The sequence below is a fragment of the Trachypithecus francoisi genome, unplaced genomic scaffold (assembly GCF_009764315.1).
Source record: "Trachypithecus francoisi isolate TF-2019V2 unplaced genomic scaffold, Tfra_2.0 Contig00411, whole genome shotgun sequence".
NCBI lineage: Eukaryota > Metazoa > Chordata > Mammalia > Primates > Cercopithecidae > Trachypithecus > Trachypithecus francoisi.
Window position 1 is genome coordinate 17,930 of NW_022680629.1, and position 70,514 is coordinate 88,443.

The 70,514-nt window shown below is 48.3% G+C and overlaps 3 protein-coding genes, 1 long non-coding RNA gene and 1 pseudogene across 7 annotated transcripts in view; 1 reads left to right on the forward strand and 4 right to left on the reverse strand.

Annotated features, from left to right (window-relative positions):
• Positions 1-19,679: 19,679 nt before the first annotated feature.
• Positions 19,680-23,418, reverse strand: LOC117083940 (MICOS complex subunit MIC10-like). Its single transcript, XM_033212165.1, has 2 exons — positions 23,390-23,418; positions 19,680-20,185 (listed from the first exon to the last, which is right to left on the reverse strand). Exons 1-2 carry the CDS (start codon positions 23,416-23,418, stop codon positions 19,927-19,929), a joined length of 288 nt encoding a protein of 95 aa, XP_033068056.1. The 3' UTR covers positions 19,680-19,926.
• A 279-nt stretch (positions 23,419-23,697) lies between these two features.
• Positions 23,698-54,448, reverse strand: LOC117083953 (importin subunit alpha-1-like). The gene is given in 17 exon segments (XM_033212204.1): positions 23,698-24,043; positions 25,862-26,028; positions 27,746-27,781; positions 27,784-27,931; positions 28,181-28,207; positions 28,210-28,419; positions 28,791-28,990; positions 28,993-29,053; positions 29,154-29,248; positions 29,505-29,773; positions 30,911-30,999; positions 33,853-33,990; positions 34,144-34,235; positions 37,514-37,645; positions 37,950-38,305; positions 53,948-54,010; positions 54,307-54,448. Coding segments are annotated over 13 exon segments (1,602 nt in total). The 5' UTR covers positions 34,213-34,235; positions 37,514-37,645; positions 37,950-38,305; positions 53,948-54,010; positions 54,307-54,448; the 3' UTR covers positions 23,698-23,950.
• Positions 50,997-54,918, reverse strand: LOC117083961 (annotated as a pseudogene).
• Positions 54,919-59,538: 4,620 nt separating this feature from the next.
• The window catches only part of LOC117083944 (pleckstrin homology domain-containing family M member 1-like), a 22,812-nt gene continuing 11,836 nt past the window's right edge, over positions 59,539-70,514 (reverse strand). Inside the window, exons 1-5 of one of the 4 annotated variants that reach the window (XR_004437263.1) lie at positions 63,325-66,228; positions 63,170-63,233; positions 62,535-62,773; positions 61,193-61,338; positions 59,539-61,111 (exon numbers count right to left, since the gene is read on the reverse strand). Coding sequence is in view for 1 of the 4 variants with exons in the window: in XM_033212181.1 (XP_033068072.1) it covers positions 61,227-61,338; positions 62,535-62,752 (330 nt within the window). In the remaining 3 variants the exon portion in view is untranslated. The other 3 variants (XR_004437262.1, XR_004437264.1, XM_033212181.1) reach the window with 3 other exon arrangements.
• Positions 64,287-68,926, forward strand: LOC117083957. Its single transcript, XR_004437271.1, has 3 exons — positions 64,287-64,370; positions 67,477-67,622; positions 68,798-68,926. It is a non-coding gene; the product is annotated as an uncharacterized LOC117083957 (long non-coding RNA).

The following is a 70,514-nucleotide window of genomic DNA, read 5'->3' on the forward strand; positions in this document are numbered from 1 at the left end:
GCCTCCCAAAGTGCTGGGATTACAGGCGTAAGCTACCGCACCCGGCCTAATTTTAGGCTTTTTAAATTAAGTGAGGGCCAAACGAAACACATATGCTAGTTGAATACTGCCCAGAGGACATGGTTTAGAATCTCTGCTTTGAAATTTCAGGATGTTCCAGCGTTTCTGATGCAGTGACAGTGATTTTCCTGATGACTACAAGACAAAGGTGTCCACAGCAGGTAAAGGAAAGCCAGTGTCACCAACAGCCATGAGCCAATTCCATGTGGACAGCCGCCTCTGCTGGCATCCCAGTGGGAGGGGCTCCAAGAGCTGATAAGAGCTCTGAAGGCAGGGTTGCAGGGAGGACAGGGAGGAGGGTACAGATGACCCATGACTGCCGGCTGGAGTAGTATAAGACTCTTAATAACTTGAATTCTCATGAAACATGCATTTTTGATGGATTATTAGATTATTTTCATCCTTGCACTAGTGGCACAAAGACTGGACAATCCCATGTAATGGACAAAAGATACTGCCACTTGCACCAGACAGAGGGAAGCTAAGACAAGGTTGGACAAGGTCCTGGGAAAGAGGCCACAGGTGGCAAATCCACCCCGCCTGAAGGACCTCATCTGGGTGCAGACTTCTACCTCCCACCCTTCGCTTCAATATCGGAGGTCTTTCTTATTTTCCTCACCTAACAGTTCTTTTTCTCAAACTAAGGAAATGAGTGCACATCTCAGAGTGGCCCCAGGTCAAATCCTTCCTCTACCATTTGCTGACTGTGATGAACAGCTCTGGAATCCCCATTTGTCCATCTTTCCAACATGACTCGTAAATGTTGATATCACACCTCCCGGATGTGATAGGATGAGGGCACTTCATCTCTTAGGTGTTCTTCCCAAAATTCTGCAGTCCCAGTATAATCATGAGAAGACCAGAAGGCCGGGCGTGGTGGCTCAAGCCTGTAATCCCAGCACTTTGGGAGGCCGAGACGGGCGGATCACGAGGTCAGGAGATCGAGACCCTCCTGGCTAACACGGTGAAACCCCATCTCTACTAAAAATACAAAAACTAGCTGGGCGTGGTGGCGGGCGCCTGTAGTCCCAGCTACTCGGGAGGCTGAGGCAGGAGAATGGCGTGAACCGGGAGGCGGAGCTTGCAGTGAGCTGAGATCCGGCCACTGCACTCCAGCCTGGGTGACAGCGAGACTCTGTCTCAAAAAAAAAAAAAAAAAGAAGAAGACCAGAAACTGTCACCACTCAGAGGATACTAAGGACAGATGAACACTCAACGCAACACAGTGTCCTGATTTAGGTCCAGGAAGGGAAAGAGGCCATTAGTAAGACAACTGCCGTAGTCCAGTTGAAAAACCATGTATCTAGGCCGGGAGCAGTGGCTCATGCCTGTAATCCCAGCACCTTGGGAGGCCTAGACAGGTGGATCATTTTAGATCAGGAGTTTCAGACCAGCCTCGCCAACATGGTAAAACCCCATTTCTACTAAAAATACAAAAGTTAGCCAGGCATAATGGCACGTGCTTGTAATCCCACTACTCAGGAGGCTGAGGCAAGAGAATCACTTGAACCTGGGCAATGGAGGTTGCAGTGAGCTGAGATCCGGCCACTGAAGTCCAACCTGGGTGATAGAGCGAGACTCCGTCTCAAAAAAAAAAAAAAAAAAACACAGATAGCCGAGTGCAGTGGCTCACCCCTGTAATTCCAGCACTTTGGGAGGCCAAGGTGGGCAGATAACTGAGGGTTGAGAGTTTGAAACCAGCCTGGCCAACATGGTGAAACCTTGTCTCTACTAAAAATACAAAAAATCAGCCAGGCATGGTGGCGCACGCCTATAATCCCAGCTACTTGGGAGGGTGAGGCAGGAGAACAACTTGAACCAGGGAGGCAGAGGTTGCAGTGAGTGGAGATTGTGCCATTGCACTCCAGCCTGGGCAACAGAGTGAGGCTCCATCTTAAAATAATAATAATAATAATAATAAAATGAAAATTATGGGGCAGGGTGTAGAGGCTCACACCTGTAATCCCAACACTTTAGGAGGCTGAGGCAGGTGGATCACCTGAGGTCAGGAGTTCAAAACCAGCCTGGCCAACACAGTGAAAAAATGCAAAACTAGCCAAGCATGGTGGGGTGCGCCTGTAGTCCCAGCTACTTGGGAGGCTGAGGTGGGAGGATTGCTTGAACCTGGGAGGTGGAGGTTGCCGTGGGCTGAGATCGCACCGCTGCACTTCAGCCTGGGTGACAGTGAAACTCTGTCTCAAAAAATAAAAATAAAAGTTAAATAAAAATAAAAATAGTTAAGATGGCAAATTTTATGTTATATGTATTTTACCACAATTTCTTTTCTCTCTTTTTTTTTTAAAACAGAGTCTCGGCCGGGCGCGGTGGCTCAAGCCTGTAATCCCAGCACTTTGGGAGGCCGAGACGGGCGGATCACGAGGTCAGGAGATCGAGACCATCCTGGCTAACACGGTGAAACCCCGTCTCTACTAAAATATACAAAAAATTAGCCGGGCGAGGTGGCGAGCGCCTGTAGTCCCAGCTACTCGGGAGGCTGAGGCGAGAGAATGGCGTAAACCCGGGAGGCGGAGCTTGCAGTGAGCTGCTGAGATCCGGCCACTGCACTCCAGCCTGGGCGACAGAGCGAGACTCCGTCTCAAAAAAAAAAAAAAAAATAATAATAATAATAATAATAATAATAAAACAGAGTCTCGCTGTGTTGCTCAGGCTGGAGTGTAATGGTGCGATCTCGGCTCACTGCAACCTCCATCTCCCAAGTTCAAGTGATTATCCCGCCTCAGCCTGCCAAGCGGCTGGGATTACAGGCACCCACCACCATGCCTGGCTAATTTTTGTATTTTTAGTAGAGACAGGTTTTCACCATGTTGGCCAGGCTGGTCTCAAACTCCTGACCTCAGGTGATCCGCCCAACTCGTCCTCCCAAAGTGCTGGGATTACAGTGTGAGCCACTGTGCCCAACCCACAATTTCTTAAAATAATAAAGAAATCAATACAGATGTGACTGTATATGTGCGTGTGCATGTGTGTGTACACGTCTATATTCCCCAGCTACATCCACTGAGAGGGACAAGGAACAGCCTCCTCCTAGTGGCAATGAGCATATGTAGCATCCAGATCTTGACTTCTAAATACCATTTTCAAAAAGGGGAACCAGGATCTTTGGAGAACAGACTGATTCCAGGGCTGGGACAAAAAAAATACAGATGCTTCTGTAACAGCTTGTACTAAAAAACTCAAAGAATGATGGGTCACCGCCAAAGGACATGGCTGTGAGCTTGAGTGGGCTCCCACTGGCCAAACTGGAAATTATTATTATTATTATTATTATTATTAATTGAGATGGAGTCTCTGTCGCCCAGGCTAGAATGCAGTGGTGCAATCTCAGCTCACTGCAACCTCTGCCAGGTTCAAGCGATTCTCCTGCCTTAGCCTCCCAAATAGCTGGGACTACAGTTGTGTGCCACCACACCTGGCTAATTTTTGGTTTTTTTTTGTTTTTTTTTTTGAGACGGAGTCTTGCTCTGTCGCCCAGGCTGGAGTAGAGTGGCCGGATCTCAGCTCACTGCAAGCTCTGCCTCCCGGGTTTACACCATTCTCCTGCCTCAGCCTCCCAAGTAGCTGGGACTACAGGCGCCCGCCACCTCGCCCGGCTAGTTTTTTGTATTTTTAGTAGAGATGGAGTTTCACCGTGTTAGCCAGGATGGTCTCAATCTCCTGACCTCGTGATCCGCCCATCTCAGCCTCCCAAAGTGCTGGGATTACAGGCTTGAGCCACCACGCCGGCCAATGTTTGTATTTTTAGTAGAGATGGGGGTCTCACCATGTTGGCCAGGCTGGTCTCGAACTCCGGACCTCAGGTGATCCACCCGCCTCAGCCTCCCAAAGTGCTGGGATTACATGCATGAGCCACTATGCCTGGCCTGGGAATAATTTAATTATTACGGTGAATCGTGAGAGTCATGGATTATAACCTATTGCATTCACGAGTCCGTGCAGACATAAATAAATCACTTGCCCAAGATCACAGTGGGATAAGGTAGCACTGGGGACAAAGGACACTCACTCTCATTTTCCTTTAGCGCTTCCTTCCCCCCAGATGCTGTGAGTGGTAAGGACATAGAGCAAGCTGGAGGCCCAGAAAATTCCTAGAGAGAGCATCCAGGACATATGGACTTTTGAGATCTGTCCAGTGTCATTTCCTGTTTCAAATCACGCTGGGGGAAGGGGAGGTGCAGGAGGTGCAGTGAGGGAGGGGGTGTGGGGGTGAGAGAGGCTGGAGAGCAGTGGGGAGGCTGGTCCATCAGCTGCGGCTGCCAATGATGCTGAGGGACTGGTAGGGAGGGTACAGGCGAGGGGCCTCCTGGAGAGCGAGGTGCCCACATCTGGTTCACATTGAAGGGTAAAAACAAACAGGTTTGTAAGCTGGAAGGAGCCCAGCAGCCTGAGCCAAGCTGTGCTGCTCGGACACTAGGGCACAGCATCCCCTCTTCCACGGGTCACTGGGCCTGGCCAGCTCCCAAGGGCTTGCAGAGGGGACGCAGTTGGAATAAGGCCATCTTCTCTGCTTAGAACCACATTAGCTGGGTCCAGCTCCTCCTAATGTACAAACCAGCCTCATCGTGTGTCCAGAGAGGCTGGTTCTTTGATTTGTAGATGACTCATTTCAGGGCCTTGAATGAAGATGAGACTGCACACGTGCCAAACGTCACCATGTCCACCCAGAGGGCTTGTTTGTGCTTCATGTAATGTCTCCCTTGGCTGGGAAGAGACAATGTCTTGCTATGGAATCTGGAGCAACTTTCTTAACTTCTATGAGCCTCAGTTTCCCCAGCTATAAAATGGAAACAACAGCCCCTCCTTAAGGGTCTTGGTTGGCCTATTAGAGTTACTGAGCGTCAGGCCCAGCCAGTGCCGAAAAGCTCTCAGTCAGCATCCACCATTCCTACTGGTCATGTGGACTCCAGCCTTCTCTCTTCTATTGGCTATTTAAAGTTAGCCTGTAGTCCCAGCTCCTTGGGAGGCTGAGGTAGGAGGATCACTTGAACTCGGGAGGCAGAGATTGCAGTGAGTCAAGATCGTGCCGCTGCACCCCAGCCTGGGTGACAGAGTGAGACTCTGTTTCAAAAAACCAAAAAAGTTTTAGGAAAAAAAGACTTTCCTCTAGGCCAGACATGGTGGTTCACACCTGTAATCCCAGCACTTTGGGAGGCCGAGGCAGATGGATCACCTGAGGTCACGAGTTCAAGACCAGCCTGGCCAACATGGTGAAACCTCATTTCTACTAAAAGTACAAAAATTAACTGGGCGTGGTGGTGTGTGTCTGTAGTCCCAGCTACTTAGGAGGCTGAGGCAGGAGGATCACTTGAACCTGGGAGGCGGAGGTTACAGTGATCCAACATTACGCCACTGTACTCCAGCCTAGGTGACAGAGCAAGACTCTGTCTCAAAGAAACAAAGCAAAAGTTTTAGGAAAAAAAGACTTTCCTCTAGGATTTGTATTCCAGCAATTAGTACCATCCTTGGCAATATGAGGCAAGTGGCAGACAGACCACAGATGACTTTCCAGTTTTGCTATTTGGTGGCTGTGTGACACTAAAAAGCTTTTTTTTGAGACGGTGTCTCACTCTGCTGCCCAGGCTGGAGTGCAGTGGCGCGATCTCGGCTCACTGCAAGCTCTGCCTCCCGGATTTACACCATTCTCCTGCCTCAGCCTCCGAGTAACTGGGACTACAGGCGTCCGCCACATTGCCTGGCTAGTTTTTTTTTTTTTTTTTTTGTATTTTTTTAGTAGAGACGGGGTTTCACCGTGTTAGCCAGGATGGTCTTGATCTCCTGACCTCGTGATCCGTCCATCTCAGCCTCCCAAAGTGCTGGGATTACAGACTTGAGCCACCGCGCCCGGCCTAAAAAGCTTTCTTAACCTCTCTTAGCCTCAGCTCCTTCTTCTGTAAAGGCAGAATTCTTGCCCTGCGTCTCAGGTATTTGTGAGAATTCGGAGTGGTAATGCATATCAGAGAAGGGGATGGTTTGTGGTAAATACTGTTTTCCTTCCCAGACCCATATTAAAGGCTCAAAGAATAGTCGTTGGGTGGAGGGGAAACACATCAGGGAAGCACCTTTCAAAATCGCTGGGTACGGCCCTGTCTCTGCTCAGCGCTAGTTCTTTCCTCTTCAGTAAGTGGCACCATGGCCAGGCACAACAGCTCACGCCTGTTATCCCAGCACTTTGGGAGGCCAAGGTAGGGGGATCGCTTGAGCCCAGGAATTTGAGACCAGCCTGGACAATACAGGGAAACCCAATCTCTACAAAAAAAATTTTAAATTTAGCTGAGCATGGTGGCACATGCCTGTAGTCCCAGCTATATGAGAGGCTGAGGCAGGCGGATCACTTGAGCCCAGGAAGCAGAGGTTGCAGTGAGCTGTGATAGTGCCACTGCACTCCAGCCTGGGTGACAGAGTGAGATCCTGACTCAAAAATAAATAAATAAATAAATAAATAAATAAACAAACAAATAAATAAATCCAGGCTCCGTGGCTCATGCCTGTAATCCCAGCACGTTGGGAGGCCGAGGCAGGCAGATCACTTGATGTCAGGAGTTTGAGACCAGCCTGGTCAACATGGCGAGACCCTATCTGTACTAAAAATACAGCAATTAGCCTGGTGTGGTGGTTCATGCCTGTAATCCCAGCTACTCAGAGGCTGAGGCAGGAGAAATGCTTGAATCCGGGAAGTGAATGTTGCAGTGAGCCAAGATTGTGCCACTGAAGTGAAGGTTGCAGTGAGCCAAGATTGTGCCACTGCACTCCAGGCTGGGCGACAGAGCGAGACTCTGCCTCATAAATAAATAAATCGGCAGCAGACAGCAGGGAGCTGATTCATTCTGGAGAGAGCCCTGAGGCTCGCGTCCGGCCAGCACCTTGTAGAGCCCTCAGCTTCCTACCCTGAACTCACCTCTTGCTGTCCCCAAACTTACAGAAAAGGACGTTGCACCTTTGCCAGATGCAACCAGCAGGCTGTCCTCTAGCGCCCTCCAGGGTGTTCTTGGGGAGTCCGCTTCCGTAGGCCCACTTGTTCACCGTCAAAAGCCCTTGGCCGGGTGGCCTTGGTGGCTCACGCCTGTAATCCCAGCACTTTGCGAGGTCAAGGCGAGCGGATCACAAGGTCAGGAGTTTGAAACCAGCCTGGCCAATATGGTGAAACCCCGTGTCTACTAAAAATACAAAAATTGGCCCCGTGTGGTAGCGAGCGCCTGTAGTCCCAGCTACTCAAGAGGCTGAGGCAGGAGAATCGCTTGAACCCAGGAGGCTGCAGTGAGCCGAGATCGCACCATTGCAGCACTACTCCAGCCTGGGAGACAGAGGGAGACTCCGTCTCAAAAAAAAAAAAAAAAAAAAAAGCCCTTGTCCGGGAGCCCCTACAAAGCAAAAGTCTGAGACACCATCTGCCTTGATCCTTGGGAGAAGGTAAAATTAGACAAACTGGTTACACCTTGGCAAATCATGTGACCTCATTATGCTTCCGTTTTCTCATCTGTAGAAAGGACTTTTTTGGTTTTTTTTGGTTTTTTTTGAGACACAGTTTTGCTCTTGTTCCCCAGGCTGGAGAGCAGTGGCACGATCTCAGCTCATTGCAACCTCCGCCTCCCGGGTTCAAGCGATTCTCCTGCCGCAGCCTCCCGAGCAGCTGGGACTACAGGCGCCCGCCACCACGCCTGGCTAATTTTTTGTATTTTTAGTAGAGATGGAGTTTCACCGTGTTAGCCAGGATGATCTCGATCTCCTGCCCTCAGGCAATCCACCCCTCTCGGCCTCCAAAAGTGCTGGGATTACAGGCATGAGCCACCGCGCCCGGCCCCTTCATGCAGTTTCTCTCACTCTTTTCAGAATCGAGGAGTCTGATATTCCATCAACATCTAACCCACTCCTATAAACCAGCCTGCACTCCCAGCTGGAGAACTACAATCCAATCAGGGATTAAATCTAAATTCCTCCCATCTGATCACTGGGATCCCTACCCATCCAACTCACCCCCTCCTCCTCCAGAAATGTTACCAATCCCCTAAATGCTTCCAATCACCTGCTGAACCACCAGCCAAGAGCTTACTACTCCCCGTCTCCCAAGCTCAGACACTCCCTGTAATTGATGGACAAGCAGCATTGGGAGCTTTCACATTAAGCTCTTACTTTGAAACTTTGAATAAGACAAAGAGCTGAAAAAAGCAGATCTCCCAATCTCGGTGAAATTGTAGGTAAAACTCCAAGTAGAATACCCCAAATAAATTGCATAAGTAATGATAATATCTCATAATGTGTTTATTATATGCATCTATATTAGATATATTTGGAATATATAGGTACTATGTATTCTAAACTTCTATCATCTATCTATCTATCTCCATCTGTCTATCTATAGTCACCCCAAAGGCTAAAAGAAAGTTTTCCACACTCAAGAGTGAAATGGGGCTGGGCTCAGTGGCTCACACCTGTAATCCCAACACTTTGGAAGGCTGAGGCAGGAGGATTGCTTGAGGCCAGAAGTTCAAGACCAAGACCAGCCTGGGCAACATAATGAGACCCTGTCTCTACAAAAAAATATAAAAATTAGCCAGCTATGGTGGTGCACACCTGTAGTCCCAGCTACTTGGGAGGCTGAGGTGGGAGGATTGCTGAGGACAAGAGGTGGAGGCTGTAGTAAATCATGATAGCTCCACTGCACTCCAGCCTGGGTAGAAAACTGAGACCCTGTCTCAAAAAAAAAAGAGAGAAAGAGAAGGAGAGAGTGAAATGGAACAAATTATACATCCTTTGCATGACAAGAAAGAGCTAGAAGAATAACATTGTGCAGGGTCCTGGTTTCTCTGAAGTAACTGATGTAATCTGCTCTGTGATCAGAAAGGGACATGATTATAGGTGGAGGCTGGAAAAAGGCTCTTTGAGCAACTGTTTAGATTTTGGGTTAAACCATTTTGCATAGCTGGAAAAATATGCTCTCAAAAAAAATCTATCCAACATCCATCTATCTATCTATCTATCTATCTATCTATCTATCTATCTATCTGAAATGAGTTGCCCCCTTAAACTCCCGCTTTGTAAACTAACACTGACTGAGAGCTTACTTGGTGAGCTGGGTATTCAAATCACCTTTAAAGCACCTCTAGGAGTTAGATACTAATTTCATCCTCATTTTGCTGAGTTGGAAAGTGAGGCACAGAGCAGTTAAGCAACTTGCTGGAGGTCACACAGCTATTAGGTGTCAGAGCTGGATTGAAATTCAAATCTGATTCCAGAGCCAGCGCTATTTACCACTAAGCTCTACTGCCTCCCTGTGGCGGCTTTCCAGTCAGGAGGGAGTCTGCAGCAGCTTTCACAAATACTGTACCTCCCTCGCCCACAACACACGGAACTCAGTCTCCCCCTGTTGCTTTTCATAGCAAACCCTATGCCCTGTGTTCATACTTTTGACATGCATAAAATCTTGACCCACCATGAGAAAAAAATACTTTGTTGATGTGTGTGTGTTTTAACCAATAACTTCTACTTTCTGTCTTTCTAAACTATTAGAAGGAAAAGCATTTGTTCTCATCTTTCCTATTTTTTGTGTGTTTGTTTGTTTTTTGAGACGGAGTTTCACTCTTGTTGCCCAGGCTAGAGTGCAATGGCATGGTCTTACCTCACGGTAACCTCTGCCTCGCAGGTTCAAGCAATTCTCCTGCCTCAGTCTCCCAAGTAGCTGGGATTACAGGCACCTGCCACCATGTCTGGCTAATTTTTGTATTTTTAGTAAAGATGAGGTTTTGCCATGTTGGTCAGGCTGGTCTCAAACTCCTGACCTCAGGTGATCTACTCACCTTGGCCTCCCAAAGTGCTGGGATTACAGGCCTGAGCCACTGCGCCTGGCCCTCACCCTTCCTATGTAAAACCAAAAGCATTCACTCACTGTCCGTCCACAGCACAGGTTGGAAGCCACTTAGGAGCCCTGGGGGTTGAATCTAGTGAAGAGAATCTGATGATGCTTGGTGCACTTTGGGGTGGATTCATTTTGACACCTAGATCTGAAGTTTTAGAAATACCATTGTTCTTCATATTGATGTTTTAGATAGAGGAAGCACGTTCGTTTTTTCTTTTTTTTCCTTTTTTTTTTTTTTTTTTTGAGACAGAGTCTCACTCTATCACCCAGGTTGGAGTCCAGTGATGCAATCTCATCTCACTGGAGCCTTGACCTCCCTGGCTCAAGCGATCCTCCCACCTCAGCCTCCCAAGTAGCTGGGACTACAGGTGCACACCACTACGCCTGGCTAATTTTTGTATTTTGTAGAAATGGGGTTTTGTCATGTTGCCCACGCTGGTCTTGAACTCCTAGACTCAAGCAATCCTCCTGCTTTGGCCTCCCAAAGTGCTGGGATTATAGGAGTGAGCCACCGCACCTGGCCAAAATGTTCCATGTCTTTATCTGGATGGTGGTTACCTGGGTGTCCAAAAATGCATTTAGTGGCGGGGCACAGTGGCTCACTCCTGTAATCTCGGGACTTTGGGAGGCAGAGGCAGGAGGGTCACTTGAGTCCAGGAGTTCAAGACCAGCCTGAGCAATATAGCAAAACCCCATCTCTACTAAAAAATACAAAAATTAGCTGGGCATTGTGACTTGGGCCTATAATCCCAGATACTCAGGAGGCTGAGGCACGAGAATCACTTGAAGCCTGGAGGCAGAGACTGCAGTAAGCCAAGATTGCACCACTGAACTCCAGCCTGGATGATAGAGTGAGACCTTGCCTGAAAAAAAAAAAAACGTTGAGTAGCACACTCCAGATTAGAGCACTTCACACTCATTACTGAATATAAATTGCTCCTTAAGGCCAGGGCACTGTCTCACGCCTGTAATCTCAACACTTTGGGAAGCCGAGGCAGGCAGATCACCTGAAGTCAGGAGCTCGAGACCAGCCTGGCCAACATGGCGAAATCCCGTCTCTACTAAAAATGCAAAAATTAGCCAGGCATGGTGGTGGGTGCCTGTAGTCCCAGCTACTTGGGAGGCTGAGGCAGGAGAATTGCTTGAACCTGGGAGGCGGAGGCTGCAGTGCGCTGATATGGTGCCACTGCACTCCAACGTGGGTGACACAGCGAGACTCGTCTCAAATAAAAAAAAATTAAATAAGTTGTACCTTAATTAAATAAAGACAATCAAAAGGGAGGAATCTAGGAGAATAAGTTATTTTAAGGGCAAACAAGGTTCATAAAACACACACACACACATCCTGTGGTGGTTGTCAGGAGTGGTGTGGGACGACAGAGGAAGAGAAGGCAGGGAGACCAGAGTTGAAGGCTAATCTCTTAGGCAGGAAAGGGCAAAGATATGCCCTTTTCATTGTCACCAGCTTTACTTTTACTTTTTAAAAGTAAATTGTTGGCTGGGTGCAATGGCTCACACCTGCCCAGCACTTTGGAAGGCTGAGGCAGGTGGATCACCTGAGGTCAGGAGTTCAAGACCAGCCTGGCCAACATGGTGAAACCCCATCTCTACTAAAAATACAAAAGTCAGCCAGGCCTGATGGCACACACCTGTCAGCTATTCAGGAGGCTGAGGCACAAGAGAATCACTTGAACCCGGGAGGCAGAGGTTGCAATGAGCTGAGATTGCACCACTGCATACCGGAGCCTGGGCAACAGAGCGAGACTTTGTCTCAACAACAACAAAAAGTAAATTGGATCGGAGTGCAGTGACTCACACCTGTAATCCCAACACTTTGGGAGGCCAAGACTGGAGGATTGCTTGAGAAGTCTTCCTGGCTGAAGTGAAAGTTTCCCAGGCTTTCTCACGAGAGAATGTCTTTTAAGTTTACAAAAGGAAAGGCTGAAATTAAATTCCCTGGTATCTTTCTATCTTGCTGAAACCTGGGGTCTCCCTGGCAGCTGGGCCCAGGGGAGGCAGGAAGTAAATAGCTCTGAATGGGCTCTTCTGAGAAACGGGAATGCCCCCACTATATTCACTGCAAGAAACACAGGACCTCAAAGCTCTGGGGCCCAACCGGGAACTACACAAGTGGTTCCTTTTCCAGAAAGCCCACTCATAGAGGCGTTCAATTTCCCAGGAACATATGGCACAGTGAGAGGCGAGTCTTCACCACCCAGAAGCTCAGGACAATGTCATCGCTCACAGAGGCATCGATGGGAGGGCTGAGCTCAGGAACCCACGAGAGGCTCAGGGTGCTGCCATGAGCTTAGATCCTAGACTTGAGTGGGCTGAAAGGTCACCAGGCTAAGATTTAGGGCTAACACAGAGGAGACAAGCCAACACTGAGACACTTTGAAGCTTGAAATCAGGGTTTTTAACCCCCACACTGTTGACATCCTAGACCAGAAAATTATTTATTGTGGGGGTTGTTCTGTGCATTATGGGGCGTTCAGCAGCATCCCTGGTCACTATCCACTAGATAACCATAGCATCCCCCTTCCCCCGAGGTGACAACCAAAAATATCTCCAGGCCAGGCACAGTGGCTCATGCCTGTAATCCCAGCACTTTGGGAGGCCGAGGTAGGCAGTTCACCCGAGGTCAGGAGTTCAAGACCAGCCTGGCCAATATGGCAAAACCCCATCTCTACTAAAAATACAAAAATTAGCCAGACGTGGTGGCAGGCACCTGTAATCCCAGCTACTCGGGAGGCTGGGGCAGGAGAATCACTTGAACCCACGAGGCGGAGGTTGCAGTGAGCTGAGACCATGCCATTGTACTCCAGCCTGGGCAACAAGAGCAGAACTCCATCTCAAAAAAAAAAAAAGTCTCCAGATTTTGTCAAATGTCATCTTGGGGGCAATATCTCCCTTGATTGAGAACCACTGCTTTAGATAAAAGCAAACTCTTAGGCCAGGCTCGGTGGCTCACGCCTGTCATTCCAGCACTTTGGGAGGCCGAGGTGGGTGGATCATTTGAGGTCAGGAGTTCGAGACCAGCCTGACCAACATGATGAAATCCTGACTATACTAAAAATACAAAATTAGCTGGGTATGGTGGCACGCGACTGTAATCCCAGCGACTTGGGAGGCTGAGGCAGGAGAATCACTTGAACCTGGGAGGCGGAGGTTGCAGTGAGCCTAGATCGCGCCATTGTACCCAGCCTGGGCAACAAAAGTGAATCTCCATCTCAAAAAAAAAAAAAAAAAAAAGCAAAATCTTAGACTTGTCCATTTTTGGGCCATTGCCTGAAATCTTGGACAAAGGCCTCACTGACCCAGTTAAAATACCAGTATCTGAGCCCCACTGTTAGGCTGAGGCAAACTGAGGAGGCAATTAATTACGTGTTGCCTAACTTGCTTCTCCCTTGCAGTTTCAATTGCATTAGGCAGCCAGCTTCCCTTCCCCTCCACGGTTTGAATTGTTGCTGTGCTGGGCAAAAACTGCGGCTGGTCCACCTCAGAGCTGGCCTCATTTCAATAACAGCCGGGAGGACTGGCATGGGGCTTTCCAAGCTTAATTAGCTCATGTTTGTAAAGTTCCTTAGGAAGCTCAGGCCAGTATGCTATGGGAAGTCCAAGTTACTAGGATTCTCGCCACACTTAAAAAAAGAACATTCCCGCATAAAAATGCTGGTAGAGCCAGAAAAGAGCGCTTCAGAGCGTGTGTGTGAATAGCGAAGGGTCCTTGTGAACCACATTTGAGACCGTAAAGAAAGAGAGTAATGCATTCCAACTTTCAGGCCCTCCTCCTATTCTCTAGAGCAGGAAATTATGTAAAGTATTTCCTGAACAGCTGAAGTATGTTAGAAACCTGCTAGCATCCTCCACAGTATCTCCAGGAAATGGACACCGACGAATTTCTTTGCAACAAGAAACTATTTGAGCTCTACTGGCTGTTTCTACCTGAATGAGTTGGATACTCTCAGCCTGGGACCTGGAGAATACAATCTTCTTAGATCATGTTTATGTCAAACTCAGCATCCTACAGCAAGGACACACACGGGAAGAGAATTCCTCTTGTGTATGCACATATATATGAAGAATTCTCTTCTAGTGTGTGTGTGTGTGTGTGTATATAGTATATATGCACATATACACATATATTAGTATACATCAAGAGAGACGGAGACAGAATGAAGAACTTTGTTAGGTAATTTAACAATGTCAGTAATAGCTTGCTAGTTAGTTATTCCCGCTCAGTCTTCGGGTGGGGCAAGAATGAGGTCAGCCTCTTCTGTTTTAGGCAGAATTCTAGAACATGCAACAAAAGGAAACTGCTTGGCCCCATCCCACCTCTAGAGATTTGTTCTCTCCAAGGCCTGCCTATAAATCTCCCAGGGTGGGGATCCAGAAGCATGGTGCCCCGGCAAGCCAAGCTTGAACCTCCCAAGCAAATCAGCGTCGGAATGTTGGTGGGGTCACAGGATCAAGAGCCATCTGGGAGCCAGCTGTGACTTGGGCTGATTCCCATGGTTTCCTATGAGAAGGGTGAGTGTGATCACTACGGCCGAAATACCAAAGAAAAATGGCAATTGTTGCCTCCGGAGCAAAGAACAAGGCCTAGAGCAGAGCCGGTTCCTACAGAGAATGACAGATTGGATTATGCTGGTGAAGGCCAGGCAAGTTCTGTGCTTCCTAACCAGTTAGAAGCCTTTCCTCCTGCGGCGGCCGAGCTTGGATCCAGAGCTTGGGAAGTGTGGGACTTGCCTCTCTGAGACCTGGCTGTCAGCAGGAGGATGAGGAGCCAAACACTTCCCATTGTTAACCCACCCTCTGGGGCTTGCAGGGAAACTGCACTCCTGGCCGAACGAGAAATATAAACCCTTGCCATCTTCTCTTTCCGGGAACAAAGGCGCCACAGATTTTTAGTATTTTATCATGCTTTTGGAACGAATGTCAACTAAATGCCATCTTTTAGGGACAGCAGCTAAACTGTTCAACTGGAGTTCTTTAGTCAAATGGCAGTTACATTCATTGATCTGATGTCTTAAACTACTTAGGCTCAGGGAGTGACATTTAAAAAAAAAAAAAAAGCGGCTGGGTGCAGTGGCTCATGCCTATAATCCCAGCACTTTGGGAGGCCACGGTGGGCAGATCACAAGGTCAGGAGTTCGAGGCCAGCCTGGCCAACATGGTGAAACCCCATCTCTAAAAATATAAAAACTAGCTGGACACAGTGGTGCATGCCTGTAATCCCAGCTACTCGGGAAGCTTAGGCAGGAGAATCACTTGAACCCGGGAGGTGGAGGTTCCAATGAGCCAAGATCACACCATTGCACTCCAGGCTGGGCAACAAGAGCAAGACTCCATCAAAAAAAAAAAAAAAAAGGCCGGGCACAGTGGCTCACACCTGTAATCCTAGCACTTTGGGAGGCCTGGGCAGGTGGATTCCCTGAGCTCAGGAATTTGAGACCAGCCTGGGCAACAACGGTGAAACCCCATCTCTACTAAAAATACAAAAATTAGCTGGGCGTGGCAGCATGTGCCTGTAGTTCCAGCTACACAGGAGGCTAAGGCAGGAGAATCGCTTGAACCTGGGAGGAGGAGGTTGCAGTGAGCCGAGATCACGCCACTGCACTCCAGCCTGCGCAACGGAGCAAGACTCCATCTCAAAAACAAAAAAAGAAAAAAAAAAAGCACATTTACAAATGTGTAGAAAATAGGCTGGGTGCAGTGGCTCACATCTGTAATCCCAGCACTTTGGGAGGCCGAGGTAGGTGGATCACCTGAGGTCGGGAGTTCAAGACTAGCCTGGCCAACATGGTGAAACTCTGTCTCCTACTAAAAATACAAAAATGAGCTGGGCATGGTGGTGCATGCCAGTAATCCCAGCTATTCGGGAGGCTGAGGTGGGAGAATTGCTTGAACCTGGGAGATAGAGGTTGCACTGAGCCAAGACTTCACCACAGCACTCCAGCCTGGGCAACAGAGTGAGACTTCATCTCAAAAGAAACAAAAAAAGCCGGGCGCGGTGGCTCACACCTGTAATCCCAGCACTTTGGGAGGCCGAGGCAGGTGGATCACCAGGTCAGGAGATCGAGACCATCCTGGCTAACACGGTGAAACCCCATCTCCACTAAAAATACAAAAATGAGCCAAGTGCGGTGGTGGCGCCTGTGGTCCCAGCTACTCGGGAGGCTGAGGCAGGAGAATGGCGGGAACTCGGGAGGCACAGCTTGCAGTGAGCCGAGATCGCGCCACTCACTCCAGCCTGGGCGACAGAGCGAGACTCCGTCTCACAAAAAAAAAAGAAAAAAGAAAAAAGAAAAGAAATGGAAAGGAACTATACCTGAAGCTTGTAATATTTTGAAGGTAGCTCTACCTTTGAGAACCTAATTTTCCCCAGGCTATGATCCCCTTTCTTTGAAAAGCACCCACATGTATTTAACAGTAAACTTTGCATACAGTTTCAGATGTTCAGGAGCCCCGTAACCTATCTTGGATCTCAGGTTACACAGGTTAAGAATTCTTATTCATGCCAAAATATACAATCCAATGGTAGAATTTTAGGTTATTATTTTAATCTTTGTGGTATTGTTTTTCAAATTTTCTAAAATTAAGATTATTTCTGTAACTAGGAAAATACATTTTAAAGAGTTACCAGGAAGAAAAGAAAGAGAAAAGGAAGAAAGAGGAAGGAAGGAAGGAAGAAAGGCAGGAAGGAAGGGAGGGAGGGAAGGAAGAAGGAAGGAAGAAGGAAGGAGGGAGGGAGGGGAGAGAGAAGGAGAGAAAAAAGAAAGAGAAAGAGAAGGAAGGAAGGAAGGAAGGAGGGAAGGAGGGAAAGAGAGAGAAAGTAAAGAAAATGAATTAGCTTTGTGTTCCCTAAGTTAATCTTTGCTGAGTGGCTGAGATGTTGGTTGAAAGGATGGGGAAGAACAGAGTAGGGCGACAGTCATTGGTCACCTACAACTGTAGTCTAAGCCAAAGGGTTGAAAGCGACCATCTTGGCCGGGCGTGGTGTCTCATGTCTGTAATCCCAGCACTTTGGGAGGCCCAGGTGGGCGGATCACCTGAGGTCGGGAGTGTGAGACCAGCCTGACCAACATGGAGAAATCCCCATCTCTACTGAAAATACAAAATTAGCCAGGTGTGGTGGTGCACGCCTGTAATCCCAGCTACTCAGGAGGCTGAGGCAGGAGAATCTCCTGAACCTGGGAGGCGGAGGTTGCAATGAGCTGAGATCACGCCATTTCACTCCAGCCTGGGCAACAAGAGCGAAACTCCATCTCAAAAAAAAAAAGAAAGAAAAAGACCATCTCATTTCTACATGTTTTTCTGCATTTCTCCTGTATTTCAATAGTTTTGCTTTTAAAATATATATTTTTTGCAGCCACAATCAGGAGATGCCTTCCGGATATCATACCTTGACCATTAATTTTAATTTTGAATTGATTCAAAGTTTTCTTATTCATCCAGTCTTTCCTCATATTCCCTTGCTTTTATGGATAAGCTTCCAATATTTCTACCTAAACTTGTTCAAGTTCTAAACATGAGTTTCTTCATAGTAGAAAATATGACTTTGTGGTTGCTGTCTCAACAGTCAAGTGTTTGATCATTTAAGAAACTTCATTAACACTAGTATTTGGGGCCTATCAGGTATTGATACTGACAAGCTTCCATCGCCAAGTTGGACTTGGGTGGTTCAGTCCTGTTTTCATGGCCAATGAGAAGTGAGGTGAGGAGGTGCTCCAATTATTCTGTCCAATAGAATTAAGAGAAAGGGAACTAGTGGGCACAGGAAGACAGTTGGACCTCTCATTGGGATACTGCAAAGGCTAGGAACAGCCAGTCTAGGAACTTAGTCACAGTGGGCCCTCCTTGAGCCAGTTCCACTGTTCAGAGAGCTATGCCAAGCCCCTAAAAGACCTAAAGGCTGACAAAACATCTGACTTTTGGGTAGAATCCTATCATTAAGTATATAAACAATCCAGTATAGTGATCTCATGTTGATTTGTATCTGATTGATAAGGGGAAAAAAAGGGAGGAATACTAATAAACTTAGCCTAGAAGGTAAAATAAATCAAAACAAGGGTCGGTCTGTGTAAGAACAAACAGAAATCTTTGGTGTTAAAAGGTTGGAGGCAGCCGAGTGCAGTGGCTCATGCCTGTAAATCCCAGCACTTTGGGAAGCTGAGGCAGGAGGATAGCTTGAGGCCAGGAATTTGAGACCAGCCCGGGCAACATAGTGAGACTTTGCTTCTTCAGTTATTATGGCTATTCCCAACAACAAAAAGTTTGGAATAGCTGTAATACTTATCTGGGATATTTCTATTATGTAGGAATTAGTATCTATACTTTTCTTATGCCAGGCACTTAGCTGCCCCACCAAAAGGTCTTTCACTGACATAATAAAGAGGCAGGATTTGAATTCAGACAGATCTGGCTCTTAAATACTAGTCCATTTCACTGCACCATGCTACCTCCCACAACTAGGATGGGAAAAGACATTTACAATTGTGAAAAGCCTGGAATGCACGAACTGATCAGTTTAAGAGGGTTTGATGCATACACCTCCTACACAGTGTTATGAAACTGTCCCAAATATTTAGGAGGAACTGAGCGTTTACAGACACGAGAATTAGCTTTCAAACTAGGCCAACAACATGTTGTTTAACATACAAGTGCTCAACATTAAATTGTACTTCTGCCCTCAAAAAACCCTAGTTGATAGCTTGGGTGTTTCTTATCATCTTTATTAGCTGGGGTTATGAAACTTAAATGGGTGATGTTGCTGAAACACTTTTCTCGAACATTTTCCCATGGGGAGTTAGAGGGAGGCTGCATGATTTGGCCGGGTTTTCTTCATCACAAATTAGGTCAACAGCCCAATCCCAAAAGAAAGCACCATTAATGAAATGACATGTTTCAAGGGCTTTCCAGAATCAGTCCACCGGGTTTGGCAAGCTCCAGCAAGGGTGGAGAGGGGAAAGGACAGCCAGGCCTTAATGGCCTTCTGAACTTGGGTCCTGTATCTGACAAGGTTTCCAATGGTTCATATGAACAAAACTGACTTTGCTCTTACTGCCGTTATGCAATTAAAGAGGCCAAATGCTGAAATAAAAATCTTACTTAACAGTGAGGATTTACAGTAACAAAAAATTATCCCACGTCTTCTCTTCAGTGATGATGCAGTCACAGAAAGACTGAGGATGAGAGAAAAAAAAATCAACATTAGGAAACAGAATGTTGATTTCCTTTGTTCTAAAAATAATCAAGTAGCTTGATTATTTTCAGCCAAAATGCAATATAGCAATGAAAGAATGAATACTTCGTGAAATGTTTCACGCTGATGTCCAATCTTTTAATGTTACCCTTTTATTTCAACAAGCAAAATAAGTGTTAGCAGTTTTTACTTTGATAATTGCCAGATGATTTTAGGACTATTACCTTTCCTCTCTTGCTTACAACAAAAACAAATACAAAAATGAAAGTTATAGGTAAAGATACGTAATTTATCAATTTTTTTTTTTTTTTTGAGATGGAATCTTGCTCTTGTCATCCAGACTGGAGTTCAGTGGTGCAATCTTGGCTCACTGCAACATCCACCTCCCGCCCCCACGCCCAGTTAATTTTTTGTATTTGTAATAGAGACAGGGTTTTGCCATGTTGGGCAGGTCTTGAACTCCTGACCTCAGATGATCTGCCTGCCTCGGCTTCCCAAAGTGCTGGGATTAAAAGCGTGAGCCACCATGCCCAGCCTATCAAAGTCTTTTTTTCTTTTTTTCTTTTTTTTCCCTTTTTTTGTTTAATTTATTTAAGACCACCTCCTTACAATTTCCAGAGACAAAATACAAAACAAGAAACAGACTTGATTTCAAATACATAACCAGGTGCTGGAGTTAAAGCATTACTGATAACATTGTTACAGAAGGACAGCTTACTCCAGGGCACTTCAGTATTCCTGAGGAGTAAACATGATTTCTCCTGTCTTCCCACTGGGATGTTCTCAAGTGAAGTCACTGCTCCTGCTCGTTGACATATTTTCCATATAGAAGATATGGAGCCTGGAAATCATGCTGACAGTTGGAGTAAGCCATTCCTAATCCTGTGCCAGAACTGAACGCTAATGGCCACATTCTTTTAAAGAAGGTAAGTGAGAAAACAATTCCTAATCCAAAACCAGTACCTATCTTCACCACCGCATCTGCCAGGCACCAGTCCCACTTCCTGCCAACCACCCGTGCCTCCAGCTTTCCTCTCCACCGGCCCCACACTCTGTAACACTATCAAAATCTTAAATGACATTTCAAACTGCTAGATGGCTGGGCACGGTGGCTCATACCTGTAATCCCAGCACTTTGGGAGGCCAAGCTGGGTGGATCACTTGAGGTCAGGAGTTTGAGACCAGCCTGGCCAACATGGCAAAACCCCATCTCTAATAAAAATACAAAAGTTAGCCTGGTGTGGTGGCAGGCACTTGTAATCCTGGCTACTCGGGAGGCTGAGGCAGGAGAATCGCTTAACCTGGGAGGTGGAGGTTGCTGTGAGCCAAGATTGCACCACTGCACTCCAGTCTGGGCGACAAGAGTGAAACTCTGTCTTGAAAAAAAGAAAATAAAAGAAAAGAAAGAAACCCCATCTCTACTAAAAATACAAAAATTGGCGGGTGCAGTGGCTCACGCCTGTAATCCCAACACTTTGAGAGGCTGAGGCCGGCGGATCACGAGATCAGGAGATCGAGACCATCCTGGCTAACATGGTGAAACCCCATCTCTACTAAAAATACAAAAAATTAGCTGGGCGAGGTGGCGGGCGCCTGTAGTCCCAGCTACTCGGGAGCCTGAGGCAGGAGAATGGCGTGAACCCGGGAGGCGGAGCTTGCAGTGAGACGAGATCACGCCACTGCACTCCAGCGTGGGAGACAGAGCAAGACTCCATCTCAAAAAAAAAAAAAAAGAAAAGAAAAGAAAAATTAGTCAAGTGTGGTGGAGGGAGCCTGTAGTCCCAGCTACTCGGGAGGCTGAGGCAGGAGAATCGCTTGAGCCTGGGAGGCTGAGGTTGCCGTGAGCCAAGATCACGCCACTGAACTCTATCCAGCCTGGGCAACAAGAGCGAGACTCCGTCTCAAAAAAAAAAAAAAAGAAAAGAAAAAAGAAAGAGATTTCAAACTGCTAGGAAACTAAAAATGTTGGTACATAGTAAATCACTGGCAATTTAGACGTTAACACTACAAGAGGGAGAAGTTGGTGGCTACATAATGTTTTTATCGTGACTTTTACAAATCAAGCTGGTTATAAAGTCATTCTGTCATTCTCAAAGATATTAAGTTACCTACATATAAATTAAATAAAAATCTCCCAATGCCTCTATGGATCTAACGACTCCAAGGAAACTAGCATGTTAAGCATTTTATCTAAAATATGAAAAAAAACTTTTTTGGAAACCAGCTATCTCCTGCTCATTACCTCACTATTGAGTCATGCCTCCTTTAACAAATCCAGACTTTACACTTTCTATCCTTTTACATCAGTCCCTCTGAAGCCATTAAAACTCTCCCATGTTAAAGCAAAAATCTAGGATGTCCAGGTTTACTTCCCCATCACCTTTTCTCAAGCTGAAGACTTTTGGATTCAGTATCCAAGAAGGGACTCGAGTTGGGGAGAGGAAGCGAGGAGCAAGTAAGTAGGAAAGGAAGGGCCGTTTGTACTGTTAATGTCTCTTCCCCCTTCCCTTTATGGGAGCCTTTGTACAGGAAAAGCTGAGAAAGTAATCAATGGTTCCAAACAACATGCTCTATGCTTAACGAGGACCATGTGTAACACAGGGGTTTAGTGTTCCATTTTATTTTTTGTTGTTTTTTGTTTTTGTTTTTGTTTTGTTTTTGAGACAGGGTCTCATTCTGTCTCCCAGGTTGGAGTGAAATGGCGCGATCTCAGCTCACTGCAACCTCCGCCACCCAGGTTCAAGCGATTCTTCTGCCTCGGCCTCCCAAGTAGCTTACAGGCGCCCACGACTGCATCCCACTAATTTTTGTTTTGTGTGTGTGTTTTCTTTTCTTTCTTTTTTTTTTTTTTTGGGACGGAGTCTTGCTCTGTCGCCCAGGCTGGAGTGCAGTGGCCGGATCTCAGCTCACTGCAAGCTCCGCCTCCCGGATTTACGCCATTCTCCTGCCTCAGCCTCCCGAGTAGCTGGGACTGCAGGCGCCCGCCACCTCGCCCGGCTAGTTTTTTGTATTTTTTTAGTAGAGCCGGAGTTTCACCGGGTTAGCCAGGATGGTCTTGATCTCTTGACCTTGTGATCCACCCGTCTCGGCCTCCCAAAGTGCTGGGATTACAGGCTTGAGCCACCGCGCCCGGCTGTGTTTTTTTTTTTTTTTCAAAGTAGAGACAGGTTTCACCATGTTGGCCGGGCTGGTCTCAAACTCCTGACCTCTAGTGATCTGCCTGCCTCAGCCTCCCAAAGTGCTGGGATCACAGTGGTGAGCCACCACACGCGGCCTAGTGTCCCATTTTAGCAACTTGGCTGTAGGGGGTGCTTCAAATAAGTATTAGCCAGTGCTCTATACCTAAACAAGGGAAGGATTAAACATCATTCCATGCAAGGATTTTAAAATGCAACTGTTACCTGCAAAAGGCAAAATATATTTATATGCATGTTGATGAACTAGGGGAAGAAAATCCTTGTGTTTGTAGCCAAGAAGGTAAATGGAGACTTGTTGCAGTATATTACTACTGACTTGAAAAGATGTCTTGGCTGAGCACGGTGGCTTACACCTGTAATCCCAGCACTTGGGAGGCCAAGGCAGTGGATCATGAGGCCAAGAGATCGAGACCATCCTGGCCAACATGGTGAAGCCCCATCTCTACTAAAAATACAAAAATAAGCTGGGTGTGGTGGCACACACCTGTAATCCCAGCTACTCGGAAGGCTGAGGCAGGAGAATTGCTTGAACCCAGGAGGTGGAGGTTGCAGTGAGCATTTCACTTAAAGACTTGTGTGGTACTACTGTAGTTAACACTTTGTGGTTTCTACTCAGAATCCATTGCCTGTTCCAGTGACAGCACATTCCTTAAGAGTGGTGGCTATCAGCTGGATGCGGTGGCTCACACCTATAATTCCAGCACTTTGGGAGGCCAAGGTGGGTGATCATGAGGTCAGGAGTTCAAGAGCAGCCTGGCCAAGACAGTGAAACCCCATCTCTACTAAAAATACAAAAATGAGCCGGGCGTGGTGGTGGGTGCCCGTAATCCCAGCTACTCAGGAGGCTGAGGAAGAGAATCGCTTAAACCTGGGAGGCAGAGGTTACAATGAGCCAAGATCGTGCCACTGCACTCCAGCCTGGGCGACGGAGCGAGACTCCATCTCAAAAAGAATAGTGTCTATCAACCTACACTGTACAGGAGCCCTTGGGAATTACATTTTTAAAAAGGACCCAAGGTGGACCCTCACGCCCCTCATCAACTAAACAGAACTGGGTACTTTCCCAGGTGAGGCCCGTGTGCAGCCATGATTGACCTTGAAATCCCATTCAGCCTTGAAGTTTGGGAGGAATGAATTCCGCTTGTAGCTCCAGGAGAGATTTATGATTAAATTTAAGGTGTTTAGCCCATCTCCCTGGCCAAGGAGACTTAAGGAGACACTGGCTGAGGGTTTCTGGAAAACGTTATTCATTCTTCTGTAAAAACTGCAGCCAGGACTACTCTGGTTCATCACACCAGTTTGGATGGGTTACCTTTTACCAGCGACACATTAAAGGCTCCAAATTAGAAAGCCACACACAGGCATGGTGAAGTAAAGAAAAGGGTGGACTTTAATGTTTATTTATAGGATGCTGCAAGATATGAAATTCCACATAGAAATCAGAAACCTAGTCAGAGGACAAGCTTCATACAGTATGTACAGTTGGAACTGTTCAGGTATAGTTTCAGTGTAAAAAGTGCTACAATAACAAACCACATTTAAAAAGAGTTCTTAGTAGAGAAACAATAAGACAAAATACCAAACATGGTACACAACAAATGTATGCCTCAGCTACGTGTTCTAAAAGGTAAAGGTCCCAGGAGCCCCATCTTCAACTTGGAGGGTGTAGCCTTCAGAGGTAGTTTCCGGCACAACGTTTTGATCTTCCTCTTCCTGGAAATATACTAAAAAATAAATATAAAAAGAATATAATTATTTCAAGCAGCAGCCTATCTAGAAGTCTGTGTTTAATCTCTAGGTCTTGATCTGCATATTATACCTTTAATCCTGTATGATATTCTAGTATTTGAGATAGGGGAGGGAGGGTCTCTGAAACTTTGCCAATTCCTGAGTGCCTGGGGAGTTGCGGGGACCGGGGATAAGGAATGCTACTACAGTCACAGAAACAGGCCGAGATTTTTTTCTTCCCCAACTGTCACTTTTCAATAGGAAAAGACTGTATTAGGCCCAGAGCACGGCGGTGGGTTTGGCCTACTTCTCTATCACCTCCTACAATGACACCCACTAACTTACCCTCCAGATAGTCTAAGATTCTCAAGGCTATCCATTTGAAACCAATCTGGTGACTTTTAAAATCTCACCTCAATGCCAAGACCAAGGTTCGAGGGCTTATTGAGATCATCTCCAATGCAGCAGAGTACGAGAACATTCCCATCTGGCACCATGAAGACAACTTCCTGAGGCAGTTGGCTCAGAAGGTCCCCCACAAGCTGAATAACCCTAAGTTCAATGATCCACACATCAAGGCCAACTTGCTCCTGCAGGCTCTCCTGTCCCGCACGCAGCTGAGTGCTGAGTTGCAGTCAGATATGGAGGAAATCCTTAGTAAGGCAATCCGACTTATCCAGGCCTGCGTGGATGTCCTCTCCCGCAATGGGTGGCTCAGCTCTGCTGTGGCAGCTTTGGAACTGGCCCAGATGGTCACTCAAGCCATGTGGTCCCAGGACTCATACCTGAAGCAGCTGCCACACTTCACCTCTGAGCATATCAAACGTTGCACAGACAAGGGAGTGGAGAGTGTTTTCGACATTATGGAGATGGAGGATGAAGAATGGAACGCATTGCTTCAGCTGACTGACAACCAGATTACAGATGTGGCTCGCTTTTGTAACCGCTACCCTAATATCGAACTATCTTATGAGGTGGCAGATAAGGACAGCATCCGCAGTGGCAGGCCAGTGATGGTGCTGGTGCAGCTGCAGCGAGAGGAGGAAGTCACAGGCCCCGTCATTGTGCCTCTCTTCCCACAGAAACGTGAAGATGGCTGGTGGGTGGTGATTGGAGACACCAAGTCCAGTAGCCTCATCTCCATCAAGAGGCTGGCCCTGCAGCAGAAGGCCAAGGTGAAGTTGGACTTTGTGGCCCCAGCCACTGGTGCCCACAACTACACTCTGTACTTCATGAGTGACGCTTACATGGGATGTGACCAGGAGTACAAATTCAGTGTGGATGTGAAAGAAGCCGAGATGGACAGTGATTCAGACTGAGTCCTGAGGCATTTACTCTTGGGTAAAGGAGAGTTGAGCCTGAATTAGGAATGTGTACATTGTAAGGATCCTGGTGGTTATGGGGACCAGGTCTGTGGGCCCGACATCTGGCCAGCCAGGCCTAGTGCTGTCCCCGCCCACCTCCACTTCCTTTTTCCTTGTTCACACTCTGGATCCAGTGACAGCAGGGGTCATGGTCAAGCATAAATCATATATAGCATTTTCAGGCATGTTACTGGTAGTTCCTTTTGAGTCTGACATTCTAATAAAGTAATTTGTAGAAACCAAAACATAAAAAATAAAAAGATTTTATTACTATCAAGCCAAACATCAGAGGGGCAAATAAATACATTACGTGCTATGTACACTGATATTTTACTATATTTAACAAAGATATGAAGCTCATTTTTAAAATTATGAGGGAAAAAAGGGCTTGACTTTAGATGTTTCCAAGTTATTATTAATATTACCATCCATTACTCACCTCTACAGAGAAATACTCCTCAATTAAGCTTAACGAAGCCTTATATACAGACTCATTTTCATGGTTTTGCAGGGCTTCAGTTTTGTCTAAGCCTCCACATTCTTCAATCATTATACTAAGTTCAATAATTATACTAAGTTTCTCAGTTTCACCTAGTTTCTCAGTTTCTCAGCAGCCTAAAAAAAAAAAAAAATTCCAAGTTTACTGGTGTATACTCTGAATGTTTTAATGAAGAAAACATTGAAAATTTTGAATTTTGATATGTCAGGCAGAAATAAACACCTTAACAGTTCCTTCATCAAGCATATCATAGTTTTATGTCCATTTTATATTTTGTTGAAACTCAATGTGATTGGATCTATACCTGCTTTTAGCACTACTTCAACTGGAGCCAAAGATCTTACAATCAATAGCTCTCAACCTTTTCTATGTATCAAAATCACGTGGGCAACTTTTAAAACACACTACATTCCAGTCCAACTGGTCTGCTATGGGAACAGGGGCTTATTGTTCTGTAAAAAATCCTTTATCATCACAAGGTGTAGTCAAGGTGTCAAAGGTAAAGATGGCCTGTGGAGTGCTAAACTAAATGTCTGACCAGAATGTGTGTTGGTATTAAGGATTTATTGGGCATATGGAATGGTATGTAGGTTAGTTTCTCTTTAAATTTTCAACTTTTAAGAGACACATAAATATCTATAGATGAAATAGCAGATTTACTTGAAAATAACTTAGGGGATTAGATGAGGGGAAGAGGAAATACTGGCCACATATTGACAAATTATTTATACGCAGTGACAGATATGCCAGCATCCATTATTGTAGGCTCAATTTTTTTTTTTTTTTTTTGAGACAGAGTTTCACTCTTGTTGCCCAGGTTGGAGTGCAATGGCACGATCTTGGCTCACTGCAACTTCTGCCTCCCAGGTTCAAGTGATTCTCCTGCCTCAGCTCCCGAGCAGCTGGAATTACAGGCGACTGCCACCACATCCGGCTCATTTTTTGTATTGTTAGTAGAGTCAGGGTCTCACTATGTTGGCCAGGCTGGTCTTGAACTCCTGACCTCATGATCCACCTGCCTCGGCCTCCCAAAGTGCTGGGATTACAGGCATGAGCCAGCACGCCCAGCCTGTAGGCTCAACTTCTATATGTAAAAATCTCTAGAATCCAAAGTTGATGAGAAGGGCTTACCTGCCACCAATCACTATGACAAAGTGCCATATGCTGGTATGCTTGGATCAATTAGGGGTGGAACCAGAAGAAAAATATAATTAAGTCATTCAGAATTTTTTTTTTTTTTTTTGAGACAGTTTCACTCTTTTGCCCAGACTGGGGTGAAGTGACGCAATCTTGGCTCACTGCAACCTCCACTCCCCTGCCCAGGTTTTAAGCAATTCTCCTGCCTCAGCCTCCTGAGTAGCTGGAATTATAGGCCCCCGCCACCATGCCTGGCTAATTTTTGTATTTTTAGTAGAGACAGGGTTTCGCTATGTTGGCCAGGCTGGTCTCGAACTCCTGACCTCAGGTGATCCACCCTCCTCGGCCTCCCAAAGTGCTGGGATTACAGGCATGAGCCACTGCGCCAAGTCATTCAAATTTAATTTCACCAAAATTCAGTAGAAAATTGGGACATTAAATCAACCAAGTGAACAGGTGTGATGAGTCCACATAAGCGCCCGACTTCGATTCAGGTCCCATCATCCACTTGTCATCTCTTTGATAATGCCTGCCACATTTTTAATCAAAGGTGTGGCCCACCTAAACAGGCTTTCCGAATCTTTGGCTTACTAGTGAGTAAACTTACAACAGCTGCCCTCTCCCAGGTCTAAATAGTAAACTGATTATTATCAAGTCCAAATTCAAACAAAGCCACCTAGATAGGACTTACATGAAAGATATTTGAAATGGCATCCAGGATAATAGAATAATCTTGGTATCTTTTGCAGTTAAGAGGTTCATCAACGGTTCTATTATGCCACAGTGAACGAGGTACACAATCTGCTCAACTGTTCCACCACTAGTATAGTTGGTCACGGCCCATACAGCCTCCTTCTGTGTCTTAAAATCTGCCTATTAAACATAAGGAAATGGTTTTATTTCAGAAAGTTGCAAGAATAAGTATCCTAGAGTACTTTTTCACAAAAACAATGACTCAAAGGACCAAGGTTCTATCCAACCATGAGTGAAAGGGGTTCCTGGGTATTTTTCAGCAAAGGACTCCAAGTAGAACCCAAGATTCTTGCACGTAAAGAAGCTTATCAAGCACAGCTTTCTATAAATACTAAAAAATAACTTGATTAAATCCTAAGACTTCATTACCTTAGAGAGAACACTAACAAGGAATGGAATGGGACTAATCCATGATTCACAACTTGCTGTATCTGGTCCTGACGGCCAGCTGTGATGTTTGACATTGTCCATGTAGCTTCCTTCTGAATGTTAGTTTTGGGGTTGGTGAGCAGGCTGGGAAAGACAGCGAGTACTCCTGCATCAGTCACAACCTGAGTCTGTTCATCTGTACCAGTGACAATATTCCCTATGGCTCTTAAGGCAGGAGTCTGAAAAGGAAAAATTGTTGATGCTGGTTACCTTATTTTTTCTCAGCACTTCAGAAATTCTGTACCCAGGCAGGAGTGCAATGGCATGATCTCGGCTCACTGCAGCCTCCGCCTCCCGGGTTCAAGCAATTCTCCTGCCTTGGGATTAAAGTGCACGCCACCACGTCCAGTTAATTTCTTTGTATTTTTAGTAGAGATGGGGTTTCACCATGTTGGCCAGGCTGGTCTCGAACTCCTGACCTCAGCTGATCCACCTGCCTCAGTCTCCCAAAGTGCTGGGATTATACGGGATTATACAGGCGTGAGCCACCGCGCCCAGCCCTGACCATGCTTCTTATACTTATGTCCTAATCTACAAGTAAATAATTTACCACAATTGGCAATTCAGAAGCTCCTAGAAGCTTCACAAGTTGGGGCACAACTCCTGTTTTCACAACCATGTCAATTCGTTCATTCGGACCGTCAGTAAGGTAGGAAATAGCCCAGCAGGTATCCGCTAATACTTCTGGGTCATCATGATGCAGGAGCCGAACTAAGGTAGGAAGAATCTGCTCAACAGCATCTATTGGGGTGCAGGATTCTTGTTGCGGCAAAGATTTGAAAGTGTCCAGGTAAGATTATGTAAGTAGCCACACTAAGGGAAAAAAAATAGGCAATGAGAGGTTCTGTCTTTTGAGAAGATGGGGGAAATTAGAATGAAGAAGTGAGTAACTTTATTCATGGTAGTAACTTACTGCTAAAGATGACATATCAGGAACCGCAAGGAGAGCCAGCAGTGGGTCAACTGCACCATACTTAATAACCAAGTCTCGGAACACTGAGCCGTCACCTGAAAAAAAAGGCAAGATTAATTTTATTACCTTGTCCAACACCATCAACGTTCAGTGACTGAATGCACCAGCAAAAACTCCCAAACGTACTTAGATGCCCCTCTGCTGCCTTTGTAAAGACAACACTTTCATTCCTAATAACGACTTGAAAGCAAGCTCAAAACTTGACAAAGTCGCTATTATTTATAACAAGGCCTTTCTTCCAACTCATTACGCTTAGATACATTCAGTCAAAAGAACTTCAAGTCCAAGTACCTGCAATGTTTCCTAGAGCCCAGACGGCTTGTTCACTGATGTGAGCATGGGGAGATGCCAACAGAGAGATGAATGCTGGGATGGCACCTCCATCTACCACAGCCTTGGTCTGTTCTGATGTCCCAGACGCAATGTTTGTGAGTGCCCAAGCAGACTCAAACTGAATGGGACTACAATCAGTTCTGCCCAAGAAGGACACAAATTTTGGAATCAAACCAGCCCAGATTATGCTGTCTATGGAGGGCTGTTTTCCTCCAGAAAGTAGTTTCCTAAAGGGGAACAAAAAGAAAAAAGTTGAAAGTGATTAAGAAAAGGAGTTTGTGTAAAAACCAATTTAAAATACAATTCAAGAGTTTAGAACTTCAGACAACCTTTTAAGTAAATCACCAAATGCTGAGACATTCTGGAACCTGAGAGAAGCTGAACAGATTACATGTACAGTACTATGTATGTGGTATAATTAACTATCATTTTTCCAAAAATTAATGTTGATTACCCTCCTCTGCAGCCCTGCAGAAATCTTCTACAGATCTTGTCACTTTTTTAAAAAACTTTTGACAATCTGACAGAGTTATACTCTCATTATTAATTGAATTTGTTCTCCCTGATAGTTGTGGTTAAGCACTTTTTGCTTTTTTGAGACAGGATCTCACTCCACCCAGGCTAGAGTGCAGTGCCACGATCACAGCTCACTGCAGCCTCGACCTCCTGGGCTCAAGTGATCCTCCCACCTCAGCCTCCTTAGTAGCTGGGACTACAAGTGTGTACCACCACACCCGGATAATTTTTTTTATTTTTCATAGAGACAGGGTCTCACCAGGTTGCCCAGGCTGGTCTCAAACTCCTGGGCTCAAGTAACCCACCCTTTGGCCTCGCAAAGTGCTGGGATTATAGGCATGAGTCACCGCGCCCAGCCTAGAACTTTTTAATCATTTACCATTGAAATTTGTTCTGTCAAGCTATAAAAATTATTAATCCTTTCTATTATATCATAACTATCTGTGTATGATGGGAGGCAAAGGTCAAATTATACTTACCTCCTAAATGGATCTATCATTCTAAATACATGTCTCAATCCCACTTACTATTTATTTCTTCCTTTCCCTGCCAGTGACTTGAAACATTACTTTGATAAAAACTTTATGGGCAGGTGCAATGGCACACACCTGTAATCCCAGCACTTCAGGAGGCTGAGGTGAGAGGATTGCTTGAACCCAGGCATTCGGGACCAGCCTGGGAATAGCAAGGCTGCCCTCTCAAAAAATTAATAAATAAGAAACTATTTGGCTTATGGCTGGCTGACCTAATCTTTCCTTACGCTATCTGTCTGTCCATCCCTGCCTACCCCCAAAAAATCTAAAAACACGAATTTGTTAGGTTACCCATGCTATCGCAGACAGACTTACCTGGCAGCTGGAGTAGCTTGGAGTTGATTTTCCACATTGCTGCTATTTACACCTTTGACAATGTCATCAACAGACCAATTTACAGTGCCCTAGAAGAAAAATGAAATTTTGCACCTTATCATTAAGATTAAATACAAACAATAAAATCTACACTTACCACTGTGAAGGCAAGTATAAACATTGTTGGGCTTATAGCCAGCTACTAAAAATTTAGCCCTACATTTAATTTTGCCTGTTAAATATTCATTATTTTATATGTAGAACAGTTTCCAAACTTGGTGTCAGGACTCACTGGAGTCTCAAGTTATGGAATATCCAGGTGTTTTGTTGCTAAAAAAGGCAGCTTTGAACAATTTAAAAAACGAACTAGAAGGCCAGGCACGGTGGCTCACACCTGTAATCCTAGCACTTTGGGAGGCTCAGGAGGGAGGATGGGTTGAGCTCAGGAGTTCGAGACCAGCCTGAGCAACATAATGAGACCTCCCCACCCTACAAAAAAAATTAACAAAAAATTATCCAGGCACGGTGGTGTGCACCTGTCACCATGCAAGATCTTGTCTCAAAAAAAAAAAAAAAAAAAAAACAGAGCAAACTGAAGATTATTCCTACATTAATCTGAATCACTTGCATTCAGATATACTTTGAGAGAGAAAGACATGAAGTTATAAGCAACATTCTGAGGATTTTCATATCTAATTTTATAATCTATGTATGCCCACGGACATAAATGTGTTATGTGTGGCCAGGCTCGGTGGCTCACACCTGTAATCCCAGCACTTTGGGAGGCCGAGGTGGGTGGATCACCTGAGGTCAGGCATTCGAGACCAGACTGGGAAACATGGTGAATCCCCATCTCTACTACAAATGCAAAAATTAGCCAGGCATGGTGGCGGGCCCCTGTAATCCCAGCTACTCAGGAGGAGGTGGCAGGAGAATCGCTTGAATCCAGGAGGCAGAGGCTGCAGTGAGCTGAGATCACGTCACTGCACTCCAGCCTGGGCAGCAGAGCAAGACCCATCCCCTGCACCCTATAAAAAAAAAATGTTTTATGTTGTGAATCACAGTAGAAAGGAGGTTTGAGAACCAGTGCTACCCGTAATTTAAAAAGACAGTACCCCTGTCTCTCCAGGAGCCTGATGCCTCACAGAGGAAATGTGACAAGCAGACAAACAGCATAAAACAAATGGTAAATAGATGGGCTACACAGCATTTACTCCCCATTTTGGGTACAGAACCAGGGCACTAGAGAATCCTGGGAAAGGAGTGTCTTTCCTGCTAGGCTAAGGAGTACTATAAGGAGAAGATGAGCTTTGAGTATTACTCACCTCTATTAGTGTTAGTATCCTAGAAATAGAACATAGGTAGTATTAATAAAAAAAAAAAAAAAGATAAATGTGGAGTGCTAAAGGGCTAAAGGAAGCATAATGTGGCTGCGCGCAGTGGTTCATACCTGTAATCCCAGAATTTTGGGAGGCCGAGGTGGGCGGATCACCTGAGGTCAGGAGCTTGACACCAGCCTGGCCAACATAGCGAAACCCCGTCTCTACTAAAAAAAAAAGAAAATTAATTGGGCATGGTGGTGCGTGCCTATAATCCCAGCTAATCGGGAGGTTGAGGCACGAGTATTACTTGCATCCAGGAGGCAGAGGTTACAGTGAGCCAAGATGGCACCATTGCACTCCAGCCTCAATGACAGAGTGAGGCTTTGTCTCAAAAAAAAGAAAAAAAAAAAAAAAAAGGAAGCATATTGAGCATATTGTGAGAAAAAGAAGTAAGAAAGTGCCCAGTTATCTTTGGAAGATGAAAGATAAATTTGAGAATCTAAGATAGGTCTACTTTGTGGAAGGCCTTCATGGAGTATGGATGATGATGATGATAATGATGATGATGATGATGATTATTTAGACAGAGTTTTGCGCTTGTTGCCCAGGCTGGAGTGCAGTGGTGCAATCTTGGCTCACTGCAACCTCCGCCTCCCAGGTTCAAGCGATTCTCCTGCCTCAACTTCCCAAGTAACTGGGATTACAGGCACCCACCACCACGCCCAGCTAATTTTTTTGTATCTTTAGTAGAGATAGGGTTTCACCACGTTGGCCAGGCTGGTCTCAAACTCCTGACTTCAGATGATCTACCCACCTTGGCCTCCCAAAATGCTGGGATTACAGGTGTGAGCCACCGTGCCTGGTCAGAGTATGGATTTTTATTTTTAGAGACAGGGCACAGAAAGAAGGAAATGATAAATTAGGAGGCTACTGTAAATATTTCAGGAGGAAAGTCCTGAACAAAGCTGATGACAAATACAAAAAAAAAATAGAGACTAACAAAAATAGCAGAAATAAACCAGAAATGGGCTGGACGTGGTGGCTCACACCTGTAATTTCAGCACTTCAGGAGGCCCAGGTGGGCAGATAACAAGGTCAGGAGTTCAAGACCAGCCTGGCCAACATGGTGAAACGCTGTCTCTACTAAAAATACAAAAATTAGCCAAGCGTGGTGGTGCGTACCTGTTATCCCAGCTACTTGGGAGTCTGAGTCAGGAGAATTGCTTGAAACTAGGAGGCGGAGGCTACAGTGAGCCAAGATTGTGCCACTGCACTCCAGCCTGGGCAACAGAGCAAGACTCCATGTAGGAAAAAGAAAAAAGAAATAAACCAGAAACTGGTTGGCTCTGGACACAGTGGTCAGGTCAAGGTACCCAGCTAGCAGCTAGAAATGCAGGGAAGTCTGAAGGAAGGTCAGAGCTAAAGGAAGATCCTAAATCAGCTTCAGTGGATTATGGAAGGCAGGAAAGAAGACAATTACTAATTGCGAACAGAGAAAAAGATCTTCACAGATAGTTACAACCATAAGACTAGAAATGTTAAGTTTACTTGAATTTCTAAGAAAAGTTCCTACTGATTTTCTGGATTTCACATAACTCATACACTAAAATACATGGTTACCTGGTTGTTGCGGTTTTCCTGCAGCAGAGAAGTAGCAACACCAGGAAATGAGCTTACGTTTCTCCTCTTCAGCATCTGGTCATCCTTCTTAGCTTTCCTCAGCTCCACACTGACCTCTATTCTGCGACGCCTCATTTCCTTGAGAAAAGATAACATGCCGTTTCACCTATCATATCAGTTTTTGTTGCTAAGTGAGGGCATTTTTTAAAAATCCCTAAGTTTTCACCCCTTTCCAAATGTCCTCCCATTTAAACACCACCACAGGAAAGCAACAGAATGTACTCACTGTACTGTCTTTTCCCTGTTCTTGAATCTGTGAAGATGGGGAGCTGGTGTATTAGCATTCTCGTTGGTGGACATGGTTATGAGACAAAGGGAGAAAGCTAAAAGATGGGGGGAGAGAAACATATTTCCTTTATCATTTTCCTTTGTCAATAATAGTACCAAATAAGAATTGAATTATCAAGCATCTACTGAATCCACACCTGTATACTAGAGAGGGGATCACCATGTTTTCAGCACTATGAAATAGCTTTACCCAAAGGGGAACTGTCCCCCTTCCCTCTGAAGGGCTGAGACTTCCTGGAGAGGGCTGTCCATCAGAAATAGAATGCAAGCTATATAAATAGAAATTTCCTAGTAGTCATTTTTTGTTTTGCTTTGTTTTGAGACAGAGTCTCACTCTGTCGCCCAGGCTGGAGTGCAGTAGCATGACCTCGGCTCACTGCAACCTCTGCCTCCCAGGTTCAAGTGATTCTCCTGCCTCAGCCTCCCAAGTAGCTGGGACTATAGGCGTGTGCCACCATATCCGGCTAAGTTTTTTATTTTTATTAGAGATGGGATTTCGCCATGTTGGCCAGGTGGGTCTCAAACTCCTGACCTCAGGCGATCCACCCACCTTGGCCTCCCAAAGTGCTGGGATTATAGGCATGAGCCACCATGCCCAGCCAAAAAAAATTCAAAATTAAAAAAAAAACAATAAATCATAATGAACTTAGACAAAAATATCTTCTTGGCATCTAATGAGATGATCAAAAGGTTTCCTTTCTTTGACTTTTTGCTTTTTGAGACAGTGTCTTGCTCTGTTGCCCAGGCTGGAGTGCAGTAGTGCGATCTCAGCTCATTGCAACCTCTGCCTCCCGGGTTCAAGCGAGTCTCCTGTCTCAGCCTCCTAGTAGCTGGGACTACAGGCGTGCACCACTTGCCCCACTAATTTTTGTATTTTTAGTAGAGATGGGGTTTCACCATGTTGACCAAGCTGGTCTTAAACTCCTGGGCTCAAGTGATCCAATCACCTTGGCCACCCAAAGTGCTGGGATTACAGGCATGAGCCACCAGGTCCAGCCTTTCTTTGACTTCTTAAAATAGTAGGGTATTAGTAATCTCCTAGTATTGGAGATTGGTGTCTAAGGTGAAGCCAGTTTAGCATGGTTTCTTATTCTTTAAATTTACTCCTGAATATATCTGCATCCCAATGTTTTGAGATTTCTTATAGACATACCTATTTGCTATTAATTATTATAATAAATATTAATAAATGAGACAGGGCCATAATTTTCTATTTGTCTATTTCTATTTATCAAGTTTTCTAACAGCTTCACACTAACAGAAACAATAATCTGTAAAATTTCCTCCTTTTTCTATTCTGGTAGAAAAGTTTAGAAAGAACTATCTGGTTCCCGAAACTTAAGAAAAACCTTATGAAATCATCTGGTCCTGCCATCACCTTAATGACAGGTGCAGTGATAAACAACCAGAAATCCTTCTCCTGCCTGAGTGTGGCTTCTGCCCTACTAAGGACTGAGATCACTGTGGCATCCTTCCCAACCCTTCCCCCACCCAAAGGGAGCTCGGTGGGCCCCTTTCTGTGGCGGTGGGGATGGAAGGTGGCGCACAATCGGGTGGGGACTTCTATTCCACCATCTTGCTTCACTCCTTCTAGGTGGACCCCTGTCTTTGTGGATGTAGGAAACCTGAATACTATATTAGTGGACCCTGTGAAGGCTTTAAAATTCTAAGTTCTAGTAAAAGAGAATCAGAAATATTGGTTAGTATACCTCTTTTTTTAATTCTTGATATTGGTTATTTGTGCTGTATTATTTTTTCCCCCCTTGATAATCTTATCAGAGGCTTATAAAACATAATGGGATCTAAGGTATATTTCTTTTCTATTTCATCACGTTTGCTCATCTTTAATATTTTCTTTCTTTAGGTTGGTTCCTTGAGATGTACCCCTAGCTAATTAATTTGCAGTTTTTCTTTTCTAACATAAGCATTAACGGCTAGCAACTTCTCCTAGGAAGTCTAATTGCATCTCACAAATTTCAATATATGTAGTACTTTCATGAACATCCAGATCAAAATGTTTTCTGGTTTTCATTATGATTTACATTTGAGCACTTATTTATTTAGAAGTATATTTCTTACATTTCAAGCATATAGCCCTTGCATTTCTTTAAAATTTTACAAATGTCTATATCCCTAAACAATACTGTAACATTGTGTCATCACACACGCTTTTAAACTCTACACATATGTATGTAGTATATACATTTTTCCTTATGTGTTTTTAGTGATGAAACTGTTTTCTCTTTTTTAAAATTTTTATTTTATCTTAGATTCAAGGAGTCTATGTGCACTGGGGGGAACTGGGTTTCTAGTTACTCATTACCCGTATAGTAAACACTGTACGCAGTAGGTAATTTTTCAACCCTTGTGCCTCTCCCACCCTCTCCAGATGTTTTCATTCTATTGTAAACTTACGAGATTCAGTCTCGACACTTGTTGCTCTAGTGTGTTTTTCACTGCTACGTAACAGTCCATTATGAAATAACACAATTTAAACATGCCTGATTATGAGTACTTAGGAATTATTTCCAAATTTCGCCATTATGAAATAATATTCTAAGGAACACTCTGCTACAATATCTTCTCATGTACACAGGGTAAAAGTTTCTCTACAGTATCAGGAAGGAGTCAAATTGCATTTTTAACTTTGTTTTTGTCAAACCATTCTCTAAAATGTTATAGCAACCATTGCACTAATTGCTCTGTTATCAGAAATGTATCATGACTATAATCCCAACAGTTTGGTAGGCTGAGGCAGGCAGGTCGCTTGAGCCTAGAGTTAGAGAACAGCCTGGGCAACATAATGAGACCCTGTGTCTACAAAAAATACAAAAATTAGGTAGGCATAGTGGAATGCGTCTGTAGTCCCAACTATTTGGGAGGCTGAGGTAAGAGGACAACCTTAGCTCAGGGAGGTCAGGGCTGCAGTGAGCTGTGATGGCACCACTGCACTCCAGCCTGGGTGACAGACAAAAAATTAGCCGGACGTGGTGGCGGGCACCTATAATCCTAGCTACTTTGGAGGCTGAGGCAGGAGAATCATTTGAACTCAAGAGGTGGAGGTTGCAGTGAGCTGAGATTGTGCCACTGCACACCAGCCCAGGCAACAGTGCAAGACTCTGTCTCAAAAAAAAAAAAAAAGAAAGAACTAATAATATTCATTCATGTTTTACAATTTATATAGGAAGAAAATGAGGCCAAAAGTAAAGTCTTTAATATGGTCTCTTAAATACATTAGCTTTCATTATTAATAGGCTAGTATTTCAAAAGGGAGTCCAATATTCATCATTTACAAGGCTTAGAATGCACTTACCTGGTATGTCCTAAAGATTCTCGCCATATTGGTAGCATCACAGCTGGTTTAACTGCACACTCCAAAACGGCTAAAGCCAATGCAAATTCTCTGGGTTTGCTACACATCTGAACTGCCTTGATCCAATTTGCCCTGTATTTCAGAAGAAATGAAAGAAATTATTTCACTACATTGACCTTAAATTAAAAGCACAATAGTTGTAACTTTGGCCTCCATCTGATTCCAGGGATAAAGACTCTAACTCCTAGAAATCCTCCAAATAGTGGTGTTGGTTCAGTAAGTTAGAAGTACACTCATGCCTCTAACGTCCTGTCTGTTGACCACATTGACTTCATTCAACTCATTGGTAATGACGTTTTCAAGCGCACATCTACAACAATCATTTTCTAAACATTTAATATATCTACAGCAATAAATTAACCTTAGTTTCCTTTACCTATGTGATGCCCAATTGGGATGAAGAAAGGATGAAGGGATGTTGTTTTCCAATTGGGTGATAGTCAGTCTCAGAGTAGATATGGTAAGAACTTTGGACCCATGGACAGAACCGTTCCATTTGAACTCTCCTGCTGGAGTCAGACAGAAGTTATGTGCAAGATGCCTTCTCTTATCATGATCTTCTCTGTGCTGGTGTTCATTCAAAGCAAATGAATTGGTGGAGTATTGATTGTGGTAGACGCGATACTTCCCTTCTTGACCCAATTTAAGATAATTGTTGATATTTCCTTTCATGACCACTTCCTTTTTGATGCTCAACCGTGAAATTTCTCCTTGAGATTTAACTACCAGTACCTGACCAAAAACATAAACAGACTGCGTTATTTATGTCAATCAAAGATGTAAATTTCATCTGATCAACTGTCTTAGTAAGTTAAGATAATAGAACTTTTGAAGTCTAAAAGCTAAGTTAAGAGTTAAAGCTAATTGTTTACAATTAAACAACCAAGATATGCCTGCAGAAAGAAAACTAACACATATTAAGTTCCTATTACATGTTAGATACTATTTTTCACTGCTTTCATGTGTTAATATTTCAAATATACACATGAAACCATGCATATAAATTACTCACCTACCATTTTCTCAAGTTTTTCAAGTTTATTCTTAAGGGAAAAAGAAGGGCACTGGATGTACTCTCTCCCCAAAAACATATTCCTAAAAACACCCTTTCAGGTCCTCTTATCATTCCAGCTATAGTAAGACCCCATGGATACTTCAAAATAGTATTTTCAAACAGTTTGTCCCAACTCTTTAGTGACTATAAAATAAATAGTGGATCTTATTCAGTTTTTTAAAAAATAAAATGTAATGCAGCCAGGCACAGTGGCTCATGCCTGTAATCCCAGCACTTTGGGAGGCCAAGGCAGGCAGATCATGAGGTCAGTAGATTGAGACCACTCTGGCCAACATGGTGAGACCTCATCTCAACTAAAAATACAAAAAAATTCGCTGGGCATGGTGGCATGTGCCTGTAGTCCCAGCTACTTGGGAGGCTGAGGCAGGAGAATGGCTTGAATGAGGGAGGCGGAGGTTGTAGTGAACCGAGATTGCACCACTACACTCCAGCCTGGGCAACAGAGCAAGACTCCATCTCAAAAAAAAAAAAAAAAAAAATGTAATGCAGTAGGCTAACACAGAAAATATCAGAATGCTTCCCACATAATAAGGCAAAACAGTATTTCAGAAAGCTTTCGAATATGTGTACTGGGCTGCTATGAAAAAATGTGTATGTGACTGAGGGTCAGAGTCAAAAAGAAGTATGAAAGGCACTGCTTTTAAGCAATTGCTGTGATGTTAAGAACATCATTTATTCTTTCATATCTACCCTGCAAATAATTCTCGAATATCGGAGACACAGTTGGGGCCATGTCCTGTCACCATGGCTGGCTGAAGGGCAGAGATACCGACTCCTAGCTCTGATCCCATTGTTCATGATCAGAGCTGGGATGCCATGCTGTCCTATCCACAGTGCTCTGCTATCAATGGGTAAGCCTCATCCTTTAGCTGCAGGTTCACCTGAAGTGATCATAGCTAGAACTGGGCAGTGAATCACCTACAGTTATTTAATAAACTATAAAACCCAAAATAGCCTACTCATATGTGTAAAGAAGGCTTTAATTCTTTAGAATTATATGTAGAATAAAACTGATCATGTAGTAAGAAATTGTATTAGTCATTTATAGCATTTTTATGCCTTGACTGAAATTTGGGTTTGCAACTATACTTAGAAAGCCTAATGCTTTCAATCTTGTTACCTAGTACAGCTTTGGAAATAGAGAAAATACAATTCAAAAATAGGTCTACAAATTTCTACAAATTTCCAGCCCCTATTTATCACATGTTCTCCAGGACAGAAACTGGGTCTCCCTTTACCCATCCCGGCCTGGCCCAGAGTTGTACATCCAGGGGTAGGATCAGGGGACCCGGGGGTGACCCCACAGGGTCCTGGGCCTCAAGCCTCAGTAGGCTTTGGGGAGCCGTGCCTAATTCAGCCCTCTGATTCTGATGGAAGTGGTTTGGACCAGGGCCCGGGGCATGTGTTTAATTTTAAAGCTCCTTGAGTGATTTGACTGCAGCCCAGGCGAGGTGTCAAGGCTCAGTGTAATCTTTTTTTTTTTGGTATGGAGTCTCACTCTGTCACCCAGGCTGGAGGGCAGTGGCTCAGTCTCAGCTCACTGCAATCTCTACCTCCAAGGCTCAAGTGATTCTCCTGCCTCAGCCTCCTGAGTAGCTGGGATTACAGGTGCCTGCCACCATACCCAGCTAATTTTTGTATTTTTAGTAGAGACGGGGTTTCATTGTGTTGGCCAGGCTGGTCTCGGACTCCTGACCTCAAGTGATCTGCCCGCCTGGGCCTCCCAAAACACTGGGACTACAGGCATGAACAGCCCGGCTGGCTCAGTGTAATCTTATTGCAAGGATGTGGGGGGAGATTCCAAACGTAATGGTTTTAGGTGAGACTGTTTTCTTGGGGCAGAAGCTTCCATTGATTCAAAGGGAAGAAGAGTGGAGCTGGAGTCCAGAGACTCGGGCTCTTGTCTAGGCTCTACTTCAGCTTCTCGCCAAGCAGCTGCTTAAATTTCTGGGCCTCAGTTTCTTCGTCTGTAGAACACAGCTGTCAACCCTACCCCGTCACAGGGCTGCTTCTATGAAAGAGCCGAGCGGGCCCTGGGTTCCCACACCCATGGGGATGGGGAAAAAGCAGGCCTGCACTTCTGCTTTTCTGATTTTGGGTTTCAACTGGGTGCCCTCAGCTCTGGACTCCATTCCCAGCCTCTGGGTGACCTCATGGGGCTGCCTGCATGGCCTGCTCCTCCAGGGCAGGGTGGGAGCTGGGGTGGGGCCTCCTCAGGGCTCACACTGCCTGTGCTCTAAGTAACGTTGGCAGAGACCCAGCAGGGCCACTGGGGCCAGGAGGGATCAGAAATGGTCCACAAGGGGCCAAGCGTGTTGGCTCACACCTGTAATCCCAGCACTTTCGGAAGCTGAGGCAGGAGGATCACTTGAGGTCAGGAGTTTCAGACCAGCCTGGCCAACATAGTGAAACCCTGTCTCTAACAAAAATACAAAACTTAGCTGGGTGTGGTGGTGTGTGCCTGTAGTCCCAGCTACTCGGGAGGCTGAGGCAGAAGAATTGCTTGAACCTGGGAGGCAGAGGTCACAGTGAGCCAAGATCACACCACTGCACTCCAGCCTGGGCAACAGAGCGAGACTCTGTACCCCACACACACAAAAAGAAATGGTCCATAAAGAAACCTCCCAGCCAATGAAGGCTGTAAGGATTAGCCAGGTTAGGGAGGTAGGAAAATGAGACCAAGGAGTGGTCACCTTCTGCCCACTCCCTCAAACATATCTGTGTTTACACCCACCATTCCTTCCCCCTCCCCGAGGGGAAGGCACAGGGGCCTGCTGTCCAAGCCAACCTCCCCAGCCCAGGCCTGAAGGACCCCATAGCTGCCTCCCACTTGCTTAGAAGTAGCCTCACCTCAAATCTCCAACCCTTCCCTTCTGACTACCTTTGTCCCTTTCTCATTTCAACAAACTAAAGGCCTCTCCATCTTTTTATTTTTTATTTTTTGACAGGGTCTTGCTCTGTCACCCAGGCTGGAGGGCAGTGGCATCATCATGGTTCACTGCAGCTTTGACTTTCTGGACTCAAGCAATTCTTCTGCCTCACCTCCCAAGTAGCTGGCACTACAGGCCTACACCACCACGCCCAGCTAATTTTTTTTTTTTTTCTGTAGAGACAGGGTCCTTCTATGTTGGCCAGGCTGGTCTTGAACTCCTCGGCTCAAGAAATTCTCCCACTTCAGCCTCCCAAAGTGCTGGGATTACAGGCATGAGCCACTGCACCCAGTTGGTCTCTCCATCTTAAAAAGAAAATGTTGGCCAGGTGCGGTGGCTCACTCCTGTAATCCCAACACTTTGGGAGGCTGAGGCAAGTGGATCGCTTGAGGTCAGGAGTTCGAGGCCAGCCTGGCCAACATGGTGAAACCCCATCTCTACTAATTATATATATATATAATTTCTAATTGGATGATAGTCAGTCTCAAGACTGTGCTCTCGGCTACCTGGGAGCACGAGGTGGGAGGACTGCTTGAGCCCAGGAGGTTGAAGCTACAGTGAGCCCCGTGATCGCACCACTGCACTCCAGCCTGGGTGACAGAGCGAGACCCTGTCTCAAAAAAGAAAAGAAGAAAAAGTTGTTCATTATTTCTCACCTGGAAACAGACTTGCCCTTCCAGCTCCCCCTGCCCCTGACATGTTACGGACAAAGTAGTTCATCTACCTTTCAGACACAGCTCTGGAGTTGGGATTCTGGGAATAAGGCCACTTAAACATGCCCTGTTTCCCCTCTGCTCCCAATTGTGACCTGCTACTGCCTGAGTCAAGCAGAGGTTGGGGCAGTGGGTGGGTGAGACCTGGCTGGCACAGGTGAAAGGCTGTGTCTAAGGTGGAGGCTCCCAGGGGAACCCTGAGGTGGGCTGGCCCATCATGGGACCCCGGGGAGGAGGCAGTATGGCTCTTGTATCCTTGTGCCCAGGAGCTGAGGGGGGCCAAACAGGTGGGCCAGGTAGTCTCTACCCATAAGGCCAGGTCACCAAGGAGACAGAGAGAATTTCTGCTGGTGTTTTGACATCACGGATGTCCCATGCCCACAGGCTCCCTGGCAGAGACCACCATCCCTTCTCCACTCTAGGACCACCCCTCCAAGTGGGGTACTCCTGCTTGGAGGGGTGTACCCCAAGTACACCTCGAGTGTACACCTCGAGTGGGGTACTCGAGTATATTTTATAAACTCGGCCCCGGCTCTGGTGAGCAAAGACATTTAAACTCAGTCTGTGACAGCGCAGCAGGGGGAACAGACAGAACCACCAAACCAGCTGCCATCACCAGACCCCAGCACAGCCGGGACCCAGGACGCACTAAACCAGCCGCCATCACCAGACCCCAACACAGCCGGGACCCAGGACGCACTAAACCAGCCGCCGCCACCAGACCCCAGCACAGCGGGACCCAGGACGCACTAAACCAGCCGCCATCACCAGACCCCAGCACAGCCGGGACCCAGGACGCACTAAACCAGCCGCCGCCACCAGACCCCAGCACAGCCGGGACCCAGGACGCACTAAACCAGCCGCCATCACCAGACCCCAGCACAGCCGGGACCCAGGACGCACTAAACCAGCCGCCGCCACCAGACCCCAGCACAGCCGGGACCCAGGACGCCCTAAAGATGCCATCACAGGTGATGGGGAAAGACAAACTTGTCAGTGAAAGGCCACAGGACAACTGGCTGCCCATCCAGAGATAAACAAATAAATAAACACGTATATAAATAAGGGAGGGTCCACATCTCACTCTGTCCATCCACAATAACCCTCAAAGGATTAAAGATTTAAATTTTTTAAAATGAAGCCATAAAAATAATCGAAAAAGAAAACAAAATCCAATATGCTGTATATATATATTAAAAAGCCTATATATTTTATATATATGTCTTATATATAAAAGACTTCAATATGCTGTATGTATATAAAAATTTATATATAATATGCTGTGTGTATATAAAAACTTCAATATGTTATATGTGCGTGTATATATACATATATATATAAAGACTTTGTAACAAAGACTCAAAATATAAAAGCCATAAAATAAACAAGTGATACATTTGACCATATAAATGTGTTTTAAGAAAACTTGCGGCTGGGCGCAGTGGCTCAAGCCTGTAATCCCAGCACTTTGGGAGGCTGAGACGGGTGGATCATGAGGTCAGGAGATCGAGACCATCCTGGCTAACACGGCGAAACCCCGTATCTACTAAAAAATACAAAAAAACTAGCCGGGCAATGTGGCAGGCGCCTGTAGTCCCAGTTACTCGGGAGGCTGAGACAGGAGAATGGCGTGAACCCGGGAGGCGGAGCTTGCAGTGAGCTGAGATCGCGCCACTGCACTCCAGCCTGGGCGACAGAGCGAGACTCCGTCTCAAAAAAAAAAAAAAAAAAACACTTGCGTGGCAAAATAATGTTATTAGCAGAGTCAAAAGACAAGCTCAGGGTGGCGGAGGGAATTATGACTCATGTAATAATAGACAAAGGGCAGTTTCCCTAGTATAGAAAAAGCAACTAGAACTCAATAAGAAAAAAACCTAACAACCCAATACGCAAACAGGCAAAGGATATAAACAGACTATTCACAGAAAAAAAAAAAAAAGATGGGGGGGACAAACAGCCCTTAAATATATGAAAAGATACTCTTACTGGAAAGAAAAATGCAAATTTAAAGTACCTTAAGTTAATACATATTATGGTCAGATTGGCAGAAAAGTTTGACAACAGTCAGTTGGCAAGGCTGTGGGGAAGAGATACCCTCATTTGTGTTGGCCAGGGCAAATTGGTATATGCCTCATGGGATATATCCATCAAATATCCATTATTTACCTTTTGACCCCAAAATCCCACTGTTGGAATTTTTCCAACATCTACCTGTACATATATAAAAGAGTATACAAAAGAGTATTCATTATGGTATTGTCGTAATAGCAAAAAATAGGAAACATTCCAAGTGCCCATGGACAGGAGACTGGTAAAATGGATAATCTGTAGTTGTAGGGAAAGAGACATAACCTCTCTAGGTACAATCTCTAAGATACATTGTCAAAGGAATACATAAAACAAAAAGTAAACAAGGTTTTTTTTTTTTAATCTTGTTTTACACACAGGACAGTGTGTACAAGGTACCACCTTTGCTTGAGAGAGAGAGAGAAAATTAAGTAATCAGATAGGTAGTTATACTAGTTTGTACTCAGAAACTCTGGAAGAATGAAGAAAGAATGAATGAAAGGGGTGGCTTTTGAGTTGATGGAGAACAGAGCAGGGAAACAAGGTACATGTGAGATTTTTACTATAGACTTTAAAATATTGCTTTTTTAAAAAAAAATCTGTAGGCCGGGCGTGGTGGCTCAAGCCTGTAATCCCAGCACTTTGGGAGGCCGAGACGGGTGGATCACGAGGTCAGGAGATCGAGACCATCCTGGCCTACACGGTGAAACCCCGTCTCTATTAAAAAATACAAAAAACTAGCCGGGCGAGATGGCGGGCGCCTGTAGTCCCAGCTACTCGGGAGGCTGAGGCAGGAGAATGGCGTAAACCGGGAGGCGGAGCTTGCAGTGAGCCGAGATCACGCCACTGCACTTCAGCCTGAGCGACAGAGCGAGACTCCGTCTCAAAAAAAAAAAAAAAAAAATCTGTAAATATGTTACCTAGTAAAATAAATTCAAGGTTATTGGTAAAATAGAGGGGCTGGAGAATGCAATTATAACGTGAACACAAACTCTTAAGGAGACTCGAATCAAGCAGAGTTATTAAAAAGGGCTGATTTTTAGAACTTAAAATATGTACTTGTATTAGTTGAAGGGGAATAAATTCACTCTTGAGATTCAAATTTGCAGCCTGGAAGGTCAAAAGAAATATCAAACCTGCGACCAAAAGTACACCAAGATTGAAATAAAAAGGCCAAAGATAAACTGCGAGGGACCCAGTCAGGAGCCCTCACATGCAAAGGAAAGAAAAGTTAAAGAAACAATAATCAAGCAACAGGCCGGGTGCAGTGGCTCACGCCTGTAATCCCAGAACTTTGGGAGGCTGAGGCAGGTGGATCGCTTTAGCCCAGAAATTTAAGATCAGCCTGGGCAACGTGGTGAAACTTTGTCTCTCCAAAAAGTACAAAAAAAGCTCGCTGGGCGTGGTGGTGTGCGCCTGGATTCCCAGCTTCTCAGGAGGCTGAGGTTGGAGGATCACTTGAACCCAGGAGGTGGAGGCTGCAGTGAGCCGTGATTGTGCCACAGCACTCCAGCCTGGGTAGCAGAATAAGACCCTGTCTCAATAAACAAACAAATAATAATCAAATCCAGCAACAAATAGATGTTCCTAAGTGGAAAAAAAACCAGAGTCTACAGAGTGACAGGTTCTGTGAGCTGTGAGGGTGCTGAGAAAAGAATCCCCATCAAGGAATGTGCTAAAGAATATGTGTTTGATTAGGAACCCCAGAGAAGGGACAGCTGCCAATAATGAAATGGAAAGTGTAACAGGGGAAGAAAAAGGAAATCAATAACCAGATCAGAGGGAAAAAACTGCAAGGTAAACCAATAAATGTAAAATGAGGCAAAGGTAATCAAATCAAGTACAGTAGATCAACTGTTAAACGAAATGTGAACAGATTGAATTCTCCCACTAAAAGACAAAGAGTCAGCTTGGGTTTAAAAACACCATGATAGGCTGGGCGCAGTGGCTCACACCTGTAATCCCAGTACTTTGGGAGGGTGAGGCAGGTGGATCACTGGAGGTCAGGAGTTTGAAACCAGCCTGACCAATGTGGCGAAACACTGTCTCTACTAAAAATACAAAACTTAGTTGGGCGTGGTGTTGTGTGCCTGTAATCCCAGTTAATCAGGAGGTTGAGGCGGGAGAATCACTTGAACCTGGGAGGCGGAGGTTGCAGGGAGCCAAGATCGTGCCACTGCACACCAGCCTGAGTGGCAGAGCAAGTCTCTGTCTCAAAAAGCAAACAAAAAAAATATGAAAATAACAAAATACAGTGGTGACAGGCAACATGAAGAAACCCCATCTCTACAAATAATACCAAAAAAAAAAAAAAATTAGCTGGGCATGGTGGCACGCGGGCCTGTGGTCCCAGGTTCTCAGGGTGCTGAGGCAGGAGAATTGCCTGAGCCAGGGAGGTTGAGGCTGCAGGGAGCCATGATCACACCACTGCACTCCAGCTGGGGCAACAGAGGCAGACCCTGTCTCAAACAAAACAAAACAGTGATGTGACTTACACAAGAAATTAGTAGTTTCAAAAAATGATAATGGTAGAAAATAAAAGAATGCTAAGCAAGTGCAAAAAAAAAAAAAAGTAAAATAAGGAGTGGTCATATTAACAACAGAAGGGCGAAATTTAAGGCTAAGCACTATAATAGGATAAAGAGGGACACCACATAATGATAGAAAAGCACAATACGTACCAACAGAACACTCGAAATCTGCATGCTCCTGACAGCATCGTAGTTAATATAAAAAGCAAAAACTAGGAAAAGCACCAGAAGAGCTTTATAGAGAAAATTTGAGTGGACAGTTTAACAAAACACATCTCTATCAGAATTAGAGTAAAATACCCCTGCCCCCAAGCAAAGGATATGAAGGAAATGAAAGTTTGAATAATATAATCAATAAACTTGATTTGATGCAGATAGGACCTTATATCCCTTAAATAGAAAATATTCATTTTTCCGGCCAGGCATGGTGGCTCACACCTGTAATCCCAGCACTTTGGAAGGCTGAGGCGGGTGGATCACTTGAGGTCAGGAGTTCCAGACCCGCCTGGCCAACATGTCAAAATCCTCTCTGTACTAAAAATACAAAAATTAGCTGGGCGTGGTAGCGCACACCTGTAATCCCAGCTACTCCGGAGGCTGAGGCAGGAGAATCGTTAGAACCCAGGAGGTGGAGGCTGCGGTGAGCCGAGACTGCACCACTGCACTCCAGCCTGGGTGACAGAGCGAGACTCCATCTCAAAATAAATAAATAAATAAATAAAAATAAAAATAAGAAAATATACATTTTTCTTATATGTCTATGAAAAACTTAGAAAAATCATTTACTTGGTCACAAAGAAATTCATAATAAATTTTAAAAGTGGAGATTTTACACACCTGGAGAAAATGAATGCTTTCCTAGTAAAATATAAAATGGCCAAAATTAACTAGAAGGTGAGTAGAAACTTAAATAAACTAATTACCACTGATGAGACAAAAAATCTGCCACAGAAAAAGGCACCAGGTCCGGAGGGTTTTATGAGAGGGAACAGTAGAAACCTTTTGAATTCATCTTTGCCAACACCTTCCTCCTCCAGGAAGCACTCCTGGATTTCACTCTTGCCAACAAGATTCTGGGAGGATGGCTCCTCCAATATGCCCCCCACAGCTCTTTGCAGATGCATCATGTCATATCATATCATATCATATCATATATCTGCCATACCATAACTGCCATGCCATACCATATTGTAATTGGATCTGCTGTTCAATTTCTCCTGAACAGTAAGCTACCTGAGGGCAGGAACCATCCTTTATTTTTCATTGCTCCCTAGTGTCCAGTACAGCAGCTGACATTCACTGACTAGGTGAATATGGTAATTGAAAAAGCAGAAGGCACAATCATCATTACGCTGTGATGTCTCTATGGGAACTGCCCAAGACATACACATAAGAAGGCAGAAAAAATGGGAAGAAACCAACATGCTAATAGTCATTCAATTGAGATTTCCTCCTATTATTCAAATATTGTAATGGAGTTAAGCTGTTTTTATAGGGAGGGAGTAGTAATTTATACATTTAACTGGGCCAACAAGGAGAAAGGAAGGGGGAGGTTGGGAGGATTCTACAGGCAGGCCCTTCGGCTGCCTCTGCTTCCTCTCTCTGTGCCCAGCCCCTAGACAGACACGGAGGCCTGGACAGGGGCCCCTGTCCCACTCCCTTCATGCCTCACAGGGGACCACCAGCTAGAAGAAGGCGAGGAGGCAGGGTGGGCACCCATAGGAGCCTCAGCTGGGTCCTGTGGGCCTCACCTGGCCCAGGCAACAGCTCTGGAAGTTCCCTCAACACCAGAATCCTTCTGCAATCTGGAAACAGAGCTTCCCAAATTTTAGCAAGAGCACCTGTGCCCTTGTGCCCCTGTGCCCCAGAGCCCTAGTCCTGGCAGCCCTGTTTCCCCCTCAATATGAACTGACAGCCGCTGACCTCTCACTCCCCGGCACAGATCCAGTTCCAAATCTCTCTAACATCCAAGCATGGAGCCCTGGCCACATTCCTGGTCATCAGCTACCCCCTGGTCATGATCACGGACCTTCCCATTCCCCAGGGCCTGGTACTGACCACCCATCCAGGCTGGCATTCAGCATGATGCCCACCCCTCCCTGTATTGGACACAGTCAGCTCTAAGAAGGGCAGAGAAAATAGGTCTATGGAGCTAAGCAATGAGGAGGCAAAGGCCTAAGAATGATATAATGGACTTTGGGGATTTGGGGGTGCGGGAAGGGTGGGAGGGGGGTGAGGGAGAAAAGACTCCACACTGGGGACGGTGCACACCACTCAGGTGACGGGTGGACCAAAATCTCAGAAATCGCCACTGAAGAACTTATTCCTGTAATCAAACACCACCTGCTCCCCACAACTATTAAAATAAACATTAAAAAAAAAATAGGTCCAGAGTGAGGTCAACTGCTGAGGCCTGGGAAGGAAGTGAGGGGGCAGGTGGGGCCCATCTCAGGCCCTTGGGGCTGAAGGGAGCCAGGGACTAAGAGGTGAGAACCAGGCACAGGCTTCAGGGAGACCCCCAGAGACCATGTGGCCTAGAGGGGAGTTGGGGGTGGCAGGGAGATTTCTGGGGGAACAGCAATGTGGGGTGAGGGTGGGAGGGGGACCCAAGAAGCTGCTGTCTCCTAAGTCAGGTCCTAGGCAGGCAGAGGGGCTCTGGGACAGCCCCGGGCTGCAGGTGAGCCACTGGGAGGGAACTGGGGCAGGTGCGAAGAAACCGGCAGAGCCACCCCAGGGCGGCTGCCCCAGCTGGGGGGTGTGGGTGGGGGTTGTTGGAGGAGGGAGTACAGGCAAGGGGCTAGCAGGAGTCCCCTCAACTTGACCTCAGCTTCCTGCTGTTACCAAAGCCCTTTGCCAAAGGCCCCCTGGCTGGCCCTGAGTGGGGACAGGTGGGTCTGTCCCAAGGCCAGTTCCTTTTTCTCAATCACATTGGCCTCGGGCTGCCCTCAGAGTTTGTCCTGCCCTCAGAGGAAGTGGGTGCTGGCCCTGGATCCAGAGGGGAGGGGCCCCCAGGTGAGAAAGTGAGGGGAGACAGTGGGGAAACTGCTGTGGCCACCCTCTAGTCCCCTAGGGACGAGGGCTCACTCACAGCTCCCATTGGAGGAGGAGGAGAACTGAGGGCCCCAGGCTCCTTCCAGTCCGGGCTGCCTGTTTCAGGTGCGGCGCCTCCAGGGCTGCTTGTATGAGAAGGTGCAGCAGTCTGGCTGGAACTTCCCTCCCAGCGGCCAATGCTCCAGCAGCAGTGGCAAGCTCCAGGCCAGCCCCACCAGCCTGAGCCTTCTCACCTCTGGGTGGGGATGGTGACCGCACCCTGCAATCAATCCCAGAGCCAGGACCGCAGCCAGGGGGAAGAGTCTCAGAGGCCCCTTTATTGCACCGCCTTTGGCCTGGCTTCCATGGGCTCCCTGAGTGGCCTCTTTGCGGGAGAGGAGGAGTCATCCCTGCTTACCTCCCCCTGACTCCCTCTCTCCCCTCTTACAAGGGTTTGCTTCTGCCACTTCCTGGCTGTGTGAGCTTCGTCCTGTCACTAAACCTCTCCGAACCTCTGTTTGTACTCAGGGCAAATGGAGGTGTCCATGCCTGCCTTCCAAGCTGCTGGGAGCTTAACCCTGGGTATAAGCCTTTGAGCAAGAGCCCACAGGACTGTTAGCCCCTTTGGGACTGCATCTTACCACACTTTGTCCCCAGTGTCCAGCACAGTGACCAGCCCACACCAAGTGCTCAATATGTGCGACTAGAGTGCATGGGGAGTGACAAGGCTGTAAAACACCATCCATGGCAGGAGCTCCTCTGTTCTGGGGGTCCCTGGCCCTGCCCAGTAGCCTGCCCTAAGCCCTGAGCTGCTGCCTAATAGATGGGCGTCCCTACACACTCCCCTGTGCCCCCGTGCCACTGCCATCCTCACATCCTGCCCCCTCTGTTCTGTACCCACTTTCTTCTGAGATTCCTTCTCAGCAACAACCTCCTCCCCATCTTCAGCCTCCCCATCTCCTGCCCACCCACCTGAACCTGGGGACCACGTTTCCATCCATGACCTACACCCCCTCTGGTCACACGGTGTCTCTCTCCTCCTGCCCATTGTCCACACACTCAATTTGCACCCTCACTTCACTCCTGACCACTGCCCTCTGCCTTCAGCACACCCCCGACCAGCTGAGCTTCTAGTGGCCACTTCAGGTAAGTGTTATATGGCCTTTCTCTCACGTGACCTTCCTGTGCGTCCTTCTTCTGGACACTTCTTGTCCTCTGAGCTAGCACTCTCATGCTTCTCTTCCCTTTGTCTGGCACCTAAATCCAGGTGGGCCCCAGCTTTTCTTCACCCTACTCCTCCCCAAGTTGCCCCCACCCCAACCTCAGTAAGCAGCACCACTGTCTGCCCACGAATGCCAGCTGGGAATCTAGAACTCAACCCGATTTCCCTCCCACCTCCCTCGGCCCCCAGGCCCTGCCCATCCACCTCCCAAACCTCTTGTTACCATCACATGACCACAAGACCACCAAGAGCTTCGGCCGTGCTTGAAGCCCTGGCCACAGGGATTTTTTTCTCAATCCCACTCCTGTCTCTGCTAAAAGCCTCACAGCAGCTGCCGGATAACGTGTACATTCCTGGCAAGCGCCCATGAGGCCCTGCCCGGGTGGGCACCCACTCCCAACCCTACGCTCCACTCCTGAGCCCCGGCCCCATGTCTTCTCGTGCTGACCTCCTATCCAAGAGGGCGACTCCCCCAGGAACGTGGCTGTGCCTCAGCCCTCTCCAGATCCGAAGGCTCACCAGGGCTTGGGAGGTATCCAGCCAGTTCATGCCTGATGCACGAGTGAATGGGCCTGGAGGATCATGGTGGGAAATGCCGCCTGGGACAACTAAGGGCAGGGGTGGGGTTCCCTTGGGGGGCAGAACCAACTCCCTACCCTGGACTTTGTTGGGGGTGGAGCACCAGGGAGACCCACAGCTGCCTCTTGAATAACGCTCCGTGCAGGGAATGTGGTAGTATTGCACCCATCGCACAGGGGAAGAAACAGGACCAGAGATGTAAAGTGACTTGTGGAGGTCACACAGTGAATTAGGGCCACAGGCGGGGGCCAAGGAGCAGCCTGTCTCTGGCCAATGTCCTAGATCCCCCCCGGGGTAAGTCCCCTGCCCCCATCACCGGTGCCCCTCCCCCCAGATGCCACTGCAACTAGGAACCTGCTAGGAGCTGGAAGAAGGATGGGCAGAGGGGCCACCTGGCAGGCGCCCTGGCAGCCTTCTCAGGAGATGTCAGGACCTGGGCAGTCTCCTTCCTCTTTGGTCCTGGGGCCTGGGGTGGTGGCCCTTGGGCAGACTTACAGAGCCCTGGCTCACAGGTAAGGGACTGCCACACCTCTGCCCTTTTCAGCACACACTCTGTGCACTCTGTCTGAGCCAGACCCTGGGCCAGATTCGAGGTTCAAAGAACAAGGCCATTCCCCCACCTCCAGGGGCTCCCCTCAGACGGGCAGGCACCCTCCCACCGTCACCAGCACAGAGAATGTGGAGAGGCCGGGAAGTGCGCCACCGGGAGCCTGCGCAGGAAACTGAGGGGCGCTGGGGGAGAAGAGGGCTGGCATCCAGCCACCCATCCCAGAGAAGCTGCCTGACCCGCTGGCGGCGGCACGAAACAGGAACCAGCCGCGGTCCCCAGCCCCGCCCGTCGGGTGCCGTTCTCCATCCTGGCCGCAAGGCGGCGGGCTGCCGCTGCAGGAGCCGGAGAGAAGGCGGCGCAGATTCAGCGAAGCCAAACCAGGACGACCTAGAGAGTCTGGGTGGACCCTCTGTTACTGCCAAGCGCTTCGAAGCCTTACCTCGTTTAAGGCTCACAACCCTAATCCTTAGGTGTTGTGCTTACACCAGAGGACGCTGGGCCTGGGGGAGCGTCCTCGCGTGTAAATTAAGTGGCTGTCCGCAGCTGGCAGGTGACCCAGCAGAATCCAATTCTCCTTTCCCCAGCCTCAAAACCTGAGCTCTGCATTGTAACGAGACGGGCGGAGGGAAGACCCAGCAGCGGGCCTACGTGTCTCCTTCGTCTGGGCATCCCGGACTCAGTCCTGGCACATGGTGGGCATCAATGTTCATGGTAATGACATCAGGCACAGCGAAAGAAATTAGGGGCTCCCAAGTTTCAGAGGTCATCTGTCCACCTCCTCCCTTTGGGCTAAAGAACAAACCCAGACCCTGAGTGAGGAAGGGAACTGCCTCTAGATCATCACACGGCCGGTGGCAGATGGCAGATGGCAGAACGGTTCTGAGCATCCTTTTTTCCCCTCGGGCTGCCCCTCCCTGAAAAGTTCCTAAAGTTCAAAATGTCAGGGTCGCCCAGAGTGTTCTGAGGATGTAAGACGTGCTCTATTTTCGATTTCTCAGATTAACACAACTGGACTCTGAAGAGGGGGGAAAAAACAACCTCACTTAACCGGACGTCTTTCTGAAACAAACCCATCAAGAGTTCTTTAAAAAAAAGGAACTGAAATGATGGAAGCACTCTGAAAGGGAAGCAGACGCCTGACTTTCACATCCACCCTCTCATCTGACCCCAGGATCCTGGGAGACGGGCAAGGCGGTTGAGCTGGGGCAGGCCAGCAACCCCCCGTTCTGTGCCCAGAAGCGCTTCGGAATACACAACAGCTGGGACTTGGAAAGATAATATGGGGCACACACCTGCTATAGGTTATATAACCTCCCAGCAGGGCTTGGGGCAGCAGCAGACCATCGAGCTCATTTCCTTTTCTGCAGCGAAACATGAATATTTACACAAGTGCGATAAATACAGACCATCAACAGCCTCACATCCGTTCAAGCGCAATTTTGCCACCAACTGGATTACGAAAAACCTCTGGGCTTCCAAGGAACTTTGGGAATTGCTGATGAGGGACTGGGGGCCTGCACCGCTCCCGTTTCGCGGTTGGGGAGAGGGCGCTCATTCGCAGTCTTCAGACAGGTGGGCGTCGTGCCCGACGCTGAGCGGAGCGGGTCTCCTCGAGCCCCGGCTCCGTGCGGACGCGGTCGCCAGCGGGCCTCCCCGCCTCCGCGCCCGGGGTCGTACCTGCTTCATGCTCTCCTCCCGCGGCGGGCCGCGCACCTCCTAGATGGCCTCGTAGACGTTCTCCTAAAGGCAACAAGGAGGAGGGCCGCGGAAGTCAAGACCACCGAGCCCGGAATAGCCCCGCACTCAGGGACAGGCATGGGTTCGAGTACCGATGCTGCACTTGCCATTCGTCTTCGGGCCTCAGTTTTCCCATTTCTAAAATGAGGACTTGCATAAAATCACATCTGAGGCTTCCATTCTTACACGCAGTGCTGGAATTAGGACAACCCCTTCATTCCGTGGGGCTGATTCTAAGATTTGAGCTTCGCTTTAGTCCTGCGTTGGGGAGATTGTGGGTAGTCTTGGTCCAAATCGACTGAGTCGCTCCGCGCCAGGGGCAGCAGGCACACCCAGGAGACCGCCACGCTGCACGCCTTGAAGCTGCCGCTGCTTCCGAGGTGGCCGGCGGGAGGCGAGACGGCCGCGCGCGCCAGGTAGTCCAGGGACTGCGCGGGCCGCACCGGCGCCGCGGGCCGCAGGTACAGGCAGGTGGGCAGGCCGGGCGCTAGGCTGCTGCGCTGGGTCGCGGCGCCGCGCTGCGCAGGGCCGCACAGGGAGCTGGCGCCGCTCGGGGCTCCGCGGGGGGGGGCCACTGGGGACCGCTGCCGCCGCCGCGCTCAAGAACCGGTAGTCATAGGAGAGCGGCTCGGGGGCCGCGGGGCCGGATGGGGACCTGGCGGCGCGGCAGTGGCAGGGTTGTCCAGCGCAGGCAGCTCGCGCACGTACTGCGCGGGCAGGTAGAAGGGGCGGCCGCCGGGCTCGCGCCGCAGGTGCCACCGGTCCTCGGTGCTGCGCCACAGCGGACGGTAGAGCTCATTGGGCGGGATGGCCACGCGGCGCCCATTCTTGCCGGTGTACTCGAAGGCGTGCACCACCGGCACGTACACGTCCCCCTCCACGTCCGCCGCCATCGCGGCCGCGGCGTTTTCCTGCAGGCAACAAGAAGGAGGGCCGCGGAGGTCAAGACCACCTAGCCCGGGATAGCCCCGCACTCGGGGACAGACTTGGGTTCGAGTCCCGATCCTGCACTCGCCGTTCGCCTTCGGGCCTCAGTTTTCCCATTTCTAAAATGGCAACTTGCATAAAATCACATCTAAGGCTTCCATTCTTACACGCAGTGCTGGAATTAGGACAACCCCTTCGTTCCGTGGGGCTGATTCTAAGATTTGAGCCTCGCTTTAGTCCTGCGTTGGGGAGATTGTGGGTAGTCTTGGTCCAAATCGACTGCGAGGGAAACCTTGGCTTTAAAACGAGGGGTGATTGCCTGCTCTAAGGTCGACACCACTCTTGCTTAATAGTTGACTGAGCCTTAGTTTGCCCGTCAGTCAAGTGGGAAAAGCAGCCCATTTCCTGCCGTTCCCCGGGCCCTGTCCCACCTGGACGCCTCCCGCCCGCAGAGAATCCGCAGAGGGTATCGTAGCACCGCCTCCCTCCGCGAGCCTGCGCCCCGGCCCCTGGGTCGGGGTTGGGATGCGGGCTCTGCAGGCGCCCCGGTGAACAGCTCTATTTGGAGGCTGTCCCTGCCCCGCTTAGTCCGAGGGCCTTGGTGTGGGGGCCTCCGCTGTCAAGGCGGGGGAACCGGTTCTCTCGGTTTCTCTCTCCTTCCGCAGCTGCTTCAGCGCAGACGTGACCCCTAGCCTGGCCCGCCCCGCCCCCTGCTCTCCGGCTCTCACGCCACCCCCAAGAAAGACTGCCCACCTGCCCTGGGACCCCTACAGTGCCTCCACGAGAGTGGCCCCTGGAGAATGCGCTCTGAGATAGTGACTATCCGTGCGGAGTCCCAGAGCAGGGGCCCCCAGAGCTCTCCAGAGTGGTCACAAGCCCCTCTCCCGCCCCGGCTCCGGTGTGTCAGGGATGGGGGAGAGCCTAACTAAATCTGCCTGCGTCCCTCCACCAAAGCCATGAGTCGGTGGTCTTCTCCGGAAGTGCATGGCCCCTCCAGACTCCCACACTGACCACACCTCCTCCTGCCTCCTAAGGTGACCCGGACCAGGGGCCAGGAGACCGTCGCTGGCCGAGGCTGAGGGACCGAAGAAGCAGGGTCCAACCGGGGCCCCCGTAGGGCTCCTTAGCCACTTTGTCAAGGGTTCCTTGACGAGGAAAGGGTGTACACTGAGTCACTATGCACACTGGGCCCCGGAGGCGGGGTCATCGAGCTGCCCTGAGCCAACAAACCCCAGGGTGGACGCTGCCCCCGGCGCCGCTTCTCCCTGGACCCCACAGCACACTCACGTCGGCTGGGCGGGTCTCAGGGAGCCCCAGGGCCCGGTGGGCGGAGCCGGCAGGTTAGGCCCCTACCATCGCCCTGGGCGGGGCTTCCAGGGGCCAGGCCGGAGAGGCTGCGCGGAATCGGAGCTGGCAATGGCAGCAAATAGGGACAGGGACGCTCAGGAGTGCTGTCACCGATACCCAAAGCAGCTGTGTCCGGGCGAGGCGAGGAGGAGCCTGAATGCCTCTGCTGGGGACCTTGCTGGGCATTGGGACGAGGCCCGGAGCAGAAGGCCGGGGCCGGGAGCCAGAAAGGCTGCGTCTGAAGGGGTGCTGGCTGGTTGCTAGCGGAGCCCAAGAAAGGTGGGGCTGCCCCTGCCCCGTGTCCCCCCTTCCCTTCTCCCCTTCTCCCCTGGGGATTTGCTGTCCCGGAGTCCCTGCGTCCCTCCCGCGCGCGGCTCTGGGAATGCCGAGTTGGGGCTGGTTGTCTCGTGTGGGCGTTCCTGTTCGCGGGGAGGTTATTCGCATCCTGAATCACCCACTGCGAGCCCTTCCAACCGGATTGCAGACCCGCCGCTCCAAGTCCACCTCCCCCACCGGGGCCTTCCCGGTGTAGCCCGGCCGGGCTGGAAAAACTCTGCGCGGGATTCCCAGCGCAGAGACGCCCAACGGAGCGCAGTGTCTCGGACTGGATAAGAAGGGGACCTAGTTACAGCTCCTTCGCCAACCTGGGGGAACACAGAGAAGGGGAGGGATTGGTGGGGGCCGGAGGATCTCTGGAGCACGAGATCGCACCCGTCGCCAGGAGGTCCCCTGCGTCCACCGCCCAGGCGACGCAAGCTACAGCGGCGTCAACGCCTAGGTCGGCACTGGGGGCCTGGGCCTGCTCCCCTCCCGCCTCCAGATGGAGGGCAGCCCTTCGGCTACCTTCTCCTCCCCGTGGGATGAGGCCTGCGCAGCTCCCGCCCTAGCACCGCCCTAGCACCGCCCTAGCACCGCCCTAGCACCGCCCTAGCACCGCCCTAGCACGCCCTAGCACCGCCCTAGCACCGCCCGAGACAAGAGGAGCAGGCGCGAGAAGCTCCTTGGTGCGGACCCGCCACCTGCCGCACACTTTCCTCCCCATCCTGCCCCTTGCCCCACACCCACCCCACCTCCCACCTCAACCCCCGCTCGGCGGCCCACTGCCTGCCCGGGCACTTCGGGGCGTCCCTCGCCTCCACTTGTCCCAGTGGGTGCGCGTGGGCTCAGTGTCCAGCGCTCCCTACTCCACCGCGCGGTTCCTGCGCTGCCCGGTTTCCTATTCAGCAATATAACCAGGAAGGCACCGGTGGAGAGCGCCTGGCAGGACTTCCTCCCAGACTGGGTCTGGGCTGCAGTTGTGAGAGACAATCCCCGGCGTCCTAGCTTCCTGTCCCCACTGGGCCAGGCCAGCGCCTGAAGAGCGAAGACGCCACCCCCTCCTCTGCACTTCCCGGGATCCTTGGCCACACCTGGCTGTCTCCAGGGAGGAAGAGGACGCGGGGCTCAGATGGTGGGACTGAGGATGGAGGGAGCCTCCCCCGAGCAGCTTCTCTTGGCCAGGTTACCCTCCCACCATCCCCAACTCCCTCTTGATCCTCAGAAGGAGGGTCAGCCTCCAATCTGTCCACAGGGTAAACTCAGAACCACCTCCTAGAGGCCAGGAGGCTAGCCCCAGGGCCGTCTGCCTTGGGGGTCTTCTGTTTGGGAATTTTCTGCCTCTCTGGACAAGCTGCCTCGCCCTGATGTGACCCTGCACTCACTCCAGACATCACAAGCCCCAGCCCCAGCCCCAGCAGACCCCTTGCCCTCAGGGGCCCCAAAGAACAGGTGTGCCTGTGGACCTGGCTGTGTGTGCCAGGAGCTGGCTGATTCAGGCTAGTGTTCTGGGAGGAAGAGGGGCCCGCAACCCAGGCCATGGCCCCTCTTGATACCACCTCCTGGGGGCCCAGGGTTGGGTGGGAAGCTGAATCTGGCCACGCTAGTTCTGGAACTCCCTTACCTCTGTATCTTTGCCCCTGCTAGGCGTAGCCACCTGTGAGTCCCCACTTCCTCTGATAATCTCAGTGTGTCTGAGGCTTGGTGGCACCTCGGGACCCTCCAGGGTAGGCACACAGCAGAATTCGGCATCCGTCTTTGGTGCCCAACATGCTTAGAAAATAGTGACTGAAGAAATCTTCTCTCCCTCCTACCTTTTACGTCCCTCCCCACCTGCAGCACAGCCAGGCAGCACTGGCAGTGGCCATGGTCTTTGGTGGGGTCAGGCTGGTATGATGCCCCACTCTGCTGCTTGGCAGCTGGTAGGCCTTGGGAGTTCTGCCTTATCTCTGCAGCTATCAATAGTAACACTCACTTCACTGGATTATTGGGAGAATTAAATGAGGTCCACTAAGCAGAGTTTACCACATGCCCAGCGCAGCTATTTTTTTTTTTTGAGACGGAGTCTGGCTCTGTCACCCAGGCTGGAGTGCAGTGGCACAATCTCGGCTCACTGGAACCTCCGTCTCTGGGTTTAAGTGATTCTCCTGCTTCAGCTTCCTGAGTAGCTGGGATTACAGGCCCCTGCCATCATGCCCAGCTAATTTTTGTATTTTTGTACAGATGAGGTTTCACTATGTTGGCCAGGCTGGTCTTGAACTCCTGACCTCAAATGATCTGACTGCCTTGGCCTCCCAAAATGCTGGGATTACAGGCATGAGCCACCGCGCCCACCTATATCAGCTATTATGACACTTATGTGATGAGCTCTTGGGGTTGGATTGAAATCTCCAAACCACCCCTCCTCCTTTAGGCAGAAGAGAAGGGGAAGTCACAGCTACTCGTGAGGCTGAGGCAAGAGAATTGCTTGAACCCAGGAGGTGGAGGTTGCAGTGAGTTGAGATCACGTCACTGCACGCCAGCCTGGGCAACAGAGTAACTCCATCTCAAAACAAACAAAAAAGTTGGGACATACCAGAATCACTGGGACACATTTAAAGCAGTGTGTAGAAAAAAAAAAAAAAAGAAAAAAAGTTGGGGAGAAGGGGAAACAAGTGCCCTCAGAGGCACTTTGCTGAGGATGGAGAAGGGCTGAACCCATTGGCAGGGCAGAACCAGGTCACGTGCCGTGGCCCTCCACTGGGCCTCCCTTCCCCAGTTTCTCTTATCTTCTCTGGGCCTATCATCTGCTGTCCTTGGGGGAAGCTGCGGCAGCTAGATGGGCAGAGGATGCCAACTTGTAATCTGAAAGGGGACTTCAAGGACAGGAAATCTCAGATCTGAATGTTGTTTATTTCCATGTCATTTTACCGCAATCTGATTTCCCTGAGAATTAGTCTGTTTCCGAGGGCACCTTCGGGAAGAATCCTCACAGACCCAAGCCCTCCCCAGGCCAGTCTCCTGCCCACTCAGGGATGGGGCAATGAGGGCTCTGACGAGGCCAGGCTTGTGATGGAGAGTTAATGTGGGCCATGGCAGGTGCATAAACCCAGCTCCTGGCTTAGGAGGCGTTGGCGTCTGGGCACAGGTGTGCGCCATGACCGGGAGAAGCTGTGCACAGCCTCCACCTGCCTGCTACCACCGCCTCTGTTCTGATGCACAGGGATCCAGCTCCAAGGCTGGGTGGATGACTCAGCAGCTGATCGCCCCCAGGGAAGGGTGGAGGTGGGCTCATCTCTGACAGTGACATGCGGATCTCCACCTGAGGCCTCAGACTCCAAGCTGAGCACAGGTAAGACAGCTAGGACTGAGAGCCTGCTGGGTCCAGGAGAGGTGGAGGATGGCGACAGAGAGACCAGCAAACCCACATTTCCCCAAAGCCTGGAGGGTCTGAACTTCACTTCAAAAACAATTCCAGGCTCCCACCCCAGCCCCAAGGCCCCTTCAAAGGCAGTCCTGCTCCGGGGAAGTTCTTCAGTCTCCATGTCCTGGCTGGGCAAGTTCAGTGATGCTTTGGGAATTCATGGCTTTGTGAGGCCGTGGCTGCATCCACAGGGCAGCTCCCCTGCAAGCCCCGCACAGCTTAGGGCGAAGGACCGGGTCACTTCTCCACAGTGCAGGGCCAGGCTGCCTGCCCTCTCTGGGGTCCTGCCTGTCTGTGCCCTGGCAGGGGTCAGTCAGGCACAGAGTGTGACCCCGGGCGCCCACCGAGGTGGGCCTGGAGCATCTGCAGCAGCGCCCCAGTCTATAGAGGAGTGAGGATCGGGGGTGGGCAAGACAGTGACCCTCCCTAAACCGAGGAGGGCTCAAAGTGCTGACAGTGCTGCTTTCCAGTCGCTTCTCCTTCTCCTAATGGGGCCAAGGCCCCGGGCTAGAGAAGAGCTAGGGGCTCTGACGCTGAGAAAGGGGTGGGCTCAGCTGGCGAGAGTGGGGAGTAAAGAGGAGACAGACGAAGTGGGGTCACCAGGACTGGCCCTCCCCTGCTGAGGGGGGGTTTGGCACTGGCAATGAAGGCAAGGAAAGGCACCGGGTGGGCCCTGTCCCAGCAGTGGCCTGCCCGCCAGCCACCCACTGCCTCTAGGCTAGGCCTGAATGACTCCCGTGCATCCGCTGGGGGTGAGAATGTCCGGATTTCATGGGTGACTCACGTAGGGTAAGAATAAAAACATACTTTCTGTTGAAATATGAATGGGAAAAACCCACCTTATAAAACAAGACATTTTAATCAGGAATGTGGAATTGAAAATGCTTCCCAAGCCTCCTTTCCACAGTGTTTGGGCAGCCCTAACGGAGGTGCCGGGACGCTGGTGAGCCAGGGCCTGGTGAGTAAAAGACCCTGTCTGCCCAGAGACAGGGAGCATCTGGTGGTGGCCACGCCTCCTGCAGCAGAGGGGTGGTGAGGGGGCCAGGGGACATCAGAGGGACTTCCTGGGCTTTCTCTGGGAGGCCGGTGCTCTGGTCACATTGAGGGTCTTCCTGAAAAGGGGACACCGCTGTGATACGGTGAGTATCCTGGGCTGATGGCAAACCCAGCTGGGATGGCTGAGCTGCACTCACCCTCGGCCTTCAGAGCGGGGTCAGCAGATGGGCATCAGGCGAAAACATTCTGTTCCTGGTACTTGCGCCGGCGGGCACAGCGGGGGCAGCCCTTCTTCACCACAGCCTGGCGGCTCTGGTGGAAGACGGTCTTGCACTCGGCACACCTGGGGAGAGAGCAGCACGCCTGCTGGTGCCAGCTGGGCTGGAGATTGCCCTGTGGCCACGCTGGCCAGCACTTTTGACCAGAACCCACGATATGGCTGTGACGTACTGTGTAACCCACGCACGCATGCCGTGCCTCTCCGGAGGTTCAGGAATAGGAGATTCTTGAAACAGTGCTTACCGATATGTCACACAATGCACACTGATTTTCTCTGTACTATTGCAGTTTTTAATAAATCCTGCTTGAAATTCATTAAGGATTTATTGTATTTAAAAACATTTACTTATTTTTAAGACAGAGCCTCCCTCTGTTGCCCAGGCTGGAGTGCAGTGGCACGATCTCGGCTCACTGCAACCTCTGCCTCCCGGATTCAAGCAATTCTCCTGCCTCAGCCTCCCAAGTAGCTGGGATAACAGGTGCCCACCACCACACCCGGCTTACTTTTGTGGTTTTAGTGGAGACGACACTTCACTATGTTGGCCAGGCTGGTCTCGAACCCCTGACCTCAAGTGATCCACCTGCCTTGGCCTCCCAAAGTGCTGAGATTACAGGTATGAGCCACTGAGCCTGGCCAAGACTGTATAATTTTAAAAACACAGCCCCAGGCCCATTCAGGGCTGACTCCAGGCCAGTGAACACCAACAGAAAAAGAACTAATGTTCCCAGTTCAGTTTTCCACTCCCATATGGGTTGCAGGAAGGTCTGGATGAATTTTTCCACTGAGAGGTTGCTGACAATGAGCAATAACTGGGAACAAGAGTGATCATTTCAGCAACAGAGGCAGTGGCAGTGGCAGGTACCACCCACCAGGTGCCAACTTTGTGCCTGGTCTCATGCCAATAGTGCAGAGTGGTAACTCATACAACCCTCCTCAACCCATGCATACACTGAGGCACCAGGAGGCTCCACTCAGAGAGCCGGCAGCCACCTCTTCTTTAGGAAGACAGATGGTTCCATAAAGGCAGAGGAGTCCTGGGAGAGCTTGTCTTGCCCCCTGAGCTGGACCGGAGCTGCCCATGACTGCCCAGGGCATGGACTGCCCCAAACAACAGCACCACCCCTTGGCACAGCACAAAGCGGATGTTCAATACATTCCTGCCCATAGAGCGAGGCCTGCTGCCCTGCGTGCTTGGGCCAGGCTGTGGGTGTGGGGAGAAGGGTGGGGCTGGGAGACGGCTGGCTGGGTGTCCCGCATACCTGACTGTGCTGTCAAACTCAAAAGGGAAGGTGATGTCGTGGTGCTGGCAGATCTGGCAGAGGAAGCCACGCTGGGTGCATAGGTCGCAGTTGTAGACGTGCTGGGAGGCAAATTCAATCAGGGCCTTGAGGAATCCTTCATACACCCTGTTTGCCATCTGCGGAGGGCTGGTAAACTGAGGCCCCAGGCCTTTCAAGCAGCTGCACTGAGGCACCATGGCACCCTGCCTGGAGAACTTCTACCCCCAGTTTCCATGTGTGCAAGAAAAGAAAACCTCCCTGAGTCAGGCTGAGCAGTGCCAGTGTCCAGCCCGTGGGCACTGAGGTCACTCAGGGCTAATGGGACTCATAGATGACACCCGACTCCACTGTACCCTCCCCCTGGGGAAAGGAGTATTCCAAACTCTCTTCCTATGATCCTGGGGTTGCTGGAGTGCTTGCTTATTCCAGGGTGCTGGGGGTATCCGTCCCTGCCCAGGAAACTGGGGCAGCAGGGTAACCCACCCAGAGCTGCAGAAAAGCTGCAGACTGCTGTCTTCAGTAAACTACAGACACCCCCTCCCATCTTCCTTGCTGACTTCTCCGGGAACGAAGTCTTTCTGGAGGTCTGGGCGGGGGAAGCAGAACACTCTCACCTGCTGGAGGTCAGAAACACTGAACCTATGCGGAGACTCCGAGAGATAATTCCTGTGGGTGAGCCTTCAAACAAAACACAAGTGATTCTTTAGAAAAGTTTCCAAGACCCGGGCCAACCTGTGTTGTTTGTTTTCATTCCCCTGGCGCTGCTCACCAGACAGACACCTGCCGCCTGGGCGGGGCAGGGGCTAGGAGCGAAATTCAGCTTGCCTGGGCTTGGGACCTAGTCTTCAAGGTAACTAACTAGCTGGTGGGACCTTGGGCACATTACTTAACCTCTCTGAACCTTGGGTTCCCCTGTCTGGGAAATGGAGTTGTCTGGATTGACTAACTTATTTAAAGCATTTGACTTGGTGCCAAGTTCCCAGTAAACATGTAATTAATCATGAGGAGGAGGCTGGGTGCTGACACCTGGGACCAGGAACTGGGCTAAGAGCTTTATATGCATTCATTCATTTGATCCTCACAATAATCCTGTGAGGCTGGTACTATCACAATCCCAATTTTGAGAAGAGGAAACAGAGGTTAAATCACTTGCCTGAGGTCACACAGCTAATAGGTGGGACAGCTGAAGATTGAACACAGGGGCCTGGCTCCTGAGCCTGCACCCTTGTCCACCTGCTGAATGCCTAGAGATGCAGGCTGTTGTCATTATTGCCACCATCACATACCAGGGACAGTGCTGGGGACAGCAATGCACAGGATATGGCCTCTGCCCTCCTGTGGCCCCTGGTTTGGCCGAGGGACAGACATTCAAGTGTCTGGTTTCAGTGCTACACGAGAGCAATTGAGATGTGTCCTAGGTACAGCAGATCCCGTTTCAGAGGTGGCTGGGGCAGCAGAGAACAAGGGCTCAGCCGCCAATGCAGCTCTAGTTTCCACAACACCAACGGCAGGGATCCACGGGGCCCCATCCTGAGAGATGGAGAGGAAACACCTGCAGAAAGTCTCCTGGTGCAAAACCTGCCTGACCTGGCTGTGTGTGTCTGTGTGGGTGCTGGCGGTGGGAGGTTACTCCAAGTCAGAGGATGCTTGGGAACCTGCCCCAGGATGCCCCAGACATCTGGGGACAGGATGGTGCCAGCCCTGGGTCTGGGCCTCCCGGGTGCAAGCTGTGGAGCATCTGGAATGGGGGCTTGGCCTTGTCCCAGCTGGTGGCCTCAGCTGTGGTCCAGGGGAGCCCAATCCAGGGTAGAGACGGTGAGTCCCATCAAGCAGCCACAAAGGCCAAGATGCCAACTGGCCCCTTGGTTTACCATGCTGGTGTCCCCACGGAGAGGAATTAGGGGGCAGATGATGTACAGGTGCTAAGGTGGTGGTTGCTGAAGAAAATTTAGCTCTGACTTTCTTGCTAGGTAAGGTGAAAAGGGCTATCAGGTGCATGTCTCTTTGTTGTTGAAAAAATAGTAAAACCCACCCAGATGTTGACGGAATCAAAGCTTTTTCCTAACCCTTCGCTCTTACATTTCTTGTGTGTAGCTCCATGAACATGAGCTCTAGAAGGACAGGGCAGGTACCCTGCAAAACAGCTCCAGGGAGGTTTAATGGGGCTGCTTCAGGTAGCATTACTATGATGAAGGCCAGCAGCATGACCTCGTGTCTGAGCTCAGAAAAAGCAGTTCTGCAAGGAACCTGACTGTATAGTTTCTTGATTATTCACCAAGCTCCATTCAGTTCTAGAGCCAGGATATCTACAAAGCAAAGTTGGAAAACTGGTTTTGTAGCAGGACGAGCGGCAGACAAAACTCCTCAGACACCGGATTAAAGAAGGAAGAGGTTTTTTCATTCGGCCGGGAGCGTCCGCACTCACGTCTTAAGAGCCGAGCTCCTGGAAAAAGAAATTCCTAGCCCTTTTAAGGGCTTACAACTCTAAGGGGTCCACGTGAAAAGGTCATAAGTCAAGTAAGCATGAGGAACTTAACTGGGGGCTACATACATCAACTAACAGAACAAAAAGTTTTACAGTGCTTTCTCATACAATGTCTGGAATTTACAGGTAACACTAGTAGTTTTGGTCAGGGGTTAATATTATCATTATTTTAGCCACCAAAGCCAGGTGGTGGTGCCAAGTTCGTCTAGCTATGTATCTTACTTTTGTTTCTTTCCAACTTTTTGCTTTCCCCCTTCTCTCCTGTCTCATAAACTAGGGAAAAGGGGAGGTGGAGGAGAAGCTGGGAAGGACAGCAGGAGAAGCGGTGGTCTCATTCCATAGTTTCATCTCATGAGCGACTCTGCTGAGTAGGTCTGGAGTTTTGTGGGGTTTTGTTTTTGTTTTTAGAGACAAGGGGGTCTGGGTTTCCTTTCCACCCAGCAGGCACGGCTCAGTGGCAGCCACCAACCACTGGCATCTGGATTGCATTTCATAATTTGCAGGGTACTTGCAGAACCTTTCCTCATTGAAGCTTTGTAATAACCCCCACAAAATAGCTGGTAGTAGCTGAATTTTACAGACACTGAAATGGAAGCTTGAAGAAATTAGGTGAAGGTCAGGGTAAGGCAGCTAGTGAGCAGCAGAGCCCGCCCTCTGGTCCCAAGGCCCAGGGACCTTTCTGCCTGCCCCTGGGGCAGACAGGGCACGTGTTCAGGACTTGAGTCAGGGCCTTTGCTTTTTGCCCAGGACATACCCACTGGCTGCTCCCACGGGCCCCCGCTATGGAGACACCTCTACACTGTAAGAACTATCCAACCATGGGGGGCCGAAGCCAGCCTTGCCCCACAGTCCTGAGGCATCAGACACTGTGCAGACTGCCCTGCCCCCTGCCGGCTGCCTGTCCACTCCCTATGGCCAGTCTTGACCCCAGCCCTTGTCCCCCAGCCACTTCTTTGCTCGCCATAGCCCCTACTCTGCTGCTTCCATTCTGGGGCCCGAGTGGAGGGGTGGACCGAGAGGAGGCTGGCATTGCTGAGCCAGCAGCAGGGACACTAGACACAGGCAGCAAGGGGTAAGGGAGCAGAACGCAGGCTCTGGAACCAGCCAACATGGCGAAACCCTATCTCTACTGGAAACACGATAATCAGCTGGGTGTGCTGGTGCTCGTCTGTAATCCCAGCTCCTGGGGAGGCCGAGGCACTTGAGCCCAAGAGTCAGAGGTTGCGGCGAGCTGAGATCATACCACTGTACTGCAGCCTGGGTGACAGAGCAAGACTCTGTCTCCAAAAGAAAACGGAAGCACTGGAGGCAAATAGTAGATCCTCCAGCCTGGCCAACATAAAAATACAAAAATTAGCTGGGCGTGGTGGCAGGTGCCTGTAATCCCAGCTACTCGGGAGAATGAGATAAGAGAATCACTTGAATCCAGGAGGCGGAGCTTGCAGTGAGCCGAGATTGCACCACTGCACTCCAGCCTGGGCGACAAAGGGAGACTCCATCTCAAAACAAACAAACAAACAAACAAACAAAACAAATAGCAGATCTGATCAAACCCCTCAGAGCTGTTACATAAACCAACTACTGAGGGTAAAGACCTTTGAAAGGACCATTTAAAACACCTGGGGCTCCAGGGGGCTGGATTAGATCTGAGCTACAGGAATCAAGAGTTCTCTATAATCATCACTCGCATAGAGTAGTTTTCAGGAAAGTATTTTCCTATTTGACAGGTGAAACAGTATTTTTGTCCTCTGTAGGCAGTTTTGAGACAATATAGTACTTTTCTGGAAATGCTTCCCTGAATGAGCACAATTATGATGGCATTCTGCAATGAGGTTTTATAATACTTGTGGGAACACCTTGCCCCTTTAGCAATGGAAAACGGGACTTCAGAGCTGCCTTCTGAAAGGCCTGGTCCCTGCAGATGGGACCCACCTGGAATGGAAAACAGGACTTCAGAGCTGCCTTCTGAAAGGCCTGGTCCCTGCAGATGGGACCCACCTGGGACCCTCCTGGTCCCCTACCCATCTGCCTCTGGTATACCAGCCAGGAGCTCTTATGCCCCTTTGCAAGGGCTGCCTGGGGGTATTAGACCAAGCGTGTGTGCCTTCCCCAGGAAGCAGACAAACCAAGGAACCAGGCAAACCCAGATCTGAATGCCAGCCACACCACTTCTTCACTATGTGACCAGACAGATTTCCTAACCTCTCTGAGCATCCATTTCTTCAGCTGTAAAATAGTGATAGTTCTTACACAGTGTGTTGTTGTAAAGATTAATTAGTAAGGGGGAGTTCTGAGTGGTGGAAATATGAGTGGTGGTTATTCTTGTCTTTGTGCCTACCTTTAAAAAAAGTTAACAGATCTCTTCCACCACAGCAGCTCCCAAGTTACTAGGAGCTGACTCTGGCCACACCACTCACTCACTACCCATCTCCCCAGGCTGCTTCTGGCAAATCGGCTTCTTCTTTGTACGACCCGAGCTCTGTGCCTTCTCTGGCCTCTATTACTGTGACATTTGCCACCAAGACGATGCCTCAGTGATTCCGGCCAGGGTCATCCACAACTGGGACCTCACCAAGCACCTGGTAAGTCTTGAGCCCAGCCTGTCACAGCCACTCAGGGCTGCTGAGGGACAGAGGGGTGTTCACTCCTCTTTGCTGCTGCTGTTCATCTGTTTAGAGGAGTGTGGCTCCTCTAAACAAGGGAAGCCGGGGCCACTGGTTCAGGCACTGTGATGTAGGGGAGCTAACCAAGAGAAAAGCTTGGTGCTTGTCCACAGCCCTGGGCAGAGCTCCGTCGGTGGCTGTCTTGGTCCCCAGGAAGGAGTCTGAGGATGGTTTCCTGCAGCTACAAACATAACTGCTTAAGGCACCAACAGATAAATGATAGATAGATAGATAGATAGATAGATAGGCAGGCAGGCAAGTGGATGGTGGATGAGTGGATGGGCAGGTGGATGGGTAGATTGGTGGATGGGTGGATAGGTAGGTGGATGGGAACCTGGCTAGGTAGATGGGTAAATGGGTAGGTGGATGAGTGGATGGGTTGGTGGGTGGGTGGATGGGTAGATTGGTGGGTGAATGGGTAGATGGCTAGATGGTTAGGTGGATGGGTAGGTAGATGGGTAGATGGGTGGTGATTGGGTAGATGGCTAGATGGGTAGATGGGTAGTTGGATGGGTAGATGGGCGGGCGGTATGTAGATGGGTGGGTGGATGGGTGAATAGTTAGGTGGATGGGTAGATGGGCTGGCCACAGAGTCGGCTATACCTTGGAGCAGTCATCCTTAAAGATTATCAAGTAGGTGTATCCATTAATTAATGATGAGGAACCAAGAAGACAGTAAATGACAAAATTAATGTAGTAGCAAAGCTGATACAAGGTGACATGGAGCTCAAAGAAGGAGCAGACTTTTAATAATATGTCTAAAGCAATAGTTTCATAAATGCAATCGTTAGCTCACAGGAAGTAATAATGACCCACACGGTGAATGGTCCATGGTAGAACTGCATTCTTTCTAGCTTTCTATGATTCTATAGCAAGCTGCAGAAAGAGAAGAAAGAACGTGCACTGTGGTAGATTATAAAAAATTGCTTCAACAAAATTTCCAACCAAAATTGGTCTTCCAGACTTTTCTCCATCCCTTTATCCTGAATGGGGTTCTATAAAATCCTCAACAAATAGAATATACAGAGAATGACAGTGTATGATTTCTGAGGATAAGTCCTGAAAGTTAATACAGCTCACTGTCTCTATTGAAGCTTGTTGTGGAATTCAGCACCGGGTATAAGGAAGCCAATGCCATGTAGAACGTCAGCATGTGAGTCTTCCAACAGACAGCATCAGCTAACATCTAAGACAATGTCTGGAATCAACTTCCAGATTTGTGAGGAAGCAATCTTCAGACAATTCTAGCAACCAGTCTTTGCAATACCCCCCAATGACCATGATCAGAGCAAAATCAAAATAAAATTGCTGCTTGATGAAAATAAATGTTGTCATTGTTTTAAGCCACTTAATTTAGGGTTCGTGTATTACACAGAAATAGATGACCAGTAAAAACTTTGAGTACTGAAGATGTAAGAGCACTAAAGATGAAAAGTGCTGAAAGAACTGGAAGTGAACAGCAGAGGAGCAAAAGTTAAGAAGGAAATGAGAGCTCCTGAGAATGTCAAAAACAGAGAGATTTGCATTTCGGCTGAGGATAAGAAGAACATAGATCAAAGGCATAGAGAACAAAATATGCTTGAAATATAGACTCAACTCCCAGAGTTTCAGCTATTGGTAAAAGTCAGATTTTTTTCACGAGGTCAAGAGATCAAGACTATCCTGGCCAACATGGTGAAACCCCGTCTCTACTAAAAATACAAATTAGCTGGGCGTGGTGGTGGTGCCTGTAGTCCCAGCTACTCGGGAGGCTGAGGCAGGAAAATCGCTTTACCGTGGGAGGCGGAGGCTGCAGCAGTGAGCCAAGATTGTGCCACGGCACTCCAGCCTGGTGACAGAGTGAGACTCCATCTCAAAAAAAAAAAAAAAAAGAAAGAAAGAAAGTCAGATTTTTTCAGACAGAAGTGTTTTATCAGCATTCAAAATAAATTTACTGAGAAAATCAGTGTCTCTTTTGGGAAAAGTAACCATCTCCTAGTCCAACTGTCTACCTAAAAGAAGAGTCTGAAATATATATAGCATGTAATTGTTACTGTATTTCTTTTCTCACAGTTAAAATCATTGAATGCCATCTTTGGTATGAAAACATTGTGCAGAGTTCAAAACACTAAAAATATACAAGTAGTTCTTAGTTTTTGGTTATAAAAACAAACTACATTAGATGAGATAAAAGAGCTACTGCTTTTCATTTATTCAATAATAGTTATATTGAATCTTACTGCCATTGATCTTTACATATACGCAGTGGAACAATGAGTTTATTAATAATATTTCAAAATTTTAAAATAAACTGAAAATTCAAAATTATAGAGCTAAATTTACACATAATGCTATACTAACAAAATTCTGTGTGGTCAAGGATATTTATTTGAACATAATTTTATATTTAGTTAATGATAAGTAGCCAGATAATTGCTTTTCTATGAAGAAATGCTGAAAAGGATGAGAAGGCACTATTTGAAAATGAACATCTGCGATTTAATCAGAACACCATTGATCAATAACTGTTTTAAAATCACTGAAATAAAAATCATCTGACATATGCTGTGCTCTGTCACCCAGGCTGGAGTGCAGTGGCCGGATCTCAGCTCACTGCAAGCTCCGCCTCCCGGGTTTATGCCATTCTCCTGCCTCAGCGTATACACTAATTTTATAAATTTTTGTACACACACACACACACACACACACAAGCACTTTTCCCAGCTTTCTCTTCATGGAGTAATTTAATTTATTCCATTTAAAAAATCTTAGACTCAGAAAATAATAAATAATTAAGGAATATTATAGAACCGATTACATGATTTCAGTAAG

Bases quoted from the DNA above. Each gene is read 5' to 3' on its own strand.
- LOC117083940 (XM_033212165.1), bottom strand. From the start codon at position 23,418: ATGGCTGCACACGGGCCTCACCTGGGAAA. The intron at 20,186-23,389 runs GTACCCAGTTCT...ATAGTGTTACAG, and splicing joins CACGGGCCTCACCTGGGAAA to AGTGTGGGGCCGGTGGAGAG.